The following is a 72,089-nucleotide window of genomic DNA, read 5'->3' as shown; positions in this document are numbered from 1 at the left end:
CAAAACACACAGGCACCAACTCTTCACAGTACTTTTTGGCCTCAGGAGGTTGCATTCATAAAAAAGAAGTCTAATTTTAAAAAAATAATAATAAATAAACCAACAAAACTAAGCCACCCTCACACATTCAAACCCCCCTCTAAAAAGATAATAGATAAAAGACGAATTAAAAAAAAAAAAAAAAAAAAGGAAAAAACCCCAAACAAACAGATCTTTCATATTACAGTTGTAGGATTCAATTTAGCCCATTTTTTATACCTGTTCTGCAGTGGTGCATTCTGAAAAGGAACATATAGAAAACAGAACTTGGAATAGTATATGCGAATGAGCTGTGATGGTCTAATACAATCTGTGATTGCTCTTAAAGCTTTGATTGCTATAAACAAATCCTTAAGCATAAAATGAATTTCTATTCCCCAATGTAAACATGTCACCTTCTTGTCAGATCTCCCCATGAGACTTTAGCCCTTTCTAAATTCTTTAGTTAAATGGCTTGCAAGTGCCCATTTACTATAGTTACTGAAGAATCATAAAAAGAAGCAATATTTTCTTTGGGATTTTCTGAATCTTGGTGTTCTCAGTAGCCAGTTGGTCTCCATGCAAGCAGGTATCTTCACTGAATAACCACAAAAACCACAAAAATAATCAAATTTATCATTTTTTAATCACTGTTCTATTTTTAGACAGGTGTGGTTTAGTCAGTATTGACCCAAATGTGTTGCTGGATGGAATGCTTACCATTAAAAGTTAACTTTCAGGCTGTTTCTGTTTCACTGTGGAAATACACAGAATTTTGACTGTCTTCAGGTTGGCATTTCACAAGTGCTCCCGAACATTACAAACCTGTAATTAGCACTGGGCATGTCCTAATATAAATCCTGTTTCTAAGCTTTTTCTAGGCCTAGAGAAACTCCATTTCCTATATCCTACCAGTAGTTTTTGACACTAAGAAGGAAATTCTCACTTTTAGTTTGTGGACATGTCAAAGAGAGAAACTCATTTCCTCTAAAGCTCTATGTCCACTTTCCAGGCTATCTCATAAAATACAGAATTATGCTGCAGGCAATAAACACTTTCAGCATTCCTTTGTCTATTGTATTCATTTCATGTTACTAAAAAAATAATTATGTCTTCTCCATAGTCAACTAAGCTCTTTGTATCAACATTAAAAGTTAAGGTTTGTGAATTGGTGAAACAGGTGTTAAACATTCATCTGATGGAAATAAATTTCGTGCCACTTTGTCAGCTTTGAGAAATAAATAGGCCATTACAACCAATTGCTAATTTAGGAACACTTGGTATAAGACTTGTGTCCAAGAATTTGCTGACAATTTCAGTGTTTGCACTGACAACAGTTTTATATACCTTTAATAAATAAAAAATTCATTTTTAAGTCATTGAAAAGACATTATAACAACAGAAAAAAAAATTTAAAATATTAAGTAATTGAAAGTTGCTGGGGAAAAGAAAAATAAAGTATGGCTTTCAAAGCTATCTTGTTCGAGTTGGAACAGATGCTGCCCTGAGCAGCACTGACCAAAATGAGGGATTACACTGTGTCAGTTCCATTTCTTTGATAGAGTAACAACAAAAAAAAAAAAAAAAAAAAAAACAAAAAAAAAAAAACAAAAACAAAAACAAAAACAAAAAAAAAAAACACCAAAAAAACCCAAAACCTCTCCCCACAAAACAAACCCAATCAAAAAACACCAAACAAACAAAAAAACCCCAACCAACCAACCAAAAGAAAAAAACCTTAAAAATTTTTGTGCAAATCTTGAAACTCGATTTCTGTATTAGAAAATATGTCAAAATTTTTGACATTATATTTGTCATTGTATGTAAGGATGACCTATACAACTTTCTGGATTCTTTTCCCGTTTTGTGCCAAACAGACCATGCTGACTTTTTGGGTCCTGGTCCCCCAACCATTAGTTGTACTTGTGAAAGTCTTATTTAGCCAAAGGTGAGGAAAGTTTTAAGACTGCTAAACCTTTTGGTGAGTTTCCAAAGTATAACCCAGGGAGCAGTATCACAAACATACATAAACAAGTAGCTGTGTGAGTCTCATGAACAGCTCATAACTTCTGAAGAGTTTGGTATGTGACCTGTAAGGTAGTACTAAAATTTAGGCATGTAAATCTAAGATTGTAACCTTTCAAATCCTTGTTTAGATTCCAGGGGTTAACATTGATAAGGTGCCAATAAAATTGCTTAGGCTCCTAAGGCACTATTTCTGAAAATACTCACATAATTGACCCAATAATTGTCGCATTCAGGATGAAGAGTTTGGTGAGTTTCCTCAACCTTACCAACCTTCTAAAACTGAGCATCTTCTGTGCAGCTGAGGATTAAATTGTAACTAGATAGAATGCCCTTAGAGCAGTCCTTAGGGCAGCCACTGACCCAAGGCTCCTATGTTCTGGGTAAACATCCCACCTGCTGCGCTGCACACCCACTCTTCTCCTGCAGCTCCCACTGGTCTTTGACCCCTGTTCTGCAAAGGGACACTACAGCCCTACTCCAAACCAACCAAAACCCAAGTGCTTAGGTCATGGTCCTGGAAGGTGATTAATGGCTTAGGTCCAAGGAGGGTCTAGAAGTCAAACAGAATTGCAGCATAATTTAGCTATTATATATATCTATATATACCTAAAGACTTTGCAACCATTCCCCTTTGTTGTCAGTTTCAAACCATTGGTGAAATCATCTGTGGCTTTTATGAAATACACCATATAAATACTTGTCTCCAAAAGAGGATTCAGGGCTCTGAATAGCAAAATAGCAAGGTATGGCAACCTTGAGAAGGGCAGCACTTAAAGCAGTGTTGTCTCTTCAGCCTTTTCTGCAACTGCTTTCAGCAACTCAGAGCAGTGACCACTGAATTTCACTCCAGTGTTCCCAACTTCCTCAGGCTGATGCAGATGCTGTTTCCAAGGTTATGGGGTATATGGGATTGCATATAGGCGCCAGATAAGCCAAGAAACAAGTTTAACTACAAAAACATAGTCCTGACTGTGAAACAATGATTCTTCACAAGTACCACCCAGGTCTGAAGTCTGGCTTTTCTATCTTGTGCTCATTTATTTGTGTTTTTCTCCCTTGTGATTTCCTCAGAGCAAAACAAGACATAAGGACTTGCAGAAATTTTTCATTAAAGCTGGCAGAAATACTCCTGACGAGTAGAAGAAGAGAAGAGTTTTTGTCTTTTATTTGTTCTGTTGCTTCTACTCTCCTCTTGCACCTATAGTACTTTCTCACCCCCCCCAGGAGAAGGTTGTGTAGAAGTGCCTGTGCCACAAGCTATGTATGCTCTGGTGGGAAAACATCACTTCCAGATGAACTGCTCCAGCCACACTCAGAACAAACAAGGTGTGTGGGTTGGAGTAGAGGAACAGATGAGTGTACTTCTTGTGCTAAAGCAGCAAAAGGTCTCTGATAAACTTGCCCCATTACATCTTCACAGGGCACACATCAGTCGCCCAGGGGCTAAGGTTTAATCTCCCCGGGTGTAGACTCATCTGCCAGAACCTGAATTTTGTGAAAGGAACAGACAGGGTTCTACTTCACAAAAGAAAACAGGATTGAATTCTGTTCTTTTCCACCCTAGATGTAGTTCTCAACACTGATGTTAGATTGAGTTTGTAATACCAAAAAGAGCATACAGTTATTTTCTAGGTCTTTCCTTTTAAGCCAAAAGCACTTACATTTAGGGAAACATATGAGTAACCAAACAACAGTTACAGCTGTGTCCAGACAATTCTTTCCTTTGGTAACACAGACACACAGACCACATTAAAGATGCAAAATTTAGTACAGTTTCATGATGTTTACACATCTGTAGCAACATTCTGAGAATTCTAGAAATTTTGTCAGTATTTAGGTGGGGGACAGAGTATTTGTCATTATTTAGTATTAAGAGACAGAACTGTCTTTTTAAAAACTTGTATTTATGTTATAAAGGCAAGTTAGCATGTATTAAGTAGTCATCTTTCCACCCACAAGCACTTTTATAGAATTCATGAATTTGGGAAGTAAATTGAAAGCAGACTGTGGATGTTAACAATATGGTTAGATACAGGAGTTTTACACTAGTCAAACACTGAATAAACAAGCTCATTTTTCAAGTCTAATTAAGAGGACTTAAGGGACACAACCTCAGGACACATATTTTGAAAGCAGTAGAGATACTGCCTTGTAGATGTGAATTACAGAATTATGTGATTCAGGAGCAGCAAAGTAACTTTATTTTCCAAATTTGTATAAGCCTATAATCAAATAAATACTGCTTGTTTCCTTAGCATTCCACTTTTCACTTTCCTTCACCAGAAAAAAAAAATGTTTTTTTATTTCTACAGCTACACAACCAACACAGCTCCCCAACAGAAAGATAATCAGAGAAATTTAGGATAAGGTACCACCTAAACAAGTGGATATCATAGTGCTGCACTTTAGATTGTCAGTTATTTTACTCATTGTGTAAGAAACAAAGCAGCAGGCAAAGACAAGTGACTCAGAAAAACAGTATTTTTTTGCAACAAATTATTGCCAAGGAGAATTACTAGAAGTTTAACCATTTCCTACCTAGTTGTTAAAAAGGGCAAAAAAAAGAGTTTTAGAAGACACTATTTTTGTTTGCACGGTCTAATTTTTTGGTGGTAGACATCTTTTCTTTTCATGACAAAACACTTCAGCTATTCTCAAATCCTTCTAGTAATTCCCTGTTACTGACTGTGGCTGAACAATGGACTGTGCTAGCTCCTGTGGTCCATAAACCTGCACGAGGCTCCAGATGAAGCTCAATCTAGTATTTGGAAAGTTTGTTGAGGCAGCTGCTTGAGCCATATGCACCTTCTTACCTCAATCCAACCATTTGGTAGTTGTGTGTGCTTTTGCTGGAGTGCTTTGTCCCAGAAATCTGGCAGCGAGCATCTTAGCTGTAGGAGAGAGGTCAACATTTTCTCATCAAAGGAATGATTGTTCCATCCATGAGTGTCCTTTATTTGTCAGACTTTCAGAAGTCACCGCTTTAGGAATGAAGTCAGCACCTATTCAAGAAACAAGATTATCAAAGGGTACAGCTGAATGTTGAATATTTGGTCTTGAAAAGAGCTTAAATGGATGCTGACTTCTTAAAAATCTCTTCTAGCTACACATATAAAATTCTGGCATTCTCTTTCACTGAAAATCTACCACTACAGCACCATGCTGCACTACATGGATGCCGAGAAAACCTTTATTTTGGACCTGCTCCAAATCCATATGGAAGAAAGGAAAAGCAGTAAGTGCCCATTTGAAGAATTACCTGTGCAGCAGATATGTCTGCATACTTCTTACAGTAATTTATTGAATTTAATATAACAGGTGAACTGGTGCTACTTGCTGTAATAAAGGTTTAAGAGGGATTATTCTAGGAGATAACTGCTAGTTTATTCATGGATTTTAATGGGAGCTGGTTTGGGCCTAATACAAGTATTACCTGAAACCTTGCCCAATGCAAGCATTACTTAAAATCTACAGAAAGATTGCTGTTTTCACTGTGACTATCACAAGCTAACTGCAAAGTATATGGAGACAAATAATTAAAATACAAAAGGACTCAATAAATAGTAACAATAAATCAGTAACGTATGCTTCTTATATTCTTTATATTGATATGAAATTAAATTCATGTTATAGTAGTCTGCATATCACAGATTATTTAAAATGTGCAATTTAAATCTAGAAATGGGAAAATAGTTTGGCATTTCAAAAAATTATACAAGCAGAACTTTTTTTTTTCAAAATTAAGCTTTGACTTCTTTTTTGGGCAGGCATGTTTGAAAGGACTTCAAATACTGTAGAGAAATTTTAAAATAGTTAACTATGAAAGCAACCCTGAACAGCTTCTGCACTGTCCTTTGCTAATAACTCCCTCTACCCACACTGATAGCAATGGATATGTAAGCAACTATCCTATGACATTTCAGTAGTGAATTAACCCTCATACCAGAACAGAAACATTCATCCTGAATAATATTCAGGTACTGATAGCAAAATAAAAGACCAAATTCTGTACTGTACATCAGTGTCAGGAACTTAAGTGCTGAACAAGTGAAATTGATATTGTTCATTTATTAAATGACTTTGTCTTAGTTGTCAAAAAAGCTGATAGAAATGTTTATATGATTGAATTTTCAAAATAAATGTTGTAATCTCCTTAGAAAAAATGTAGAGCAGGTAAGCAGAAGTAAGAACAAAACCAGCAGAATTGTAGGCACTTCCTTAGCAATCTATTTTATGAATGATGTGGTATTTTTAGGTTTCTTAAATTGTTAGATGAGACAGGACATTCCTGTTGATGCTTTGAATCCCTGTAATGCCTTTGAATTGAGTATAGGGAATGAGACAAACTAACTTTCAAAACTGAAGACTTAGTTTGGCTAATATGTGCTATAACCACCAATTAGAAGAATGACATCTTTATTTACAAGTTGGGACAAACTGCAAACAAACACTAAAACATGAATGTCCTAGTGGAGCAACAGGGGTTGTCTACTGCAAAGTATCAAATCATACTGTTTGGCAGTACTTTAAATATCTAACTGTAGCAATGGAGGGAGAATGATTGTTTTAAAACTAGGAAGATAACACAAGCATAACAAAATAGCAAGAGAATTTAAAAGGAAATTTATTCTTACCGGAAATAATTTTTTAACTTAGACAGTTTTATCCACTGCAAGATATATTTAGGGGACAGAGTCATGTATGGAAAATCTGATGAGAAAATAAAAAAGATAAAGCAGAATGATTTGATCACAGCACATGATGAATAAACAGCTTACAATTTTACAGCAATAGAAGAGAACAATAAACAGCAGCTACAAAAGCTAGAGATTTTTAAGTAAATAGACACAGATAACTGATATTCAAGAGACAATAGTTGGATGAGGTTTTGCTTTAACATGAATATAGATTTCCAATAAATCTAAGAAAACAAACGAAGTTCTATAAGAATAGAAGAATGCAAAATCTCTAACTGTATTTCTAGGTGGTAAACAGGACAGCATAGACAGGCTTGTCAATCTGATACCAGTACCAAACAATGAATGAAAATACAGGCTAAAGTGATACATGGGGAAAAAGGAATGCAAAATGTGGAGAGGATATTTGCTGGAAGGGAATGGGTGTGAGACAAAAAACCTGTGTTGGAAAAGACCCAGCACTTTTAAAAACACACTGGGATCAGGATAGGTAATCGAAAAAACAAAATTCTTGCTCAGGCATCAGTGTTAGCTGTGATCAGAAGGAATGTGTGTCTGCAGTTGGAGAGAGATTGTTAAAACTTCAAAAAGGCTAATGGAAGAAGAATTCAAATCTATTTAATAAACCTTTATCGCAATATCTGCAATATGTTTTGACAGTAGTGGGGTCTTCACTCTAGCAGACAACCTGTAAGATATTCCAAAGGATGACATTTGCAGTGAGACAAATCCAGACTAAAGCCTAGAGGAATATTTTTAACTGCAAGATTATTCTGGACAGTGAGAATATTCTGGAATTATTTCACACATGCTGTCAAGGGTTCCCCATCATAATCGATTTTTAAAACAAGTGTGGATATTTTCCTAGGAATATCCTAATATAAAATGAAAAAAATCATTCAGAAAAAATGCATAGCCTAGGTGGTGCAGGTGTTAAGGCTCCGTGATCACAAAAGCCAGGTCTGGCTTTCCAGTCTATAAGCAGTGTTGAGTTAGAATTGTCATCACGAGGTACTTGTCACCCCATGAAGATAAATGAGACCATACACATTATTCCTTATGGATGCTCTTTAAGGCAGTTTAAAAATTCAGGAACACTGCTCTATTTTATTTCATGAAGGAAGATAAAGTGCGTTGTTGTTGTTGTTATTATGAGTATTTAAGGTGTCTAAGTCAATAGCAGTTAACACTTGCAAGCTGAGAACTCTGTTGTACCACACACTGCAAAAAGTCTGTTTCAGTTAGCTTCCAATGGATCCTATAATACAATAAGATAACAGTAATCTGTAGCCAGGGAAAAGATATAGTCACAGCTGTTGAAGGTACACATCCTAGTACTTGGAAACTCTTCTCCACTAATTCATGTGGCATGTGTCACTTTACTACAGCATGGAAAAATTCTGGGTTCAAAGCTTAGCTGGATTCTGTTTTGTAATTATTCTCTATCTTTTAATAATGTGCTGAAGTAAGTGGGAAAACACAAATATGAAATTACTGACAGCACATTTGCAAATATTTAGTGGTTCATTTTGTTAAACAATAGTGTAACATTTACAAACGGGGTATGGTAGTCCACAAAATATCTGTGTAGCAGTAGTAATGTTGGTTTTGTATTTGACCTCTCTGTAATATTGCAGATGAGAGGAAAAATTTTGCAAAGAAACAAAGGATCTAACCTCTCTGGTAAAACAACAAAGGCATGCTCCTCACAGACTAAGATTACAGGTATCAAAGAAATTTACAATTATTTCACCCCCCAACCCCACATTCCCCATTCTCTTATCAATTTCCCTTATCAAGAGTGAAGACTTGAGGGCTGAGTGCAAAAAGCTTCATTTGAACTACCCTGAGCAACTTCTGTGTTCATCATTTTCTTAATTGCTTTTCACTGTCTCGTCCAAGGAAGACTTTGCAAGGCATAGCTGCATGGGCTATGATGTAATGAGATCCTATTAGTTAAACAAGACCAGACCTCAAGCTTAAGCAAAATAAATTCAGATAAAGTCTCTGCCCCCTGACCCAGCTATTTTGCAATCTTTGAACAGTAAAGAAACTTGGAATCTGGTCACAGATGCCAGTGTGAAAATTCCCTTGGCTGAAGGGAGACTGTCAAACGGTGTAAAACCAGAGGAGCTGGTTCCCACTGCTTTCTGCCTTGTCCTGAAAAGCTTCTTAAGGGAGAAAAAAAGCTGAGAAATGCAAAGGCAAGATGAACTGTATCTTTATTGTGGTGATTTCTGGTCAGAATATGGTCCCATAGGAGCCAAAACCAGCATCATAAAGTACAATCATATAGAGCTAACAAACTTACTTTATACTGTAACTTCAGCTGAGGAGCAAAACAAGACAGGATAGAGCAGACTATGAAAGAAGAAACTGTAACTAGTTCTGAAAGACCATCCAGCATTTCCTCTGAGCACATTTTTGAAGAAGAACAAATATACCCTTCTATGAAGCTTTTTGCAAAATCTGCATTGTTTTTTCCAAAAAACACCCATAGAATAATAAATATATTTACATATATATGCAATATACATATACAAAGATGCAAATATACATAATAACACATGTATAATAAATACGTCTGAATAACACTGAAGAAAATAAGGATTACAAAATAGAAAGAAAGGATCACATATCATGTATACAGTATTTTTAGTAAGAAGTACAATTAACCCATCCTTCTCTGTCTGCTGAAGGTCTCTTTCTCTTCTCAGTACTTAATGCTTTATTTGAGACAAGTTGGAGGGATAATGAATGAATCACTGATATCTTGAGATTGTATACAGTCTCCTTACTTTACAGATGGGACAGGATATTCCTACTCAGTATACCTGTAAAAACTGTAATTTTGTACACCACTAGCTCAAATAGCATCTTTGGCTAAATACTAAATCTTTCAGCTTAAGAGGTTTTTTTAACAGAATGGTAAATTTTACATCTACTTTCCAGTTAAAACTCATCATATTATTAACTACTTTAACTAAGATGTGAGAAAGGCTGTTCTAACCAATAGCTGGGATTCAGGAGGACTAATCTTTGCTCTGACACTGCTGCTTTGCAGCCGGCTTTGCAGAAAAAAAATATAGATAGAGGAGATTTAATTGGAATTTTTAGAATTGCAAAGATAATTTAAAGCTATTTAACTGAGTCTTTGTTTATGTTCTCATAATACATATATTATTACAGTATAAGTGATGGGTTAATGTAACACAAAGGAAAGACAATTCCTCTTCACATACCAAGTTCTTGAACTGTGGCATTCAATACCAGGATTATATTGACTACCTTTACTCTGAAAGGTATTTCTTATCAACAGCAATGTGCAAATTTATAACTGGTGGAAGGAAGGTGACCACCTGCCTAACTTATCTCTGTGGTATTCAGATATGTATCTTCCCAAGTTGCTGCTGAGAATTGTATCATTATTATGGGAATATGTTTTGAAAAAATCTTCCTCCATGGGCATTTTGGGCCCAGGTGCTTCACCAGAGCTGGGCTATCAGTGCTCATATTTGAAAACAAAACAGTGACTGGAGAAATGGCCATTACCAACATCAGGTAATCAAATCCCTTGTAAACAGTACCGAGCTTACTCTGGACAATATATTTAACATAACTAAATATCTGAGAACTAGCATTTCAGCCTGTAATTAAGAGAGTTCTGGCAACCAATACTTCTCAAAAAGAGTTGAGGATCAGAGTTCACAGTCATTTGGGTATAATTTCCCAACATGACAGGGTGCACAAAATGTCCAATATGAGCTTAATAAATAGGTATCAGAGGAATAATGAATGAAGATAGGTGTCGAAAGTTATTATGTTACTGTTGTATTTAGCACTGATGAAATCATTACTGTAATATTTTGTCCAGAGTTGGGGGTCCATGGTTCAGGAATATTGTTGAAGAAGTTCAGAGAGAAGTCACAAGCCTGACTTGGGGACTGTTAATCATGATTCAGGGTAAAAGATTCAAAGTGCTCAATCTGCTTAGTTTATCAGCTGAGAATACTAAAGATTGATTTGGACCTAACCTCTAAGCTGTTACCATGGGGAATTATACAGATTTGATTATGGACTCTGAAATCTATCAAAACCATGAAATTAGCAATATAAGGAGGTAAAATAGAAGGAAAATCTGGACAAAACCATTCTAGAAATAAAGATGCATATTTTTTGCAAACTGGAGTGAGCAACATCCTATGGTCTATGGCAGATAACCTTTTCAACAGAAATCTTTCAATATTTTTCTAAAAGATAATTTTTTTCTCAAATAAGAATTAATGTAGACAGCTCTATCAGCTTGCTTTTTACAACAGCACTTCTGGTTTTATCATCTGCAAAAATTTGAAAAGACCAGGTTGAAATACTGAGCTTTGGGACATTGCAGCCATCAAAATAGAGGCCTTCAAATGTATTTGCACAAAACCTGTGTGTCTAAGGAAGAAAAAGAGTTCTCACTGGTAGCATATTGTTCTCAGAACAAGACTTTTTTTTTTTTTAATTCTAAACAAAAAAAAACCCAAAACAAAAAAAAAAAATCCAAGAAAATCCAAAATTATAGGTATGGCACTGGAAGTTGTTTTACAAACATAAGACAAGCTTGTTAATTGTATACTACTGTATAAATTATTGATAACTCTGGAAGTAAAACGTGGGACTTTAATATTACTTACCAGCAAAAACACCTCATAGACAACAATTAATGAGTCATATCATTCAGAAATACTGAGAATTAGTAACTTTTACTATTTGTGTTATATAGAGAACAAATTGAGGGACAAGAAGTGATAAAGGTTGAAGAGAAATTCTGGAAAGGAAACAGAAAACTGGTCTCAGAAAAATATTTCTGAGACCTCTTCCTGGGCTTTTTTTTTTTTCCTTCTTTTTTTACTAGGCAAGCTGTAAAGATGCTGGCAGGTGATATTCCTGTTCATGTGTCAGTACAAAGCCAGTGCTGCTGTGTCCAGCACAAGAAGGCAAACTGATGCTGAAAGTACCATCTCTTTCCAACAACATATAGACTGAGCATTTACTCTGTAATTTATCCTCACTGCACTCATCTAAGAGAGAGGTAATAATGACCTTGGTTTCTTCTCAAAATGCCAGTTTGGGGCATTAGTTTATTCTTACTTAACTCCTTGAATTTCTCTATTGATGACACTTTTCATAAACCTCCTTAGAGAAAAAAAAATCTGTAATATTACAGATATTAAACAGAAAAGTTTGTAGTAATTAATGAACCAAACTGTAGAGCAATATACTGCAGAATAATTTACTTTCAACTTTATACAATTTTTGTAAAGATCTCTGCAGGAAATCAATTAATGGTGCATCAGTGATTTGAAAGGGGTACAAATAAATTAATAAATTATATTTTTATGCCAGGTTGTTCTGTGCCCACAAATCTAAAATACATTTTTGTGCCATTTCCTAGAAAATTTAGGAAATGCCTTCATGTTATCAAATGGCCATTCTTATGGTTATGTTATGGCTGGAAGACAAATTTAAAGATAAATTATGAAAATGACACAACAAATTAAGCAATAATCAGCTTCCTGCACTTAAAGCAGTTTTTCTTTACAAGAAAAAACCCAAGTCCAATCTGTTACTAGCATTGAACAAAATCAACATAAAATGAACCAACAGTATTTTGGCCTTTGATCTCTTGGATGCTTTATGACAGAGGTCATAAAGAATGTAATTATTATTTGATATCAAGACAGCTTGAACTAACCTCATATTCCTAAGGCAGTGAGAGCCTTCATCGCAAGTCAAAATCTACTTGTGTGGAATAAATAACCCAGCCGATGGAAACAAATCCCTTTTCTCCCAGTTTAACCTGGGCTTTTGAAAACTTCTTAGTAGCTCAGAAATTGAAAATGTCATACTGAAATTTACCAGATCATGGGCATTTCCTGTTTGTTTCTGAAAGCTGTAGTTGTGATTTTTAAATCACATCATCACTTACGTTCGGCTACTTTTAATTGTAGAGTTTTACTCCTTTTTCTCCTCTTCATCAATGGAGGTCAGCTCAAGTTGGCTCTATGTTTGGCTGCTGAGGCTCAGGAAAATTTGTAAGGCCTGTAATTCTGACATTTCATTCCTGACATTGATATGAAACAGCCTACATTTGATGAGCCTCAGAAAACACAGAAGAGAAAAGTACACACTTGGATTTTCTTTTCTCCAATAGGCAGTATTGAATAAGACTGGGCTTTGGTTTTTTACCTCCTTGAACAGAAAATTTCCAGGAATATCAGTGCTTCCTTTTTTTCCTTTAAACATTTTAAAAGTTTTTACTGTAAATTGCCCAGCAGGAATGATGGGCACATCATGATTAAAACACCTTATTTTTATGTATACAGCAGACAATCATTTGCAGCAGGCACCGTACATATATATTGTGAAAAACAGGCACACAATAGAAGTTCCTTCACAAAAGAAATGTACTTTTCCAAAAGAGTGATGTACCTGAAATACCATGTAACAAAAATATAGCAGCTAGACTAAGAACGTCAGAACCAGGTCATACAGAACCATGACCAATAATTCAGTATTTTGAGTACAAGAACAAGAAAAGAACACAATACATAAGCTTCATAATGAAAAACATAGCAGAATAAACAGAGAAGATTCCTTAACTGGCAACACTTGGAGCTGAAAGGCAGCTCAAAGGGAGATGGGCCGGGTTTTGTGCATGCCCTCACAGGATCAGGTAGCTCATAGAATAGTCTGTGTCTGAAAAAAGTTATGTGTAACTGCTGCCCAGGCAGATTGCAGGTGCTGTTTTCAGGCAGCCCTTGTACTGGTTTCCCCACCACTGAAATGAAAAACTAACAATAAACACAAATTTGAGAATCAGGAGTTGTTTTGGTTTTTTTTCTAGTAGCATGCCACTTTTACTCTTATCAATGTCTTCATGTTAGCTTTAACCTCTTACTTTCCAATGTGGTCAACCACTTCTTTGCTGAACTCTACTTTCTGCTCTATTTATCACTATGCCTTAATGGTGCAATGATTATTTCTCTGCTTTTTAAATTTTGGACTTAAAATAATTAAAATGACTGTTCAGATTTCTGAGTCCTTAGCCAGAATTTTATAGACAGTCACTGTATTAGATACTCCCACACTGAGCACAATCAGCTCCATGGCCTTGTGTCCCGCTGGATGCCACAAACTCGACCTGGAGCTCAAGGCAGCATGTGAGCTGCACCATGAGCTCCCACACAGACCAGAGCCTCGAGCTAACAGGGCAGCACAGGTGTACACAGAAGCTGAGGTGCTGTGCAGTCAGAGCTACACTGAAACAACCCTTCTGTCTTCTGCAAATTCTGAATTTGTCACCACCTTGGCATTTGAAAGAGATTCTTAGGATCTGAGGAAGATTTCTATTGCCCTTTTGTTCTGCACACATGCACAAAGTATAGGGACAGACCTAGCTAGTTCACAAAAATCCAGGCTACAAGGCATTGACTGTGAATCACACATCTAATAATGTCTAGTGTATGGGCAATAAAGTCCTACACAAATGGGCAAGCAAAGTTCAGCTTTTTCACAACTGAGACAGCAATAAGTTAGATTTTCTGAAATATTGAAAGCTTAGTTCCAGTGATTTGGACATATAATTCTGCTACTGGGGCCATCATCACTACTTCATGACTCAGTGTTCCTTCTTCATAACAAAGAAAGGGAAAGACAATGTACAGTATGGCAGAGGATCAGGTATCAATCTCAAGCAGAGCTATGAAATTATGAATGAAATTACATAATTGGATATATATATATTTCACTATGTAATGAAATTAAATAGTCAAGCTATGCAAATTATGGCATATTGTAAAGTTTATTATAACCAGGAAAAAAAAATACAAGATTTCTGAAAAAATCTACCATCACTATTACCTAGACAAGACAGCTCTCTTTTAAACAAAGTCCACCTTTGGCACACTAGTAAAAATTAGGGTGAAAGCCCTTGAAAATATTAGACATACTATTAAAATCTGCTGCAAAACACAGTAAAATATGACTTAAGAGTCATGGGAAAATATAGCAATAGCAGTTCTTTCATATATATTACATATTCTGAGTAGTGTAACAATAATTGGTGCAACTTCTTGAGTTTCCACAGATCTTCGAAAGTGTGTTTGAAAGTTCTTTATTCTGCTATGCAAGCTATGATAGAAAAGAAAAATGATAGTAAGAAATGTGTACACACTCTGTATTTGAGTCTGTGTAATGGCAGATCCCAATGTGGAGTGTGTGTGATGCACGAGAAGCACATGGCTTTATGCCACATTTATGTTCTCTTGGAATTGGGGTTGACCTGAACATCAAGTTAAAATAACTTGTCCTTTGTACAAGTTGTATTTGGTCTAGCTACAAGTAAAAATGAAACTAAGGGAAGCATTTCTTTCTGAACAAAATATGCTGGACTCACCTTTATCTATTTCCTCAATAAATATTTTTTTGTAATCTAAGTTGCAAATATCTGATAATGTCAGATGACCTCAGGCTTCTTTAAAGAGGTAAATCCTGGGGTAGGCAGTGTCTCATGATTAGAATAATTAATCACCAGAAAGACCAATGTAAAGTCCATAGAAATCAAAAGAAATCTATTGACTTCAGTGAATTTTAGCTCAATCTCTGGAATAACTTGGGGGTATAACTCCTCTTGCACATCACTTCATCCATCTGCTCAGCAACTACAACTACCTATACATTTTGTGACAAGTGAGAGTCAGTCAAGTAACTCCCACGGCATTTTTCCCTTTCATCCTGTAAACTCCTTCATTAGTGATAAGCCTCTGTGCCCTGGCATCCATGTACCAGCTGAAGGGAGGAACCTGTTTGTAAACCAGATTCTTTAACATAGTTGGAACTTGGAAGGGAGGCAGCAGTACTTGGCAAACAAACTTGTAATAAGTGCACTTTGCTTGAAATGTTTATAATTTGTTCTTGAAAAATATGCTGAGAAGATGGGCACTAGACATCCTGCTCAACTTTGAAGTTCAAGTTTGAAGGTGGGGATCCTGAATACCTCCCAAAGAACATTTGAAAAAAAAAACCCAGCCTGGTGCTCTATAAAGTAAAGAATGTGCTTGAGGAGAGGGGGCAGAGAATAATACTAAGTCCCACTGTCATGCCATATGCAGAAAAATTACCAAGGTCCAGAGAAAGGCAGCTTCATTTATGAAGCAACAGGTTCATATGAAACTCTCCTAATTTGCTGGTAGATCCTTAATATCAACAGGTATACCAAACGTCCCTTCCAATATCTGTGAATACTTTCAAGCTAGCAACACACAAAATTTAGGCAAATTTGTAAGCAGAAAAGGAGTCTCATTTTCTGCCTCTTGCTCTCTTGAAATTGGACATGTAAAGAAGAAGTTACTTTGCTTAGCTGAGATGTATGTGAGCATATGTCAGACATATCTACTTATGATCCACAAAGTGCAATTACAAAGAAAGATCAGCATCTAGAGGTCTTCCAGGACATGGTCTAATCAAGGAGGAAAAAATCCTCAGGTGCTCAAAACGTGAAGACCTGAAGGTTTCCTCTCTTTGACGGTACCATTGTTCTGTGGACAGAGAAGAAGTGCAGGTATGGGGGGTAACCTGAACAATTTTCTGAAATCAGGCTCAGCAAACTTACTGACATTTAGAATCTGGCTAAATAAAAAGGGGGAAAGGCATGGTACTTTTATAGCTTTTATCTTTATGAGCAAAGGAATTCAGCTCAATGCAGATCTCAAGCTGGCAGGGGATGCTACCATATGAAGAGGAGTTGAGGAAGGTTCAAAATACTGCATCCAGTTTATCCTCCATCCAGTTCCATCCTTCCACCTCCTATCAACTCCATTTCTTTTCCCTCTGTACCCCTCTTTACTGCTTTGCGCTCTTTTAATGTCAGAAGTCCTGCCTTTCCTGTAAGTCTGTAACAATCAGTGTGAACCACAAAGGAGAGAGAGAGACATAGAGCTTGCATAGCAAGTGGCTATCCAGACAGGAGATACCTCCTCAACAAGAAAGGTGGTTGGTTGAGCAGGGATCTGGCTTTGAAGATGCTGTGAAACTCTGGAGGCAGGTGGAAGGCAGGAACCTGGCAGGAGCAAGGTGAGTTGGCTGAGGCTGACTGGGTGGGTAAAGCAATAAAGCGGTCCAGGGGGCTTCCCTTGTAAGGTAACTGGCAGGATCTGGAGTTGGGCCAGGTTGGAAGGCTGGACTGAGGCACGTTAGCTGGACCTTGAAATTAAGTTTCATCAAGGAGAAACAGACTCGTGTACCCCAGGCATGGTCAGTGTGACTGAAGGTTACGGACCTAAAATCCCACAGAAAAAATAAAGACCTAAACTGCAGTGACTCAGGAATCACTGCCTTAGAGTCTAAGTCAAAAGATAGATAAGATGCAAAGAGCTAAGGAAGGATACCTGGGGATTGTTGCATAAAAAGCAAAATAATAATATCACAAAAACTTCTGTGTTAAATTAAGCATGTGGCTAGTTTCAGTAATACCTAGTGGGACTGCATGAGTAAAAATAAATACACAAGATAGAAACCTAAAATAGGAAATGGAGCATAAAACTGGGAAGAATTAATACAGACGAGAATGGCCTGAGGAAAACAAAATTGGAGAGAGAAAAGAGAAGAGCAATCACAATTTTAAAGGAAACAAATTAGATGCAGAAAAAAAAAGACACTTTATTGATTATTTTCTGTTGATGGTTTAAATATACAAAAACATATTTGCTACTGATAATGCTTTTAAAGGCTCAACTTAGAATATATTAAAGAAAGTATATTCAACTTCTTTGGATTAGTAAACCAGCAAGATTTGCATTTAAAATAAGTGTCCAGATCGTGCACCCTCTCAGGCAGGGTTAAACCAAACCAGAAAAAATGGCAGGGTCAGGGCCAAGGCAGCTGCCTGCACGCCTGTTATGTCTGTCATTGTTTGTTTTGTCTTTCTGGACTTGTAAGCCCTTCAGGCCTGGAGCACTCCCCATGGGGCCTGGCCGACCTCCACTGCCTTTGGTGGGCACCGAGGAAGGCTTTGTTCGTCCAGCATTTGGCTCAGGGCAGTCAGGGCCTGGCTGAGACTTGTAAGTTATAGATGTGATGGCAGCAAAATATCACATACATTCACTGAGATATGGCTGTGCTTGAATGCTTTGTCTGATATTGTGACGCCGTGCAGGCATGAAGTTGCATCCATGTAGAGCAAGACAATATTGGGTTGACACCATTATGATTGGTGGGTGTGATTGCGATTTCACCCAGGACAGGTGAAAAGGCAGTTTAAAATCTGCTTTTAAAAGGACGTATGTTTATTTTCTCTCAGTTGTGGTGACAGGAGCTCTGCTGGCACTGGTGCCATGGAGCAGCACACAGAGGAGGGTGTCCGGTGACTCTTTTGGTGGACACAGATGAATTGCTGACCTGTTTCCACGTGCTAAGAACAAGTACTACAAAGGCAGAGAAGAGCTAAAAAAGCTGCTAGAGAAACTCTGCCAACACCCACACTCGCACCCTGGCGCTGGAAACACTCCATTCACACGAGAAGGCGCAGTAAACGCGCCCTGCCCGCGGCACCCTTCAGACAGCTCTTCCCTTCCTTCAGTGACCGGCTGACGGGTTAGGGTTAGGGTGGAGCGTGACCCGCGACCACCGGGGGCTCAGCGCTCCTTCGAGCCCTCAGCGTTCCGCCGGGCCCTCAGCGCTCCGCCGGGCCCTCAGCGCTCCGCCGGGCCCTCAGCGCTCCGCCGGGCCCTCAGCGCTCCGCAGGGCCCTCAGCGCTCCGCCGGGCCCTCAGCGCTCCGCCGGGCCCTCAGCGCTCCGCCGGGCCCTCAGCGCTCCGCCGGGCCGTGCGGGCAGCGCGGCGCTCTGGTGCCCCCGCGTGGCCGGCGGCGGAGCAGGGAGGGAGAGAGGGCGAGAGCCGCCCCGGGCCCTTCCCCGCGTTCATTGCTCCGCGCCCTGTTAGAGCAGCGCGGGGAGATATCCAGGGTGGGCCTGTGCGGGGCATGCAGGGGAGCGTTCTGGGATTCAGCAGCACTGAACAGAAGGACTCTTATTTGGTTTTGTTTGGCTTCGGTTTGGGTTTGAGTTGTTGCTGTTCTGTGTGGACTAACACTGACCCCTAAGGGCAGGGCTCGGAGGAGGTTGGGGGCAGCCCGTGGTGCCTGGAGTGCAGCAGGCCGAGCTCAGCTTGTCTACTCTTGCTACTCTTTGTTTGTTTGTTTGTTTGTTTGCTTTTTCCAAACTCTGTATTCTCAGGACATATCTTTTAGAGCCATTGGGTGCAACATTTCTTTTAACATCATGCCAGAGATCAGAAATTGGTTCTAAAATGTTACAAATCTAGAGAATAAATCTCAAGGTAAAATTTTACTTCTGGAATTGGAAGAGTCTTGATGTGAATCAGGTCTGTGCCACCTTATTGGGTGCTTCATCTAGAAGCCTTGGACGTAACATGGTGTAATTTGGGCAGTTTCTCTCCATTCTGATTATTGAAGTAAACAGTGAATAAAGTCTATCAGAGAAACTAGGAGTAAGCACAATGCTTGCTGAAGGGGTGACCTGTTATTTTATGATGCATCTGCAAAAAGAGTAGCAAAATCTGCTCATAGTGCAGACATTTACATTTTTGGCCCAGCTTTCCCCTGTCCTTTGTGGTAATTACTGTATGAGGAGCAGTATCAACCTCCTTTTCAGTTAGGACATGCAGAAAATGCTGTGGACAGCTGCTTAAAGGACCAGAGGGCCCAGAATAGTCTCCATTGCAGTCTCTATTTGTGGACCTTTAGAGCTGAAACTTAAAGTCTGAGTTCCTGCTGCTGGAAGTGTATTTCAAGTGTTACTTCCTGTGTGCAAATACATATAATGTTAAGTGTAATTCAAGGTTGCGTTTACTGGGATTTTTTTAGGCTTTTTTTCCTCTTTTTTTATTTTTTATTGTAATTTTTCTATTTCTAAGTTGTACTTTGTGGCTATGCTCTAAATTTATGCTCTGAATTTAAGAAAGCACACTGCAATGCTACAACTAACAGTACAAAGTACTGCTTGAGCATTTGAGCAATGCTCTCAGGCACTTGGTGTGATTCTTGGGGTGGCCTGCACTGGGGCAGGAGTTGGACTCAATCCTGATATATCCTTTCCAACTCAGCATGTTCTATGATTCTATGAAAATAACACTTCTGTGAGTTCAGTGATAAATTTCCTCTGCTCCCAGGAAATTCAGATCCCATTGAAAGCAATGGCAGAAATTCTAGTGTTTTCAAGAGTGCAAGAAATTCCTGCTATCGTTTGCTTATACAAAATTGTTCAGAGGGAGTGACAAACATTGCAGAGTTTTAGAGCTCTTCTTGGAAATAAATTGTTCAGAAACCCACAGGTATTTTATGTGGTCGTCTGTATTATTTCAACTAATGAATCAGCTTTGGGACTGCAGAAAACGGCTTTATATGCTTGATCCTAAGGTTAAAGTCAGTGTATAGAGTATAAAGGCCATATACTATCTAATCCATATATACATCTAGTTTATGAACAAAGCCACTTTTTCATAGAAATGGAAAAATGCATAAATTTCATATTGGAAAAAAATTCAAGCATTGCAAGCCAAGAGAGAAAGAACCAATACCATGTATTGCCTCCAAGTGGAAGACTAAGACCTGTCACATTCTGGAAATTAGTGATGACCCATCTTGCATATCTGAACATCTGCACACTACTTAGATCTGGCATTAGCTGGGTCACTTGCTACTTTCAGTTATAACTCCCTCACAGAGAAGGTATATTAGAAAAATCAATAGAGAAATCAATACATTTTACCCAAGTTATCAGATCTTCTCCGGATGCTTAAGTTGCTAAATAGTATTTGATTCAAATAAAACGGATCTCACATCCTTTCTATTAAACTGAAAGCTGGCATATATTTCTCTTCCCTCCCTTCGCCATTCCCAGTTGAGAAGCATTTGCACTCTAGCACCAATTTATGTGGAATTTCAATGTGGTTTTGAAATAAAATTGATTAACATTTTCTCTTCTGAATAACTGTCTTAACATAATCCCAAAAATTATGGGAAATTAGATTGTATTAAAAAATACTTTTAGTTTATTTCCCAAATTAAGTAATAATGCAGCATAATGAGGGGTTGCGCAAGGGATCTCTAGGAGTAGTTGGAAAAAGCAACAGTCAGTGAAGTGGAAAAATGAGGGAACAAAGTCTGGATTTCACAGCAAACTGTTTCCATTGGATTTCATCTCTAGATATTACACTGATAGTTTATGTGCATAAAAATTATGTTCCATGGGAACACTGTGGGGTAAATTAACAGTGCATCGCACACAGATTTAAGCATGCAAATGACAAAAATAGGAGATAAGTATGAAGAAATCGTGTCCCTAAACCACCATGTACCTAACTCACTGACAAACAGGAACATTAGGAAAGAATTTTAGGACATTCTACATTTTGCAGGAAGACACATGGCTTTTGCTAAAGCTGCTGGTGATGCTCTTATTTTTGGTAATGTCCTTATTCCTCAGTTCTCTTACAACAGCATTAACCTTTAGTGTAAGGCTGATTCTTTTTTTTGGCAAACAAATTCCTTTGGTAGATACATGAAAAAAGCTAAATCCAGTGACTGCATGGTTTCAGGGGTGGTAATGGGACAAAGTGCCTCTCATGGAGGTTACAATCACACCCTGGCACCCTATCAGTGAACTTCCAGTGAAACGGGAATTGCAGTCATTTCCAAAGCTTCATAACCATGTCACCAAAGACACCCACTACTACAATTTGCAATGACGACAACCCTTACAGACAGTTCTAAGCAAGTGACCAATGTTTGAAGGAATGGAAGCACTGATGCTATGAAAAATCTGGGGAAAGGATGAGGTTATTTATACTGCATGTGCAGTTCCCCCATGCAGTATGAATTGCTTTACACAGACTTGCAAGAGAGCTGGAGAAGAACTATTTACAAGGGCATGTAGTGACAGGCCAAGGTGTTTCTTAAGCTGAAATAGGGTAGATTTAGATTTGATATTGGGAAGAAATTCTTTACTATGAGGATGGTGAAACACTGGAACAGGCTGCTGAGAGAAGTTGTGAATTCCCCATTCCTAGAAGCATTCAAGACGAGGTTGGATAAGGCTTTGAGCAAGCTGGTCTAGTGTATGGTATACCCTCCCCTGACATGAGTGTTGGAACTAAATGATCTTGAAGATTCCTTCCAAATCAAATAGTTCAGTGATTCTGTAAGGTACTCACAGAGTAACCTCTGAGTTAGACTGTTGTTGACACAGACTGCCAGCATAGCCCAGTATCTTGTTTCAGACACAGTCAATGCACAAAAGGGTTTCATCTTCTATCTCAGTCTCTTGTGTCAGTCTTGTGTCATTTGCCTCTATGAAGTCTGATATAAGGCACAACTTGGGATAGCAGGATGCTACTAATTCACTAGACCCATCCAGAACCTTAGAAAGATTGACCCAGCATCCCCCCTTCTGACCCATTGCCAGCCAACCTTCTGCCTCTGAAAATATCTCATTTTGAGCTGACTATTGCTGCTGAGAGGACTGAAAAGCATGATTGTACATGCTTTATTAAAGGTCACAAGTCTGACAAGGCTGTGACGTTATCTAATATATAGCTTTTCCTTTAGAGTGGCAGATCACCATTTTGTGAGGCTGTACATTTCTGAGTTCTGAGCACTGCTCACAGTTCACTCATTCACACCATTGACATGATGGATCCAAAGCAGTGATGAAACTTTGTGAGAATGCGGTATCAGCTCCTGCTTGTGCCAGGTCACTGCCACTCTTCCTTTTTTACATTTTCTCCTGACTGAACCAGGTTTTTGAGAGGCAGGTGGAGTCTGTGATAAGCCAGAGTGAGCAATGTCTCTGATTCAGGAACGAACAGACTTTATGCCAGAGCCTATCCCTCTCCACCCCATTGTCTGTCTTCTCCCCATTGAACAAGTGGCCCTGTCCCTTCCACATACTCAGTGTGGTGGCTTCATCTGTATAAAATCTTGGTTTTCAGAAGTCCTGTTGGTTCCCACAATTCCCCTTACACTGGTGTGCAAACTGCAAAATATTAAAAAGCAACAAACAGTAGAAGCTTGTGGAAGCTTCCAAATCCAAGTCCAAAGAGAATTCTCAAAGATAGCAATTCAGAGGACACAGAAGAAATGGGAAGCACTCTTCCCCTTCTCAGGGCCTCTTTCTGGGCAAGTAGCTGCCAGAGAAAGGATGCAGGACTGGAGTCCTGCCATGACACAGGAAAATGCCACAAAAGGACAGATTCTAAGTCAGATGATGAGATAAAATAGAGCAAAACTTTAGTGAGGACCGTGTACTTACATGCTGCTCTTGTCTTCTCCACCTCTTCACTTCAGCATCCCAGAAAAGTCACATTAACCTTGGCCCTCACTGGCTCCCATTCTACAAATTTGGGAGCATTTCTTTTGTTATCAGCCTTCAATAGTCATGCTGTTCTTGCTTCTCTTTCCCTCCTAACATGTGTCCTTTTGACTCCTCCAGTCAATCAGTGTTATTTGATGCTATTAAAAGATTCTGACCTGATCTGAAATACCTCTAAGAGGCTGGGATAATAAACAACTGTTAAATGATCCACACTGAACCAGGGCTAACACATTTTGAATTCTTCTTTTATTCAAAAATATGGTATTGGCACTTTAAGGAAAATGGAGATGGCTTGTTTAACTTATCAAATGAAATATTTGTCAAAAAAGCCAGGTATATTAGATATGTTGGATAAATTTCTGCCACTTAGTTAAGAAAATAGGCAGTTTGACATAGCAGGTACAGAAACCCCTGCATTTAGTCTGTCTCTCTTGTAAGCCACAGAACATAAAAATTCATAAAAGTATATTTGAGGCTGTTGTCTTCACTCATATAGGCACAGAGGGCCCTATTTTTTTGTCTATACTGGCTTGCACTCTTCAGCAAATTCTGGAAGAAGCCATTATTTCACAATAAGTCTACATAGGTACTTTGCCTGGATGAGCCAATCACTAATGTGGAAAAGTCTTAATTATTTTGTTAAGATACTACAGAGAAGTTCACCATTCTGCAGACAAAAGGGTAGTTTTGTTTTACAGCAGTTGCTGTAATAGTTTTCTGGAAAAAAAAAGGTACTTGAAAAAAAAAACTCTGCTTTTCAGTAGAATTAAAATTTTGTTTCTTTTTTCAATATTTGTCTCTTGTAGTACTTGTGTTTCTTCTTGTACTGTTTAAATCACAGCATAAATTCACAGTAACATCCACTGGCCATGTTAGGACATGTTTCTTCCTTGGTCTTTCAAGTGACAGTGTTCTGTTGAAGTGCAGTTAGAAAAATTAGCTGTTCTAGCTGCTTTTCACGTGCATACATCAAACTGCCATTCTAGGAAACAATTCACTGGCATGCTGGATGCTGGAAACTTGCCTCTGCTTTTGTTTGCTAATAGATTACTTTATTAATTCCAAAGGTTTAGCAAGCACCTTGTTTTTTTTCCCAGCAGAGTTTAATTCATCTGTTCTTGTTCTATATGAATAGGTGTCTTCTGGTCACTGAAACATAGGACTATGCTTTCACATTCATTCCCCACACTAATTATTTGAAATGTTTGATAGCCCAAATGTACAAACTGTCATTGGTCTCTGTGGAGTTTGTCAGATTGCAGACTGATGGTAGATTTTAAAAAAGCTTTTGGGCATATTCTGAGTCTGTAAAACAATGTATTTATTCACTGTTACACATTGTGCCTATTTTCTGCTGCCTTTCACAGTCATTTATATTGGCACAAAAGGTATAGCTGACTTCCATAAATTAAGAATCACTCTATTAAGGAAAAATATAAACCAAATTATGAATTTGACAAATGAAATTTCAGGTTGTATTCTCAGAGTTATGATGGTTTTTTTCTTGCCTTTTTTTTTAATTTTTTTGTTGTTTATATTCTTAACAAGCTACAGTGCTACTAACATTCAAACATTCAGAAGTCAGGTGCCTAGAGGACAAAAGATTGTCTTGAACTTAATTATATTCTGAAAAAAGAAGAAAGAAAGTTGGAGGAAGAAGGAGTGAGAGTCTGTATTTGTGAGTGTCTTTATGAAATCCATTTGAGAGGTAGAGGAAGATCTCTTATCTGGCCCCTGACACACTATGCATTTAGAACGAATAGAGAAGGATGTGCTGCAGAAGGGACTGCATTTTCAGACATCCCTCCTTGCAGGAAGCTGTCCTGTGCTACTGGACTGTGGGAAGATAAAACACCCAGTTTAGTTTTCACTGACTGTGAGTTCCAAACCTTTTCAGAGGGAACAGCTTCTGCAGGAAGATCAGCATGCCTGGGAAATATCCCATGACCTGTTGGGTGGTGCATCTTCCTTAAACTGAGGCTTAAATCTTTTGGATATAATAGGAATACAGTTAAAAGCTTTGAAATTGCTGGAAAACAAATTTTGACTTTTTGTTTAAATATATACACACCAAAGAATAGCACTATTTTTTCATCTTACCTTAAGGTACAACAGGTTTACCAAAGTCCTAATATCTCTGTGCTTGTGATGCACAGTAGTCATCAAGCCAGCTGCTGAATTATTTCCTTATAAGATCATTTAACTTCAAAACTTCATATTATACAGGTCACGTGCTCTGGTGATATTCAGAAGGGAATTGTCACTTTCAGACAACTAATATCAGTCATTCTTCTATCTATATTTGGATTGCAGGCTCAGGAAAGTGTGATGGCAGTTATTAACTGCTCTCAAGAAATCCACTTGCAAGATGGATTTATTTCTTGATTAATGATGGAGATTATTCAAGTATTAATTCCAGTTTTTTATATCACAAACTTGATATCATCCTTGTTCTCTCCACCCTTAAAATTACTATGATTACTCTAATTGTTAGAAAGCTATTATTTGATTCAGATTTGCAAAGTAATTATCAGCTAGTAGCACATCTGCCATTTCTCACTAAATTTTGGTATGTATTGTTGTATCTCAATTAACAAAAGATCTACTAACTGAAGCATTGCTGTATGAATTCTAGTAAGGCTTTCAAGCATGACATAAATTTTGTCCTGATTGATTCTGACTCTTACTGTGTGCTCTTTAATTTGTTGCTTTGCATTTCAGAATTGTCTGTGAACCTGGTGCTTGATGTTTTAAACAATGATTTCTTCATCTGCGGCAATCAGATGTACATCTAGAGGTTTTAACTGATGGAGTATTCTTTATGACATTATTTCTACTTCTGCTTCATAAGTTTTATTCTCATTACCTTTTTTCTTTAATTGTGTCACAGGCTACATGGATTAAACAGAATTACAGTTTTTAATCTCATCTTTGAGTTAGTACTACTAAGATGATGGTATAATCATTTGTACATATCTAGCTTTTCTGTCATGAATATGAGGAGCAGTGAAGGCAGCCAACACACCAGCTATTAATATTGGAGCGTCATTGATGTGATTTTTACACCCACTGTACTTGCTATATAGATTTTTCAAGTCGTTGCAAAGTCATACCATTTAAAAATGAGATTTTGAGCACTCATAAATAAGCACAAGTGCTTGTGTGCACACCAAACACACATACTTCAAATGTCTGGAAACATTTCTGTATTAGATAAACAATCTCAACAGCCTACTATTGAGCTGCTTAAAATGTTTCTTGTACTGAAATATACTTAGTTCAGTTCATGTGTAGCGTTTCCTAGTTAATACTGTAAACTCTTCTGGATTACCAAATTCAGCTGACATATGTTTTCTGTAGAAATAGTCTCATGACCTTTTTTAGAAACTATTACTGAGTTAAATTTACTATAGGTTGAGCTAAGAAATCTATCAGGCACACAGGAAAATTAGTGCCGTATGGTCTTATGAGAGAAATAAACTCTTCAAGCCTCAGTTTTACTTACTTCATGTTCTGTTGCTTCCAATGAAATTAGTTCTTTTTTCACGGATTTTGATAGAATCAGTATCAGCAGCTATATCTTCTTTCTATATTGTTCTTTCAGGAGTTAAAGCCTTATTACAGTATATTGACATACACATCATTTTGTCTGTCATGAACTGGGAATACTGGCGTCCAGGGTTCTTCTCTGACTGTTAGCTGAGCCATACATAAGAAGGTAGCACAGTAGAGCCACAGGAAAACTTGCAGTGGGAAATTCAGATTGGAATGAAAGACAACAAAGGAACACAGAAAGAGTAAATGCTAAATGACCACGAGGAGAATGAAAGGCTGACATAATTAGTGCTGATGACCAGATCTCAGTTGTAGTGGGAACAGATAAGACACAGAGGAGTCATTCAGGGACATCATATCTAATGTCCTATTAAACATTTAGGACATTTTAGTCTGTGTAAATACAGACTAAAAGAGTTTTAAAGGCCTCAGGAGAGTCTGACCTCCAACTTTTTTTAGTCACATCATCTATGCCAAAATATCACAGGGGCAAGGTGGTCCATGGCTTCTGAGGTGGCTTTCAACCATTTCAGTAGCCTCTCCGAGGACATTTCTCACATGATGGGATGCACCTGGTCAGGAGTCAGTATTGGCAAAAAGGTTCAAAAGTTGGTCTATGGTACAAAAATTGTGTAGTTTGACTCATGTCTGCATGGTCCATTTGTCATGACACTACCCCTTACACAGAAATAATTAAATTTGTAAGTGATTATTGCTATTTCATGTGTAATATAAATAACGAACACTTTTTAACTTTTTTTTTTACTTTTTTTTTTTTACTTTCCATATTTTTTTTTACTTTTTTTTCCATATTTTTAACACACATCAGATTATACCAACCTTGGAAGATCCTAATTAAAATTACACTTACAAGAAATTAAAAGAATTAGCTACAGGAGGGCACACTTAAATAAATCAGCCATATCTATGTCCTTTATTGATCCCAAATCATTTTGGTGTGACTTTCATTTTCATAACCTCATTTCCGATTAGACCATCTCTCAAAGAAGCTTTGAATGTTTCCCTTTTTTCTTTTTTTCCCTCATGGTGTCACTACAGGCCAAACCTGACAAATTCTTTATGTATCCATGTACATGAGCCTCAGCACACTGGATGAAGCATTTCTGTTCTACTGCCTCCAAAGGTCAGCTTCTATAGCCTATTGAGGGGGCACAAGACATGGATAACTGTTGGGTGAGCATAAGTCAGTGTGCATAAGTGAGTGGTTAAAGGGCTTGTAGGCCTCCCTTTCTACAAAGGTTTCATTTGTGCCCCTGGACAGTGGCTATTTTCAATATGAAAGAGGACAAGTCTCAGAGTCAGAAGTCTTGCTGGGCAGCAAATGTATCAGAAATTTGACTGTGTACTAACATTCTGTGCTTATCAATCAGAGCTATCTTAAAACTTAAGTTTTAGAATAAATATTTGTATAATCTGGTGAAGGTCAACTACAAAGTTAATGTTATTATCTGGCTTAAAACTGTTACCTGTGTATTGTTACCCAAATTAAAGGTTCTCATGTTCAGGTCCAATTCTCTTAGTGCTCCTCATTAAGACATAGTTTATTTAAAGTGTTAGCAAATGTTCAAAATTTTATTTAGTGCAAAAAGAAGATGAAAGCAATTGCCAGTTTTTATTTGTGAGAGCATATTTGACCTCCATCCCAGCTATTTATGTCATACACTGGCATTGATTCTGTGGACTCCTAAAGTAGATCTGCTGTAAAAAGATGACCTCTATCTTATGTATGGGTATAACAGAGGATTATATTCAAAATGCTAAAATTCTGTCTTCCTGACATTGTTATCAACACCAGTAATACATTTTATCTGGAAAATACTGAACTTGTCAACATGCAGTCTTTAGATATTGTGTTCTTGTTGGATTTTCTGTAATTCAGCAGCTGTAACTGTTGGTTTTGCTTCTTAGGGAGTCTCTTACACCATAAGTACTGCCTCATAAATTCCTGTACAAGCATGTAATTAATCTGCTTAATTTTCAAGAACATTTCTGTCTTCTCATTAAATGTTAATTTCCTGTATCAGAAATCCAATGTCCTTTCTAATTGGAGGATTATTTTTCAAGATCAGAAAATTATTTCTTTTTCTATGCTAAGTGTATTTGGGGGTTTAGATTCAGGTAAAATACACAACTTGATTTTCTTTTCTTATTTCTTTGAAATTTTTACTTCAAGTTGTTTTCAAATTATTACTTTGACATTTTCATCACAAAATTACATACTAATCCTACTCCTTCAGCTGAAATTTAAAAAAAAAGTATTAAGATTGCAATGTAAAGCTTTCAGACACTAGGGCAGGGAAAAAATGGCATGTTGTCTAAATAATGTGTTCATAACTTGGCCCTTACCTCAGTTGAAGGCATTAAAATATTGCCTGTAGTTGTATGAAAAAATCTGGTGTTTTGCCATATTTCATATTTCAAAGGTCCAAGGTGGACCTTTTTTCTACATCAATTAAAATAATGCAATGAGGAAAAATTATCGGTATTTTTTGTAAAATAAGTTGAAATTCTATTGGAGTTTACAGGAAAAAAGAGTGTTCTCTATTTTATGGCAGTTGCAGCTTGCCTTGGAGATACAGATTTGCCTCTTTCATCTGCTGTCAAAATCAAACTTATCAAGATGGTCACTTGTTTCTATGTTGCTTTGTGTCGTGGGAGGATTCTGAACACTCAGAGTGGAAAGCCAGGGCAATGGGAGCTCAGCTGCTGGGCTTTGAGAACAAAAAGTGCTACACAGTGGTGTCACAAACCTGTGTCCAAAGTGAATGTGTACAGTTGACCTCTGGCTTGTAGTTCTGTGCTTCAATATGTTCCTCATCTTTCAGGTTATTTTGGAAATAAATTATATTATGGCTTCAAAGGATAATAATATAATAGTGATTGGGTAATTTCGTCTTCAGAGCAGGGTTTGAACTATGCACAGTTAGAAAGCAATGGATACCCACTGACTGATGAGGATAAAATAAATAGTTGCTTATTACTTGAAAAGAATCCTCCTCCTATGTGGCATGCAGTTGCTGTACAAACAAACAGAAAGCTAAAACACATTGAATAAAACATAAAACACAAGAAAGCATATGGACAGCTACATAATCATAGTGGAAATATCTAAGATGGGAGTTTTCATGCTGTGGTATGTGTATCACTAGTGGTATGAAGACTATTTCAAAGTGGTCTTCAAATAAAATCTGAGCATCTCAGCGGAAGAATGTCTCCTTCATATGATTTACTGTTATTGCATTCCCACAGGAAACTGGGACAAAGATCTGGAAGCATAAGTAAGGACTGGTGCATGCCACATTTCCACCAACACCACTAATCTGGTAAAATACAATTCCTTTTCCTGAGCAAACTAAAATGGTTACTTCAGGCATAAAGGAAAACCTAGTAAGTGATAGGTCACAATAGCTAAAGCAGTGTGTCATGTTGTACACTATAACAACATTCTCCAGCTCTTACTTAGCAGGGAAGATGTTGTTGAATGACAGTGTGTCATTCTAGGAGTATCCTCAGGTGTGCTTCACAAGCTTTTGCCAAGTAAGCCCAGTGAGAAAAAACAGGAGCATCTTGTTCTTGCATGAAATTTTAAAGTAATTTGGTGACGGCTAAAGAACTATGAATATTAGATTTTATCCAATACATAAACTATAGCAGGCAGAGACTTTTCCCACCTACTACTCATCAAACCTTTCCTGAATCTTATCCCTAGCTTTCATTGTCATCTGGTTATAATTGCCTGGCATTCACAATTTGTGTTCCTTGGGCTTCTCACAGCTCCTTGATCAAAATGTCTATGCTCTTTGTCCCAGCTCCAGTTATCTCTGTTTCCTCTAGTCAGTCTCCCCATCCCACCTCCATCCCACCTTCCCCACCTTTGTCCAGTTCTCAGGTTTTGTCCACATGCAAGGGTATTTCATGACTGAGGCCCTCCAGTGCCTTCATCTTCATTTTCTGTGAGCAAGTGTGTCAAAGGAAGTTCTTCTAGTATTATAATTTAGCATAGCTGGGTTTTCTTCACAATAATGCTTGTTACACTTCCCTATGTGAAACTTGATAAGTTTCTGCTGCCATGAGGTTGCTGGATAGATGCATACATTTTAAAAATGTATTTAAGTGAGCACTTTATAACATCATACACTCTGTACCTATGTACATAAGTGTTACTAGGTAAACTAAAAATATAGATATAAGCCTAAGAAATAGGTGAAAATATCTGAAAAATGAAAATTTCTTAAATGGACTATACCCAGCTAATGGATAAACTCATGATTAACCATGTTGCCATTAAGTAATCATTTAAGTATGTTAATTAATATGTGGCCGTGCATTTAAAAAGCAGATTTGAACTTAAAAACATATTTTAGAAAATATTACAGTCCTATTTCACTTGGAATATTTATTAATATGCACAATTATTCAAACAAGAACAAGTATACAATTTAACAGTTAAAGATACATAAATGTACAGAGATTTTTTTGATCAATACAATGCATCAGAATTAATAGTGTTGATTGAGTACTAACCAATGTATCATATTAAATGAGTAGAAGAATAATTCATTATTGCCAGCAGTATGGGAGGTGACAAGTATAATTTCAAAGACATTCTTAAATGAAAAAGTAAAAAATTATTAATCCTTCCTATTCAATATAATGTAACAGTAAATATATGGTTGTACATATTTGAATATATAGTTATAAATACATATACATGTGTATTAATTTGAATCCAATAGAGCAGTAGTATACAGTAATATGATTAATACAGAACAATTTAAAAATAATTTCATTAGGCAATCATTGTGAATGGATTTACTTTTGTACTGAAGTAATCTATGCCTGGCCATTGATCAGCAGAATTAATAAAAATTCATTGTTGTGGTTTCAAAGCCAATACACTTAGGTAATAATCATGGATAATCAGTGGCCTATATAAGTAATCAAGCTTTTCTGCTGTCTTTAAACATATACAAAATTTAAAAATTGCACAACATATATATTATATCTTGATAGAGTCCCAAGCTACCTGTGAAGTTATTCAAGCACTTCAAATACTTTCTAGTACTTACAGATGTGTCTGAATGCTTCATTTTGGTGTTGTTTTTGAGAAAAGAATAAAAGGGAGTTAGGTAAACCTGGCTGAATATTTAGGAAAATATTCTGCTGCATAACTGAAGTGGCAGGAGATCCATAAAACCAGTCCCCAGAAATGCTGTGGGGTTTATCAGTCTGTAATTGAGGTGGAAACTTCCCCATGATTAAGTGACTGTTTACATTCCACTTTTGGTATTCATGCACAAACTGCAGTCTGTCAGCATACAGAAGTTTCCACAGCGGATCCAGAAAATAACGTGTTTGGTAAAGCATATTTGGTGCTGGGCAGGAAGGATAGTGTCCCCATGGTGTGAAATAATTCCCAGCAAGGCAGTGCTCTACCTCCATTTGGTGCCCTCGCTTTCGTGACCTTCGATGTTGCCTGAAGTCCCCGTGGACAAAGTCTTTTAAGTTTGATGGGTGAATACTCCAGTAGTTTCCTTTGCCATCCTCACATCTTCCCACCTTGATGAAACAGTCATTTAGTGAAAGGTTGTGCCTTACACTGTTCCTCCAACCTCGACCTTTGTTCCTGTAAAAAGGAAAATTATCTTCAATATATTTGTAGATAGCAGCCAAATTCAGTTTATTTGTGGGGGAAGAAAGTATCGCCTTTGCAATCAAAGCTATGTATGACAGAGGTGGTTTATCCAGAAATCTTCCTTCATCCACAGTCACAGGAAGACCCTTTTTGGCATGTATGTGAGAGCTGGGAATTTGGGGTTGAATCCCTTGAGCCAGTTTTCGTTCTTCTTCTCCTACTGTACAGATGTCTAGACTTCCTTCATTGCTTTCAGAAGAGTCTTCATTCATTATAGCGGCCTGAAACCCGGCATTTATTTTAAGTGTTCTGATATTTTACTGCAAGTGGCCAGTTGAATAATTGGTCCTCTGAATATAACCAGCAGGAGAAAAGAAAGTTGGACTTCAAATGTGCTGCTCTAATGTACCCAGATTTCTATTTTATACTCTGTTAAGTCAACATCCTTAACAACGAAAACTGAACTGCCTATGTTTACAAAAGTCAAGGTGCAAGTCCTAGCTGAATGAAAAAAAATCCCAAAATAATTATACTATGTTAAGTACAAAGATAAACAGACCATGACGTTAGCCTCTCACTTCATTATAATCTGAGAAAACACCCTTCAGTGTTCCCCATTGAAACATAATGATTAATGAGAAATTTATGGTGCCTCGATAGAGTTGCGAAAGGATCAGACTTTCCAGTGATATCCAAAACAAACTGAAACCAACATGTTGGTTCCTGTGTTCTCTACACTTAGTCAAACATGTTGTATTTAGTACAATAAACATTTGTTTTACCTGCTAATAGAAAGTACTGTGTGAAAGGAAACTACCTGTCAAATTTTATAGCTGCAGTGTAGCTATTCTTGATGAAATTGAATTAAAGCAAAAAGAAAAAAAAACAAAACAAACCCAAACACAAGTTGTTCCCCTTTTTTTCTTATTAACTCTCTGATAGCAGCTGACTTTCATGCTGAGTATGCAAGTGACCAGTTCTGCCAACCCAAGAAACCGCTTGAGGGAGCAATTACCACTCAGAGTCAGAGAGTTCTGTGCTTTGTCACCCCCAAAGCACAAGCTGTCACTTGAACTTTGACATAGCCCTCAGCCTCCTGAGGCCTGCACTATTATGGAAAAGAAAATCATCTCATCTTGGAAAAGGTTGCCCTGAGAAGTTGTGGATACTCCCTCGTCTTAAGTTTTCAAGGCCGGGTTGGACTGGTTCTGGGCACTCTGGTCTAGTGGAAGGTGTCCCTGCCCATGGCAGTGGGGTTGGAACCCCAAACCTTTCCATGATTCAATGATTCTATGATGTCATGAGATTAGTCTAGGAATGTTATTAAATATGTTGAAATATGTTCTAAAGTAAACTGAAACAATGTGGTGAAAGCTTTGAAAGAGGATGTATTTACTTTTGGGTCACTTTCGATGTCCAAAATATGTATTATCAAATAAGGTCTGTGTTTTGAGGTATCAAGAATGGCGTCAAAGATTTAACCTTACAAGGTTGAAGTTGATGCTGCTGTTCAGGTTCTTTTGGGTTCTGAAAATGACCCTTGGTTGCTCCTTTCAGAAGCTAGTTCTGTCAAAGAGAGAGGGACAGGGTAGAGTATTAGGGTATCTATTAAAGTGATCCCTTTGCTCCTGATCTTGAAGTTCATACTCTGACTGATCATCTTGATTGGGCTCTAGTAAGCCTTGTCTCAGGGCTTCAAATTGACCAACCAATGTTTCAGTTGGCAGCCTGATGTTTTTAGATTAGAAAACAAGACTCATAATCCAACACTACAGATACTATGACTTATTTGATATTTCTGTGCCAGAGTAGAATTGCCACCTGCTTGCTTGCAAGATTTAATAGAACACTTTTCGAGTAATCATTGTGAATGGGATGTACCTGGTATTTTAACAGCCTTGGCTGTTCAAACATCCTAGTGATGAAATGATGAGCTATTTAACAGGTTTTTTCTTGGTCTTCAGTCTCAGCAATCATTTCTTTTGAAGGCATTCATTTGACCTGCTCTATCCCTACTAGAAATTGTCTCCCTGGAACATCCTAAAGTTGCCATCATCTTTCTGTTACTGGTAGTTTTTCATAACCTTCTGATGACTAATTTACCCAGTTTTTTCTCCCCCTCTCTTATTTGCAGCTGAATGGTTGTCAAGTCATAGCAGAAATTATTGAGATTATCTCTCAAATGTGTGATCTGGCATGTTAGACTATTTATTACAATCATGCCATTTCTGCTATTTCTACTTTAAGCAGGTTATACCTAAAGGGGTTCCTAAAATAATAATATAAAAAACTTGATTTTAATTCAGAACACCAGATTCTCTATATTAGGTTATTTCTACTGAAATTCATGTTTTTATGGAACACTGCAGTTGTAGATTGGAGAAAGAATGCTGCTCACTATGATTGCGTGTTCCTTTACCCATAGTTCCAAGAAAGAAACACAGAACCAACCACATGTTCTGCTATTTTAGTAGTGACTTTGTAAATTGAAGGATTGTAAAGAATGACAAGGCATAGAACCCAGATTTGGAGTGCCTACAAATATACAAATTAAATTAAGAATAAAGAAAACAATATTTATTAGAGATTTCAATTTTAAGGAGAGGCTTTCAGAAACTGAGGAAACAGAAGTTATTAAAAGGAGCCAGTCTGAAGAATTAGAAATTTAAATGCAGTAAATGATCAAAAGTCAAATGCATGATACTTGAACTCAAATCCTATAAAAAGAGAAAAATTGTGTTGAATGGGCTCCATATCTGAACAGAGGACCAGTTCTTTCAGTAAGTGAAGGAAGATCCTACAGGGAATGAAAAACAAAAGGGTGAGCAAAAACCCCTACATTTAGAAGGGCTGCATCTCCAAGATCACAGTTTTTGGTTTTCAGATATGCCACTGAGGAAGATATTAATCCCAAACTCCTGAGTGTCTTGCTTGTTTCTTCTTTCTGCACATTATTTCTGAAGTTATCTTTTATTTTCCTCTGAGTCTTATTGTTAAAGATGAAAATTCCTCCCTTTGCCCAAAACAAGATCCCAGCTAAAAAATAAGACAAGTTCCCTGTTTTATCCTTATTCTTTGTGGGAACCTTCTTGCCACTGCTTGAAATGTTTACAAAGCTCTTACATTAGAGAAACAGCCTTTACTCACTCAATGTCCAGTTTTGTCTGAAAAGAGCAATGAGAGACAGAGACAGCATACTGTGTGTTCTTACTATTCAAACTTTTTCCAATCTGAGGAAGCACATCCTTCTTCAAATGTCTGCACACACCTTACTAAAGCATCATTTTTGTTGCCACGTTCTCTTCAAAGCTGCTAAAACGCTGCATGGTTAGAAATATGAGATTTCCCACAAAGCACCATAAAAATAAGGGACTGGCTTTATCAGCCAGACTTGTTCAATAGTTTATCCTGTAAATTTTTCAATAAATGATGTGTTCTTGGAAAGATGAATTAGGATAAAAGAGCATTTGGAAATTCTGTTCCAGTAATGTAATCAGTTCTGAATTTTCACTGTACAAGGATTGTTTTTTCCTCTCCCCTTAATTTAGGTTAAAGAGAGTTTTTTCAATGTCTTAGTATTGATTGTATGAATCCAGGTCTCCCCTTACAATAATTCTAATCTTTGTTTTTCTATATATATATATATATTTACAAAGCTTGCATTTTTTCTGCTTGATACTATGAAAACAAGCACATGTTATTGGAAGTGGTCTAGTTTCTATTTTGGGTCACAGAGTAGACCGGTTGCAGTCATAGGACAAAGTTTTGTTAAGAAGTCTGACAGTGCATACAATCTGTAACAAAGAGCAGAAAACAATTGAGGGCAGCCTTTGTCCTCATTCAGCCTTTATTACTAAAATTTAACTACAGTCATATGGGATTTAGAAATAAAATATTGCTCAAGTGTAATACTATCTCTTCTTTCTTAGTTTGACATGCTTTAATGTAGAATTAAAGAATTAATTGTTGTTTCAAAATAGCTCTCAAAATATGCCATCAATGTTTCTTTCTAAAGTATATAACCTTTAAAATATTTAGTCTACCTCTGGTTCAGCAGTTTTGACCATTCAACAGTCATCTAGAACAGCGTTCTCTGCAAGGAGAAAATGTATTTATGCCTTATCCTAATAGATTTATTTAATAGCAGTGCAGAAGGTAATACATCTCATACCATTTGCTAAAACAGTGCAGTTTTCTAGGGCACTGGGGAATGCACTGTTAGGAAGCCAAGTGGAACCAGATTTTATACTTCTCATCTTTAGTCCATGCTTAAGACATAATTGTTTTCCACTTGTTGCAAAGGTATAGCCTCTTTTCTTCCAGTTAAAGCAAAGAAAGAACAACTGGTCAGTGCTAATAATATATATGACAAAAACATTTGACTATAGTTTTTGTTGTTCTGTTGTGTGTTTAATTAGGTCCAAAGCCTGCTAATTCTGTAATGTTTTTCCTTCTAATGTTTACTATGCTGCTCAATACAGCAGCTAACCCATGTAGAGCTGTCTTATTTTCTACACATTTTTAATTCTATCTGTTGTTTCCACTGTTATTTTAACAGTGTTTAAGGACACCTGGAAACTATTTGTCTTGATTCAACATTTGGTTTTGATGTGTTCAGAGGAATGAGGCTTCATTAAAGTTGTCACATTAAAATGTTCTATAATGACCTGCTGCTGTTATACTTTGAAAGGAAATAGCTACTCTGTTGCCTGATTTAGGTATTTTAGAACACCATTTTAAAAGATGCAGAGAATAAATGATATTATTTTTCATTATATTATTTTTACAGTGTTAATGCAATCTTTATAGGTATATGTGTGCTTGATTTGGTGAAAGTCTCTCTGTATATTTTTAATAAAAATATGTGGACTTCTAGGAAAAGTTTAACTCAGTGCAAACTGTTCAGACAAGAACCAAATTAAATGGAGAAGAGACATAAACCTCTTCCCCTCTGCACTGAAGAAGATGAAGCTAGTAGATAGGACATTATTTTCAACTAGAGTGTGGTCTCCCTCTGTTCCCAGTTGTGCTTGTTGGTCTCCCTCATAGCCATTGGTATTTCTTTCTTGTACAAAGGCAGAATCTTTTCCCTCTTTCATATTATTTCATGCACACCATTTTTCTGTTTCCTATTTTAACTGCCCTTACTAAGTACATGTTCTTTCTCTAACTAGATAATGGCACAAGACTGGAGACTTTGTCTATCAGTGTTCACTTGGATGTCAATCACCTAGACTAAACTAATAACTACACCTTTTCTCACCTTTTCTTCCCATCTCCCATACTTATTTACACCCAGGACAGAAGTAAAGGATTTGAACTGAGTGAATGGCAAGATGGATAGAGATGTACAGAATAATATCCATTAATTAATGTCACTGGCAGTAATTGATTTAAACAAAAATATGTCTTTTATATGTCTTTGTCTTCAGAACATTCTTCATCCTATCCTTCCTTCCTAAGGAGTCCTTGTCACAGCATGATGGAATGCAGTGATTTTTTTGTTAGCTTGGGCATAATATCTAGTCTAACAGCTGCTGAAGCCTCTGGAAAGGTTCTCCTTAACTGAATTAGTGCTGGACTGGGCCAAGACAAATCACTATTTGGTTTCAGCAAGCATTAAGAATAGAAAAAATTGCAACAACATTAATCAATAAATTAAAACTCTCTTTAACCAGTTTTTAACTTATTTTCATGCAGCCTAGAGGCAAAACTAGTTTCCAGATGTTTTCTTTTTGTTAAAAAATACAGCATTGTAAAGTACTAGCTCAAAGTCAGTAACATTACTGGAGTGTAGGAGTTGTGTAGTTTATGGTGAAAAGCTATTTTTAAAATCTCTTCTGATATTCCTTTGTCTCAAAGTATGATTAGGGAATTAGTAATGTTTTTGCAATAGCAGGTGGGATGGCTATTGAAGGGTTTTGATGGAGCATTGGTGAGACCTGGAGATGGAGGCAATGCTTCATCAGAAAAGATGATTTGTGGTGAGATGCCATTTACCTTATTGTCTGGAAATAGACATACCTAGATGAGCTTTAAAGTTACCAGTGAAACTATAACAACAGGAGGAAAGATTCAAAGTGTCCTAAATGAAGAATTAGGTTTCTAAACTGTGCTGAAATCTGTGATGATGCTACTAATGCTGTCAGTCTCTGTCATGGTTAATTTGAAGACAGTCTTGCTATATATCCTAACCTATACTGTACTATGAGATTGAGGTGTCAGCTTACCCTTTGATATAGGCAAGGGAAATAGGAAACATTAAATTATGTGATGAAAAAGGTGACATTCTGAGATCAAGATCTTTTTTCTATAAAGACTGAATCTTTCTATGCATGAAATGCCATGAAAATGAAAGTCAAATGCTATCTGAATAAGTTGGTTAAGAAGCCTCTGTTTCATTTCATATCATGGGGAGATGTCCTGCACAAAGGTTGAACACGCGTTCAACTTCCTTCCTGCTGTTTGTAGCTGTGTGAAACAGGTTTGTATTTCAGAGGTGGCTGCTAAAGTTAATTCTTTCAGTTGCTTTTCTCTCCATTTGCCTGGATGATGCTAAATGCAGTTCAGCAAGATAATTTCATAATCTAATTAATGGTGGGCTCAGCCATATTTACAATGGAACACTACAAGTTCATTTCCAGTGTACTCACCTCAACGTTTTACTGCATTCCCGGTTCATTGAAGTGGTGATGGCCACTTCTTAGCTAGAAGAAGCTGACATAGTCCTAATATCTGGCTCACTGGGTCAGCATGGTATAAAGTTGGGGCAGAATGTGACATTGCATTTTATCTGAAAATATTGAAAAAATAGCCCTGAAAATATATGTAGGAATATTTTATCAATATAGAAACTTTTTATATTATGAGGTATACATCCTAATCAGAAAAGAATAGCTCCTCATTAGTACAATATGATGATTTTCTTGTGCAACGTAAGTTGATCATCTTAAAATAGCTCTGTGCAATTTAACTATGCAAAGAACAGTTTTTAAATGCTGTTCTTCTTCCTTAGCACATAGAGCCACATAAAAATGGGGAATACAATATTTCAAATGTATCACCAAAATTGTAACATCTAATACTGTCAGATGGAGAAAGGCCAACATAGTTCGCACACCATAGCATCTATTAATAGACCTGACTCCCTTTTGCAATGTCAACTGTAACATTAATCCTTGTTTTAAATCATAGTATCTCAAATAGCAGCTGCTACTAGTTGTACAGTTCTCTTTCAGTTTATATCAGAGAGCCCAATGGAGTCTTTTGAAGGACCTCGTGAGGTTAACAGGGCTAACTTCCTACGAGTCCCCACGGGAAATGATTCCACTTCAGACGACGAAGATGTTAATATCGACATTAAACTTCGTTTCTCCCCATGTCCCCGAAGACGGAATTCTTCAGCTTCAGAGGAAGAGGAGGCAGATACTCCCACCAACATCTCAAGAAAAGTTTCATTTGCTGATGCATTTGGGTTTGATCTTGTCTCTGTTAAAGAGTTCGATATCTGGGAATTTCCTAATACAGGACAAGAAAATTATGTAGAAGATGAAGTTTTCCCTCAGGATGAATATTTTTTCTCCCAGCAGTTTACATTACCTGCTTCTCAAGAAGAACTTTTACAAAAAGTGCGAGAGCAGAAAGTAGTGTTGGAGTCAGTCGTGCTCCTGCCTGGGATTACCTGTATGAACGGCATTATACGAGTCCTCAATGTATCCTTTGAAAAACAGGTGTATGTTCGAATGACATTGAATAACTGGCTCAGTTACTATGACATACTCGCAGAGTTCATGCCTAATTCTTGTGGTAGTGAGACGGATCAGTTTTGCTTTAAGATTTCTGTGGTGCCTCCTTTCCAGAAAGATGGAGTTAAGGTGGAATTCTGTATCCGCTACGAGACATCAGTTGGTACCTTCTGGGCAAACAATGATGATAAAAATTACATACTGATTTGTCACAAGAAAGAAACTGTGCCCAAGGTGGATAATAAATCCCAGAAAGAGGCTACAGATAGGAGTCTTAAAGGCTGCTTAAAGACAACACAAAGCAGGTGAGGTTGCACCTTAATTTTTGGTAATTCAGAATATAGCTGGCTCCTTCTGACTTTCTGTGTGTGCTTACTTTAGTCAAGACTGCCCATGTTATTTTCTTCTATTTTACTTTTGTTTTGTAAATGAAAAATTAGACCAAGACTTGTTTCAGTAAAGTGTTTGTATATATCAACCAGTGATTTTCTGCAGACAGATTAGTTTAGATAATAATTTTATGCATGGCATTCATTTGAAAAGCAGTGTGAGGTTCTATAAACCCTCTATGCACTGTGTACCAATTCTGATCTCTGTAGTACAGAAACTGAGCTGATGTCAATGGGATCGTTGTTCCAGACTAAGGTAGCTGTACAGTTAAAATAATTTGCATCCATTTCCTTTGTAAGTCAACAAAAATTTAAAAGCAAAACAAAAGCAGGGTTTTCACACAATTTATTTCATGGTTCTTTCTCTACATACAATTATTAAATCAGAAATGGTACTGGTGGTTCATAAAGCAGAAGTGGATAACTTAGGGAAGAATCCAGCAATTAAAATAGCTGGTACAAACTTTTCTGCATGTGGTTGGGCTATTCTGCAAGTTGTATATTAGGGCTATAATTCCTTTTCCCTGCCACTGGTTCATGCTTCTGTTTCACAAATGGTGAAATGAAGTATGTTTTATAAGGCAGAATTGGTAATATATTAAAAAATGCATAGAATTTATCTTCTATATACCATACTGTTCTGATTAAATATAGACAAGTAATATGTTAATTATAAAGTGGCAATTGTTAACTTATACTCTAATAGCATATAAAGAGAGACACTTGAGAATAGTCACTTCTGTTTTCCTAATGTTTTTAATTATGTTCTTTCTGTTAGCAAAACAATGTTGCATGCAAAAATCTAATTCTCATTTATTTTCCTCCCCAAATTTACTATAAATCATTTGGACTTCTGCAGAATTAAATCTGTATTTTACCTGCAATGTTCTCTTCAATACTCAGATGTCAGAACTAAGTTAACGTTGTGGTTTTGAATTTATGTTGGGGTTTTAGTTCCCATACTCTTTCCAAACAAGAGAGTGCTGTTTGATTTTGCTGGTGCCCTTCCACTGGACTGAAGTGGTAGGGAAGGGGGAACAGAGCTGCAGTAGTGGTGAGAGCTTAAGGAAAAGTGAGACAGCCAGGGCTTCCTCTGTGACGAACTTTCGTTCCCAAAACCAGACTTGCTGTGCTGGGAACTTCTGCCAGCCCTAATCACACGTTAGCCCTGTGAGGAGAGGTGCACAGTATAGCTTAGGGCTTGTATCAACACCACAGGGTGGGAGCCACCCCAAAACTAGCCCAAAGTCTGGTTCATAGCCAGTCCACAAAGCTCTCCTGACAAGTGTCCTTTGGGCCAACTCTGGAGCCCTCAAGATGATACTTCCATGAAGGAGCATCCCAGTATGTCAGAGCAGAGGGAACAATGCTTTTACAGGTCCTGTGTTGAATTCCTGACATTTGTGTCAGGTTTTAAGGAGTGTCACATGGCCTGTTCTGGATAAGTAGGATAGCCCGAGATGCCCTGCAGAAGGGCTGTGATATCAAACACCATAGGCATGTGCAGGCAGTATGACTCCAACCTGAGCTGAGGTGGCCCACAAGGAACAGATGATGGACATGGAGAGCTGAGTCTCAATTTAGCGAGCCCTGGGCTTCCAGATGGTTTCAGGAATAACCTGAAAATTTAGGTACCATTGACATCTAAGGTCAAATGACTCCTACAGGTTTAATTCCCTAAAGTTTCTCATGACAGGCATAATGCTAGCAAAAGTTGTAGAAGCCTTCCTTCTGGGGGATATTCTTTTATATGGATATATTAAATGATTTATGTGTAAATCAGTCAGGGTGATTTTAAAAAATGGGAAAGGAGATAACATGTCTTCTTCTCAATATAAAATTATCTCTAATCAGACTTTAAAAGTTGTCTCCCTCTATGTTAGACTCAAGAGGAATGCATCTGGGTGCATGTGTTTATACATATGTGTATATGTATGTATGTATACATTTATGTGTATATATTTGTTCAAATAGACACATATACACATGTATGTTTGAAATATTTAAACCAAAGTGGTTTAAATTCTTGTCTACATTAGGATCTACTACACATTTCAGTCAAACAATTAACAACCATGCACTTTCAAGACTCTCTTTAGTAACAGAAAAATGTACAGAGAACTTAGAATAAATGCAAAAATGAGCTGCAACTATCTTTGGAATATTTTTTCAGTGGTCACCAAGGCTTCTGAAAGACAGTTCTGGCAGCATGTAATCCAGGACTAATTTTATGCTACAGGGACTTCTTTGAATTCACAAGAGTCACAGCTTTTGCCAGTGCAAATGAGGTCAGCATCAGGGTCTTTTGTTTCAAAAGAACTAAGATGCCAACTTCCATTGCTCGCTTGTTTTTCAAAGTGTCTTTGTACATGTTGCCCCTTTGAGTGAGGAGGAACACCCTGCAGACATCTGCAAAAGTACCTCATTATTCTCCTTCAGACCCTCATTAAAACTCCTTTGCTTTGATATCCCAAAAAAAAGCACAGGAAAAACAAACCCCCCAAAACTGGCAAAGTGGGGCTGCTGATGTGCTGTTACTCCTTCATCTTGCATTGAGCAGTGCTGCCCATTTACCAGCTCTCCTCCACCAGCCCATCTCTCTCTCTTCTCTCAATTTGGATGATAAACTCCACAGCATTTCTATGTGCTATGCTGGCTGGTTATAGAACATTTAGCAAAGTGGGGGAGTCATCGAACACAACCAGCTTGTCCTTGGAGTTGCAACATTACAAATAGATAGAAGTAAAAGCAATTTTATCTATGATTCTCACAATAAAGTGACAGGTAGGGAATATTGCTATCCATACCCATGAGTTGGACATCTTAAATTAAAGATTTCTTTACAGCAGTCTGAACAAAAGGATAATTATAAAGGCCACTCATTTAGGGCTCGGTTTCAAATTTAGAAACTTGTAATAACATTTTAATTGTTTTTTAACTTCTGGCTCTGAGATATTTATACTTTCTCTTAAAATGTGCAATTTACCTATGCAGCTATAAAATAAGACAGGACAGGATCATGGTTTTTAAGAAGAGAGTCTGATCCACTTTAGGGCATACTTGTGTGGCTCATTAAATGTCATTAGCAAGGATTAGTTATGTTAGTTAACTGAAAGGAATAATATTCACTTTCAGAGGAAGTTACTGGGGAAACACAATAGTATGACTATTTCAAGTTACCATTTAGAACATGATCCAGGACTAAGATGAGTGAATGAGGCTAATAGGGTTTTCTGACACCATTATTAAGAAATAAATTTTAAAAATGAGCTTAACCCTCAAAAGTTGCACCTGAAAAAAAATTATAGTAAAAAGCAAAACTGCATCAAATAATTAATGCTGAAAACTGTCTATATTTGGATATTTGGAACCACATCACTTAAAAGTCTGCCTCTTCATTTCATGTTTCATTTGCTTTTGCTTCTGTGTCTAGGTATGAATCAATAATCTTCTCTTAAAGTTTCATAAAGTATTTGGTTCTAGCTATATTTTAACAATCTAAAATTATTTCCTCATAAACTTTAACAATTTTTATGGTTTTCAAAAGTCTTCAAAGGATGCACAGGGACAAAATACAGTTTGGGAAAATAATGTTTAAATTAATTAATTTATGTTTGGGTCTGTATGAAAGTATTTGCTTAACTTGTACATAGTCAGAGATATACTTTAGGAGAAAAATTGAGTCCTAAAATTGTAAGACTCACTGGAAGAGGAAAATCTTCTACCAGTAAACAGGCCTGATTTCCATTCTATTTATAAATATAAATAAAATATTTACACATAAAATTATATATACATATATACATACAAGCCAGAAAAATGTAAATTAATTGCATCAGCTCCACTCTTTTCTCTTTTTTTGACTCTCGTGCTTTTGGGATATGGATGATGATTCTGAACGTGAATTCTTCTCAGTCCTCAAATTTAGACCATGTGATTTTATTGTGGACCAGGCTTCTGCATTGGTCTGATCAGACAGGAGGTGGTTGGCTGCTGTGTGAGGCAGACTCCTGCAGATCATGCTGAAAGGTGCAGAGATAGAATTATGGAAGCCATGTCCCCTGTCACTGAGGATGCTACATCCCATTTCTGTGCTTGGCCTTGGTTTGCCATCTGTCAAGAGCACAAGTGACAGCACCGGGAAAGCAGCTGATAAGCATGAGAATTGTTTAACAGGAGGGTATCGTGTTTGGACTCCTGTCCTCTGACAAGGAAGGGGAAGGCTAGCATTTTTGTCACAACTGTTAAGAGTTATCCTCCCTTAGCTCTCTGAGCCAACAAATATATCACTCTGAACTGATCCACAAGTGTATCACTGTGATCCAGCTGATATTGATCCTATGCCTTTTTTTTGTAGTTGCTGAACTGTACCTTTTTTGAGTGATAGGGCATCAATTCCCATTCCTCCATGATGCCACTTTGAAACACAACACAGAATAGGGCAATGGCTCTTACAAGAGCTGCTCTATGAGCACAATGCAAAAGAAGAGATTAAAACCCATGTCTGTGGGCTGCCAATGCCAACTTTGACAGCATATATGCTGAATGGTCTCTAAGAAATTGCCAGTGAGAAAAGTTCTTCTGTGCATGAGTGCCTTTCCTTCTTCAAATGCTGATCATCTCTTTCTGATGGGAGGCAAAGGAGGTAGAACTTGCTGAAGATGCAGCTTGGCAGGACTGCATTGTGCTCACTGTGCTCTGTCTTCCCAGGCAGATGGCAGACCAGTGCCTAGGTTGTGCTGGAAATGCAGTTTTGCTCCTCTTGGCTTTTCCCACAAGCTCATGATGTGATTAAAAAAAAAATCAAAGGCTTCTGACAAAGATGTTTGGAAATAATCTCTCATGCATTTTGCTATGAAGAACAACTGTATCATTCCCATCTGGTCCATTTAAAATATGGCATTTGAATTACATTCCCTTTTAATCCTTGTTCTTTTGATTGTGTGTCACCATAATCAGGAAGGGAAAAGAAGAGCAGGAAAGGTGTTAAAACACACATCTTCTTTGTGTACCTCTGTTTAATCTCAAGGTTGTTTCTGGCATTTTAAGTCACGAGTTACATCTTGATCAGCATACAGATATGGGATTTGACTAAAGTTTATTGCTATTAATAGGAAGTGACTGCAGTCACTGTTTTTACCAGAGAGCAGCTGCTAGAGAAGCTATCCATTCACAGGGAGCCAGCTATGAGGAACACTCCTCTCTCTGTGTTTAATGTGACTTAGTATTCCCAGACCTTCTCTTGCCTCCTGGTCATTGCCAGCCTTTCTCAGCTGTAGAATTAGGTAGGACTGGAACCAAAATAAGACTTTTCTACATACTTGAAGATCATGATTATCAGGGACACAAGATAATTATTTAAGGTGCTCTAAAATATATTATTCAGACAAGTGAGATTAAAGCATGCTGGAGAACTGAGTTTGACTCAGCATTAGGAATGCTTATTAACAGCAACTCAAGGGCTATCTTTTGAGGAAATTGCTGCAGCCTTACTCTCCAAGGTAATTTAAAATAAGCTGAAATAAACCACTTGAAAAATATTCTATAGAGAACAATCCCACTTGGCCAGAAACTATGATCAATGTTTCTTTTCTGTTTAATCATATTATTTCAAAATCTGGACATGTATACTATTTGAAATATGAAACTTATTAAATACCCTGAAGATAGATATTTAGGTTAATGGCTTAAGTCTTTGAATGCCATCACAGAAGTGTTAAAGAAAGAGGTGGAACATGTGGATTAGAATGGCATGCACAGACAAATAGACACATTCTTCCTGTACTTGTGGTCTCCTAATTGGAGCGTACCTGAGAGCTGAAAACTTGTCACATTTTTGCTTTTGTGTGCCACCCTTCTGCCATCCATTTATTGCACTAGAAATATTTAAAGAAGCTTCTAAAACTTATAGGAACGACACATGAAAATAACATGTTGTTGTACTGACAATCCTAGCAGAGTATTTACACTGGAATTTATTAGTATCAGTGGTTTCTTGTTCATTTCCATGATCTGCTTTAAAAACTGCTCTCACCAATGCTACAGAACAGAAATTTGTGTTCTATTGTGTGGGAAATATTGGTTGCTACAAAGCTTTTTCAGTTGTTTGCATGAAATCATATAAAACCAGTGCTCTAATTTCTCAGCCATCATAAGTACTTGTATTATCCATGCATTGCTTGGCTTTACACGTCTAAGATTTTTCTCAGTTGCTACAATTTCATCAGCTTATTTAAATATACCAATACTGTAACACTACTATGGCTGACTATTAGAACTTTTAAATTCAGCAACCGGCTTGATCCTGCAATAGGCGTAATAAATAATTTAATGAACATCAGGAGTCTCACTGAACTTTGTAGAATTCTTCATGTGTAAAACAATCCTTGAATGTTAATATTTACAGGACCAGATGCTCTTTCAGATTGCTGGTAAAGGACCTTTGGAAAAATAGAAGGACATTGCTAAATGAACTCCTGTATGTTCAATGATTCTTTTGTTTAGGAAGATATCTATTTTGCAAATTGAACCAGGCTGTAAATGACCATTTCAATACTCTCTCCTGTCCACCATTCAGGTACTACATTTCATAAATGTTCACTTGGAAAAAAAAATTGTTCCATTACATTCAACTTGACTCTTCTAAATGTTAGTCTTGAAAAGATGTTTAAAGTTAGTGCAACATTAGCTAAGAGCACTGGAGTCATATTTAATCATTGCAATGACTACCAGTGTCATCTGAGCTGTTTATTCTGATTATGAACTTTAAGCTGTGATCCAGTCCCAGCACCTCAACTCTGACATTGAAGCTATAGATTCAGCTGCAGTGTAGGTCCAGAGAACCAATTGCCCATGGTATTTTTAAATTTTAATCCATATAAAATGTTGATTATCTTCTCATCTACAAAAGGTGGGAAAAATGGTCCAAACAAATACTTTGAAAGTTAAATGAAGTCCCTGTCTTAGGGCAAAGGAGAGGGTAAGACCTTTCAAACACTGTGGGAGAATGTTAGAAGTGGCTATTTGATCCCTAGACCTTCAGTGACACACACAAGAAGTATTAGTTGACATGCCAAAGCATAATAGGGGGCTTGGTTTTCTAAGTGTCTTTCCACTCTCCTCCTGATTAGTGAAACCAGCTGATATTCTGACACTAAACCTGAAGATTTATTACTGCTGGTTACCAACTGTAGTCCTAAAGGGCACTGGGCTACATAATTGAGTGGGAGCTAGGCAAAGCTGGCAGGTTTTTCTTGCCTTGCACTTAGGTGCCCCAAGTGGATTGGCATTTACATTTTGTTTTGATGCAAAATTGTTGTCCCTGCAATAACCTTTATAGACGCTGGGTGATAAATATAAGATTTGCTAGGCTGAGACACTTCATATTGTGGTAGAGAGTTGGGGACTTTGTCAGTCTCTGCAGCTACCCTAGTAAATCTGAACCAGGGTCTCCTAAGTTTTTTTTTCCATATCTTCTTGATAGAAATATCCATACCTATCACACAGCTGCCTTCTTGCTGTGTGGTAGTAAACATGTGAAAAATGAAAAAAGGTTATAAAAGTCTCTTGTCATGATGAGACCTGGGATTTTTGTCCTATTGAGATACTTACTGAATTTACAATTGCTTCCCAAGATTTAGATCATAGTTCCCTCTCTTAAGAACAACTGTCTAAGGTTTTGTTTTTGTTGTCACCCTTTCTGTTTTCCTGCCCAGGAGTGGTATCTGTGTCTTAGTCTCACCTGGCTGCCGTCTATCTCTCTACAGTCTATCTGAGGCACTTCCCACCTTCTTGTATATGTGCCTCTGCACACTGCAGGCAGCCTCTTGGAAAATACTCTCTTCTGACACCCCAGGAAGAGACTGCTCCTTCTCTATTTTTCCCCTGTGAGATTCAGAAAACGACCAGAGGCAACATAGGTTAATGTTTTTCTCCTCTCAGATTTATCTAAAATAGACAAAACTTGAAAGTTTCTTTCCTCCAATATTTTAAAGCAGTGGGAAAAAGAAGCATGAGAAGAATATTGGCCCCAGCTCCTTTCTTTAAAACCATTTTGATACTTGATCATACCTCTTCCAGACAAAATAGTGACCTATGAAGCATATCCTCTCACATTAGGCCAAGCCTAGCCCTCAGAAAACTTGACTGCTCACTCACCTTTTCCTCTTTTTCAACAGCACGGCCCTGGAGATAGATATCCAAATAGAAATCCAGAAAGATATCCAAATAGAAAAGTCCTGCATTACTAATTCACAATGTATCTCTCTGTAGACTTTCTAACACTGCCCTGGAGAATCTTTTGAAAAGAGGTTCTCCATTTATGAAATACTTAGCCCATTCTGTCAAAATAATCAATGAATTTTCTGACCAATCCACATGTAAAACATGTGTGTAACACTTCTGAACAAGTATTGCTTCAACATGGCTACATGGATATCACAGTCAGGTACAACAATCATGACAGAGTTATGAAAGGATCTGAATAAAGTGGCAGCATTTCTGTTTGTACTTTCTATAACTTAATTTGAGGTATAACTGATTTCTTGTGCAATTGGCTCTTCTGCAGTCTTTATACCTTTAGTCATGAGATTTGGGGATAGCCAGTGTTATATCAAAGCTGTATTTGAGCCTGGCACCAAACTGGTGTTGGGCTCCTGGTTCAGATTGGATGGCACTAAAATCTTCAAATGGACATATACATTTTTTTTACACATCTATATTAAAGAAAAAAAAGTATGAATGTTTTGCTATTAAAACTCAAGGTCTTTTTTAATGAGCTAGAAAATAAAGACTAATTTCTTGGGACTTTGTTTGCTTTGAGGCGATGATTATTCTCATCCCAAGTCAGGCCAATGCATTTTGTTCTGTGCCACCCATGTCCCTGCTTCAATCATAAACTAAGACTGAAAAATGAAAATATTAGTAATTGGAAAATATAATCCCCTGGATAACACCAATCCAATAATCTTAATAAAAATAGATTTATTACAAACATTGTCTGAATCCTACTGGGAATTATCTTTGCAGAAAAAATGCTTAAATTCCCTTACAGCTGCTCTCTTGATCAAATGTCCCCCTTGATACTATTAATCATACCATATATTGCTTATTCTGAGCATCTTTTTCAACTTCACTTTCCAAACTTCTTTTCTAATTTCTCCTTGTGTAGAAGTTACTGACAGATCTTTATTGTCCTTTTTCAGGCTCACCTTTTGTCCTCTTCTGATAACAGCCCCTTTTCTTAGGTGAGAAGACAAAAACTAAGGGGTATTTCCTCAAGGTGAAGAAATACTACTGTTTAATATTGTCTTCCTCAAAATTCCAACATTTCGGTGGAGGCTCTTTGTGGCTCTGTTTTCATTCAAAATGCTTGTGAAGTTTGCTTGCCTGACTCTCCTGGAAGTGGAGTCTTCCATTCCCAGGGTGGTTTCCAAACAGCAGCTGCAGTGCCAGCCTCCTTTGCTATGCCAGCCAGCAAATGCCCTCACCTGCTGCTCGAACAGTGAGTGCACCACGCCACCTCCTGCCTCTGTCCTCTGCTTCCCGACTATCAACAAGGCAGCTAATTAGTGTCAGTCCCATTTGTTGGGTGACACCTATTTACTAAGAACTAGGTTGAGACTTCTCTAACACTGCTGGTAGTTGAAGGTCATATAAGAAAATCAGTCTTGCCTAGATTCGCAATTGGGGCTCCTATTTTACATACAGCTTCATTTTAATAGGATCAGTTGTAATGGAAATGTTTTAAAATATTATTCAGTTATTTCTGCTCAGTGTTCACAGGGCTCTTCATTTATAGATGTTGATTTTGTCTGCAGTTTTTGCTTCTGAATCCTTTCCTTTGTGGTCCAATCAGTTTTGAATCTAACATAATTTTAATTCATTATTACCTGCATTTTTTACATTAAATTATTTTTCTATTGTGCTTCTATTTTTTAAATATCTCCTGAAATCAAACAATTGCATAAACAGATGGCCATGATACTGCCACACATGACATGTAATAACAGTGTTATGGTTCAGGCATGTATAACATGACATCTGCACAAGGAGGGATCATTTGAAGCCAAAATGCTTTTAGGTGGGAACTGGCCATATTTCAGGTAAAGCCACCTGAGAAGTCAGAATTCAGGAGTGCCCATTAGGAGCCTGGAAGCAAGGAATGGTGCTGGTTCTGTGCAGCCCCACAGTTCTGTGCAGCCACACTGCTCTGTGCAGGCTTGGTTTGTCTCTAATTAGTGAGGCTGTTGACTTCTGCTATACTTAAGGTCTAGTTCCCAGCACTCTGCCCTGAGTTTTGGAAAGAGGCAGTTATTTCAGCCTGAGGATGCAGCCACTGCCCAGGCCCACAGCTCTGCCACCTCCCCAGCTGTGCTCCCCAACCCCTCCCTGAACTTCTGTGCAGCTCCATCAAATTCCAACACAGCTCTGACACCCCTAACTCATATTAAGATCATCCTTTTATAACAGGATGTAAAAGCCTGAAAACTACCTAGAGCATTTCCCTGAAAAGTGTTTTAGATGAGTACTTAGTTTCCTTGCAACTTGCTTTCAGAGCCACTTTAGAGCTTTTTCCAGCTTCCCCTGACTAATGGGTTTGGTAGTTTAGAGCTCACACAGGCTGCTCACACAAACTGCCCTTTACTCTGCTGCTCATTTCATCCTCTCCTCTAAACCCTGGGAAGACCCTTCCCTGTTCTGATTTGATGTGTCCAGTACCTCTGCCTTCTTGGACAGCCATAATTCTGTGTCCAGTTGTTTAGTGCTCTCCCTAGGGTCAAATATTAGAACTTTATTTTTCTTTTATGCCTATGTCTTGTCTCTTAAAAAAAGAAACAGAGGACTGCTTAATATTCTCAGGCAGTAATGCCAATTTTCTTGCATTTTCTTTATATATACCACAGGTTATATAAACCATAGGTTATATACACATCCTCTTGTAGGGTGCACATCTTTTTTTTTTATGCACCCTAATCTTCATACACTCCAAGTCTGGTTTGAATTACTGAAATTCTTTAGCAATCATAGCAATAACCTTTTTCTGTATTTAAATGATTTCTAAGAAGAAAAATATATTTCCTTAATTTCTGGCAAATTCTTATCAATATCTTTATATACAAGTTGCTATAAAGATTAGCTATTCTTATCTAATTGTTTCTTGGAGTTTAAGACAGTCTCAGCAGGAGTTGCTGAGGGATGAAACTTCTAATGATGATTTAAAGCAGTGAAGTGTGTAGGCTGAAACTGAAATAATTATTGCTGTAACCCTCTAAGCACTCCACGTTCCTCAAGAGAAAATACTTTGTTCAGAACAGACCCTGAACAACAAAATGCGAAGAAAGTAAAATAAAAAAAACCTCCAACCCTTGAAGCAGGATGATAATTTAGAAATAGAATCAGTATAATGTGTAGATGTTCTCAACAACTGCTCACAAATGCATCAGACATCACAATTAAAAGGAAATAATAATTATGGCCCCATTCTAAAGTATGGAATATTCTATTCCATTCAATAAGTCATGAACACTTTAAAACCATCAGTGTAATCTACAAACCTATATTTACAACATTAAACTGGATGTTCTGCCTTTTCAATAACTGTCATCTCATCTCTATTATTTTCACCTCAGACTCTAATTGTTTCTTTTATTGTAGCTAACCTACCAGTGTCCTTGGCAGTACAGTTTATGGCTCATGCATTTACAGTAATTGTTTGGGCAATTTGCCACACAGTATAACAATCTTCACATCACAATCAGTTTTTATAATAAACAGCATTAGTTGTGAAAAATACAAGTGATGCATGATTCTTATGGTAGATAAAGGGCACTGAAGATGCCCTTTAGAAAAAGAAAGGAAAACGCTCAAGCCTTGAACTACTTGAGAAAAATACTGGTGTCACAATAGAGCTAATTAATTTGATGGTACAAACAAGAGGGGGAAAGGGCCTTGCATTCATTAGTGTCAATTCCAAATGAGAGCATACCGTTCATAAAGATAATATTCTGCCTTCATTTAGATGAAATATGCAGGTAAACAGATAAGCACCAGGTCTGGCAATAACAATGATTTTGCTCCTTAGCTTTATCAAGGCTCTTTCTTTCCTACAGACACGGGAGCTCAAAGCCTGGGCAGGTACAACTTGCAGGTAGAACTCTGGAGAAGGCCAGATCCTATTGCCCCCCAGCTGGCTGGCTCCAGTGAGGCCAGCACTGCCAGGCACTCTGGGCACTGGAGCCTCTGTGCATAGCTCTGGTCTGCTCCTGGGAAGATGAACATGCACTTTATGGCTTCTCTCCACAGCACACAGGTGGTGGCACACAGACGTGTCTCACTGCACGCGTCTCTGCTGCAGACGTTTTGTGGCCTCTCAGTTTTCAAGAGTCCTGAAATAGGAGCTCAAGCACTGATCGGTGGGGAGGCCATTGGACACACCTCCAGCAGGCAGTCTTCCATGTTAGAAACTCTCCAGAGGAGAAATAATACATTTTCCCTCTTAAGCCAGCACACAGGTAATTCTCAGCGTCCTTGTCACCTCCAGCCACATCAGGGACCCTGGGTGGTGCTGTGGCACAGCCAGGCAAGACCCCAGCAGGCACAAAGGTGGCTTCAAGCCAGGGCTGTAGCTCCTCTTCCTGAGCTCAGCTCTGAATTCCCTGGCAGCACCAGGGCCTGAGAATAAGAACTGCATGCGATAATAAATTGTGGAGTTGTTTTATTCTCAAACTATAACTTCAGATTCTGAGAACACAGATATAAGTTTAGATTGGTAGGGAGACTTGTCCCATAGTGAGTTTTGAACTGAGCAATATGGAGGCAAAGAATGAGCTTGTCTTTACTCATTAAATATTTAGTTCATATATTCAGTGAGATAGAATAAAATTAACTATGGAGACACCATCACAAAAGAAGTCAAAGTTTACACTTTGGAAGTCCACATCAGGATCTTTGGTGGATCCCAAACCAGAATGAAAGAATGAAGCTTACTTTTTTTAATTTTTTTTTTCTATTTTATTTTTTGATAGTACCAAGGGTTTTTTCCCTTCTTGCATTTTTCTCTCAGTGTGAATTGGTTTTGGAAATATTTTCTCCCCTGTCCAACTGGTATTTTAAGACCATTACAAATAGAGCAATATTTTAAAGCAAGCCAATGTTATGGGGGTTATGTTAGTAAAAAAATACCTTGAATTCTTATCCTTCTGAGCCTTATGAATAATTGAATAGAACTTTAAAGCTCTGCTTAGAACTTTACACATACAAAATTATTCTTGATCCTTTCCAAAATTCCTTTTTCCTGAGAAATTCATTCTTGTTGCATGTTTGTGGATTTTGAATGGCATTGCATACAATACTATGGAATTTTATATTTACATGTGGAAAACCTTTCTCTAGTTTCTCACCCAGGTCTTCAAGACATTTTGCAGGCTTTCTGCTTTTGATGTGTACATAAACATCTTAAAATATTTTTTGTTGTTGCTTGTTTAAATGCGGATATTTTCTTCTCTACTTCTTTCTGAAATTACTGCTGCTAATGATACAAAAATAACCAAACTAAGCTGCCTGCCCTTCTCTCCCCATATTCCCTTTCCCTGCTCCATAGGGTTGCAGTTCTGTGTAGGATTGCCTGTTTGGCTCCAGTGACAGCTCAAACATGAGTACTTAACTGCCCTAATTTACTTTTTGCTCCTCTGCTTCTCAGTAAAGCACTGCTGACACATGTAACTATTTCATTTCAGGGATCTCACATGTTGTTTACATCCCAGTGGCATCATTCTTCAGCAAGGCTGGCTATTTTTGGCACTAGATCCAAAAGCACTAGCTGTATTGAAGGTTGCTGCTGTATGAGACTACTTTTAGGCTTAGAAATCTGTCCTGAAATTAAAATGTAGCTATGGTTTGATTAACAACTTGAGTCTTGCCAGCTCTTTTCATGACGATGTTTTAGCTTTACCTCAACTTCCATACATTCAATTCTACCTTCAGGGTAGAATTTTGATTTGGTTTGAGTTTGAATCTACAGTAAAATCAGAAGCATGAAAGAATCCACAAAACCTAAGACTGTTTTGAAATAAAATAGTGTTAATTTTTTTTTTCCCTTTTACATACTTTAACTAAATATTTGAGAAATATATTCTTTGAATACTTTAACAACCTCATACCTCTCTGAATTTCAGACTAAATAATATTATCCCACGTTTTCTTTTAAATATGAGATAGTGTATAATTGATCAGGTTGCATTAATTTCAGAGTTTTTCAGGCACATTTTCATCTCTCCATAATCCAACAATTTTGGCCTTTCTTTCACATATTTAAAAATAAATATAATATGATTTAGATATGATCTAGTATAAGTGGATATAGCACACTGGCACCTTGAGTTATACAAACATACAGACACATTTTTAGCCAAATATTGGTGTGTGAATTAAAATCATGACAAGCTATGATAAACCCCACCCATTATGAAGTTTGTTACTCCTGGCCATAGTCCCAAACCTATTTCAGGCCAGACCAAAACACCTCCTGCTCCATAGTTAAAAATCCTGGAAGCATAACTCCCAGGGCATATAGCTGCACAGGAGCATTTGAAATAGGGCTGGACTGTGACTATGGGATCATGAACTCTATTCCCTTTGGAAATGTGTTGCATAATCTCATTCCCAAAAATATATTCCTGTTTCCACTCTTGAAACAGTTCCTTCTCAGTTTCTTGTGTCTGATACACTGATAAACTACAGGATATTCTTTTCTAATGCTTACAGATCTTCTTTTAAGTTTTCACAACAAATGTTTCTGTCAACTCTTTATATTAATGCATTAACAGTCTTGCTGGTTTTTTTGTCTTTTGAGTATTTACCCCTTTGCTGTATCAATAGAGGGCATTTATTCCTTCTCTCAGACTTTATTTTGTTATGCTGAAAATAGAACTACTTAATCTGTCTACTTCATTAAAATAGATTTTTCGTCCTGCCAGTCTTCCTCTAGTCCTCTTCTGAACATGTTTTAGTTTGAATCAATCTTTCTTGGAAATTTTAGTCAAATTTTCTAGAGGAGTTATTATTGGTGCCTGGTGCCACAACATGGACATTTCTTGGAAATCTTTCATACCCGGGACGACCTTCCCATTGCTGCTGAACGTTGTTTGCCTTTATATCACAGTGTCTATCTCATCTTGCACCAGTGGCTTGGAAATGGTTTCTGGCAAAGAAACTGTCCAATTTTTCTTGTTCACCTGTTTCTTCTAAGTTTTAAAGCCTAGTTTTGTGGCATAAACTCTTCCTAGTCCCTAAATGTATAACCTGACACTTTATAATTTTGAATTTCATCCCTTATCTATTATTCTGATCCTCCAGGCCTCCGGTTTCTTTCAATCCTCCTCTGTGTTGGTGATGTCTCCCAACTTCCTCTCTACCATGGATTTAATTTAACTGTGACTTCTTGTGCTTTGGTCTGTAATAACATGACTGAGTAAGTCTGATTACATGACTTGTCCTCTCTGATTCCCCAGCCACGCCTGCTAGCTCCACAGCCCAGCTCCTGGGACCCTGCTTGGCACTGAGCCCCTCTCCCACAGCCCAGCTCTTCTGCTCATCTCCCTCTTCTCCTGTTTAATTAATAAATTTCCCATGTGGCTGCACAACAAATGCTTTAATGAAGTCCAGATAACTGATTTTTAGACAAGGGAAATATAGTAATCTTATCAAAGACAGATATTATCAGGTGAGTCTGGCATTTTTATGCCATTTTCCATTTATCTATATTTCTGTTCTCATTTTTATTTTAAGTCTATTGTGAAAACTTTTCAAAGACACCTGGGCCTGTAGTTGCCTTGACACTATTTCTCTTCTTTTTCCTAAATATAGCTTCTATTTTTCAAGTCTTCTGATATTGTTACAATATAGGACCACTTGAATAGATCTGAATAGCAAAGGTTTTAAATGAATATGTATTTTCCTCTGTTGAGTCTCTCATATTTGGGTTGGAGATTATCTGTTTCTCTTAATTGGAGCACATTTAAACAACAAGTTCTGCTCCCAGACTGCATGAAATAATTAAATTTTCTGAATTGCTGCTCCTATCAGTTATGCCCTGCAAGATTTCTCTTCCTATAAGAATCTGCCCCACCACTAGCACTATGGTAGAAGAATTTATGAGAAGTCTTTTGTTTGTGGAGTCATTTATAGATTATCTGAAATGTTGATGAAACCTCACTTCTAAAAAATTCTTACTTAACTTAAAAGGGCTAGTTCAAAAGCTTTGACATGTCTGAGTTTATTCCAACCCTTCATGAAGTCAAAGAAATATTGTTTATTGGCTAATTTTTTTTCTTGTCACTTAGATATATTCTGTCTACTCTTCACATCTTTCATTTAACATTTCCTCTCTGGGATGCCAATTTCGTATAACTTTGGGACTTCTGAACTCCTTCACGTGTCAGTCACATTTTCAGTCCTCTTAGTCCTACTAACTAGCCCCTGAACTTCATATTTTTTCTTTCTAATGCAAAATTACAATGATAACCTGTTTTCAGTCCTGACTTATTTTTATAACTCAAGACAAGTGAATGATAATTTCATCAAGAATGAATCATATGAGCATAGGTTTTGGGCTTTTTAAGCTGGTAGAAATTCAGAAGTTCCTGTTGAACTTTATGAAGAGGTGCTCCATTCAGCTGAATGAGAAAAAGCAACAGAGCTTCTGCAGGCTTATGGCTACTTATGCTGGAATGGAATTGCATAATCTGACATAATGGATTTTTTTTCTAGTTGCATTGTTGTAAGAATACCTGGATGACTTAAAAATAAAATTTAACATTTTTTAACAGAATACAAATGTTGTGTCTCTCATCATGGAGGCAAATTTAGAGTATACTTCACAACAAAGTGCAATAATTAATTGCTGAAACAAAAAATTAATATTCTAATTTAAAAATCTGCTCATGATATTCTGATACTGTGCTAGGACCTTTTCAGAGAAATATGGAGAAAAAACTTACAAACTAGACAAACACTTTCTAATTGCCCTTGTTTGATGAAGGGGCTAATTTTTATTGGCTTTTGGGAAGTATTTCAGTCCTTAGGATATACAAATAGGTTTGAGGTTGTCCTGTAGTTATATGCACCCATAGCCTCAAAGTATCATTTCTTAAATTGAAGTAGTGATTTAAATTACTTTTGTTTTATGCTCCTTGTGATCCTCAAACACTACAGTATCAATATCCTTAATTTAAGCCAATTTTAAATTTCCCATGAGAATAATTATAGGAGGACAGATATTTCTGATCTAAAATTAAATTAAGTAAAATAACTGCTACATTGACATTCCCTGCACTCAGCTATTTGCAGGGCAGGTGTGCACAAACAATGGGGTATAAACCAGAAATCTTTATAAAATTAAGTGCAATAGGAGAGAAATTATGCTACAAGCCCTGCAGTGTAGCTGTGAGGCTGTGTTATCATTGCCATACTTCACCTGTGTTGCTGTTGTGAAAAGAAACTTGTTGACCAGGGCTACAGATGCTACTAGAACAAAATTTAAGGAAAAATTCTGCTCTAATCAGCAAAAGCAAAACTGAGGGGCTTGGATCACACATACATTGAGTGTTACAGTCCCAGCCACTAAAACTCCCTAACTACATTCCAGTTTGAATTTAGAGTTACAAGGTGAGAGTCATGCAGCTTTAGATAATGGCCCAAGATGTAGGTTCAGGTTCTCTTTATGGTCAGTCCCTTTCAGAGGTAAAGAAGTGCCTTCGTGGGATTTGTCACCCCATCTTGCTCATGATTCCCATGTTAGAGGGAGTGAATCTCCTTTTGGAAGTGATAATCTCTCACCTCTGATAATAGGGATGATATACAGGACTGCCTGAACACAGATGCTTAGAACAATAAGGCTAGATAAGGTAACACCATCCTGGCACCCATAATTATCCATTTTGAAGCATCTTTATACCTGTACATTTAAAAGTTTATAAAATAGGTACTCAGCCTTAACATCCTTATTCAAACACTGTGCCTATATTTTTACCCTGAAAAATTTAATTTAAAAAAAAATAAAAATCACTGCATAGATAACACAGGAAATGGGGCAGAATTCAGTTTCTCCTTTCTCCAGTGTATGAAAATTAAGCTAAAGAGTAAGGATCCTGCTTGTACATCCAACTACATCAGGAGTAGGCCAATCAGCCCTCCAGTTTTTCCCCAGATATTCTGTATTCTGGTAATCTGGGTATTTTTTGCATTAATGATGTGCAGTGGGGTTTTTTATCACATGAGGGTGGTGGCACTGCTACTTGGATGTCACAGTAGTTGCTATGAACTCTAGCTAGCAGTAGAATGTTAAGCTGGATATAGGCATTAACAGTTCCCCTTCTTCTGGGAATGCTTCTTGCATGAAAAAATTGTCAAAATCTTGTTCCTTTAAGAAGTAGACAAAAGTCCCTTGTAGCAGCAAGTGGTGCCATCCCTGCTTTCCAGGAGTTGTGGCATCCATATGGCTGAACGCTGTAGGCAGTCAGCTGCATTGAAAGAAATGCAGACACTTTAGAATGCTCTTTTTTCCCCACTGGAAAGCAGTGGAAGGTTTCCTGCTGGGCCCATGTTGTTTTGGGATCATTGTTTTGGGGTGATGATTCAGTTCATGTGTTATACATGTCTTGGCTCCTAATATGGGGCTCTTTGCAGACACCCCAATAGCACCTAAATGTTTTGATGCATCTGTATCATAGCTAAACCCCAACCTACACAGTATCCAGATTTATGGAAGCAGGTGAGTGAAAAAGATGCAAAAGGGCAGAAGAAAATTGGGAACTAGATTTAACACTAGGCCAAGCCTTTGAACAGTAAAAAAAGCCCAACTAACAAAAAAAAAAACCAACCACCCTCCCAAAACCCCTGTGTATAAATAATAAGCACAAATGGTTTACATTAAAACCTCCACAGATCAACTCAAAAAGTTGGATCTGCCACATTTTTCAGAATTAAATGCAGATTATAGCAACTGCAGGCAGAGGAAAGGACAACTCAGTGTGAGTGGAAGAGTGAAAACCACATGGAGGATATGCACATACCAGAATTCAAGAGGGACATGACATTCATAGAGATTGCAAGAATATTTAGTATTATTGCAATTAATGGTGAAAAAGAACCCCTGAGAGAGCATTAAATCTTGTGCTTCAAGGACAGCTTCTAACAAAAAAATGGCCGAGAGGAAATTTAAGAGGGCAGTGCCAATTACTTCAAGTATTTTCCTACAACAATTCTACATCTTCCCCTGAAGTATCTGATAGTGGCCAGTGTCAGAGATCAGATGCAAGACTGGCAAGAGCTTCTGTCTGCTTAGGCTGGCAAACCCTATAAAGACTGGTTTTTAAAAAGTTGGTGACAGTAGATGTCTACATTCTTTTAATAGTGCATAAATTTAGCATCCTCCTTCTGAATTAAGCATTTAGGTGGCAGAGTTAATGTTATATCAATTCAAATGAAAGACACTAGGAGAAAATAGAAGGGGAAAAGATTAATATTTGAAAATTAGAAAGTAATTTTCAGTAACAGAGGTGGACGGCTGGTTGAAAATCACATAAATTAAGACCTACAGAAAAAAAATTCTCCTCATAGAGGAGTCATTAGGAGTGATACAATAATTTACATTTTACATAAGTGACATTCTCTTAACATTTTTTTCCTTTTCCACTAAAAATTAGATCCCTATAAGCACACAATTCGAACTGCTAGCAGTTTGATTGATATCAGTTGATATTGATGAGGTCTGCAGGCACTCAGCATCTCTCTGTAGGTGTTTTTTGTGTTCAACCTGGCCTTTTTTTTCACTGCCAGCAAAGCAACAGAAAAAATTGCACTGGCTGAGGAAGGCAGAATTTGTTCCTGCTGGCCAGGCATAGTTTAGCAACAGGATTTATACACATGCAGGGAGAATCTTTTGATTTATTTCAGGTAACAAAGATGTCTTTTTCAGCCATCTCTGTAAATATATAAATATTTGAAAAACACAAGCAAGAGGGAGTCCTGGTCTCTTGAACACATATATCCTTCCAGACCCTTGCCTGACCCCAAAATTATGTTCTCCTGTCACTGACCCATCTAATCACCTTTGTGCTGCTTTCTCAGAAAAGGCCTGGGAAAACCCATCAGATTTGCAATGTTATCTGAAGGTCAACACATTCTCATTTTCTCAACCAATTCTTTCTTATAACCAAGCCTTAATATCAGGTCACTCAAAAAACACTACATTTTATGTAGCTGTTATTTTCAGAATTTCAAATAGCATTAAAATGTTGTGTAATTAACCAGTAGTCTTTATATTTGAGTCTAAGGGGAATCAGAACAATAATTTTTGCAGAATAACACAAGAAGTTTCTTTTTGTTTCACAGAAAAGAAGAAATATTGGTAACGTCTGATGGTGGCACATGGAATAACTCAAGGACTTCAGGTACAACGCCTGGTTTAATTAGTTCTTCCTTACTGCACATGTTAATTAAAAATAGTGTAACAACCAACATCATGGAAATTATTCAACTGTTTTTTTTAACTCTTCAGACACAAACATACCAGAAATTGTTTATTCACAAGCAGAAGACAAAGACAAGAAACTAGCTAAAGAAAATATAAAAGACAAAAATGCAGAATACAACCAGGGTGATCACAAAGATGATGAAAAAGAATTAGAGTTGCTGGTAAGTGTTATACAATTATATCTACAGTATTAAATGATTTGAATCCATTTACGCTTCAAAGCTGGTGAAATGCCCCCTTTTAACAGAGCTGACTGATGTACTAATTTACAAATGTAAAGCCTTGGTCTGTACTTACACTGAATCTCTAACTGATTCAACAATAGAAGGTGCTTTGATTTCGGTATAGTGCATCAACTTTTTCTGGTCTTAAATTAATGACATATCCCTTTTACTTCTTTACCTGAGGCTCTAAAAGACAGTTCTAAGGAATTAGAAGGGTAACATATAAAAAAATATTCCCTCTTATTTTCTAGGATGGGAATATCTTAAAATATATGCTTTCTATTTATAATTTTTTAAATATTTATAGTACTGTTTACTTATGAGATTTTTGAAATGATAACAATAAGAGCATAGTAAGTATATATATATATTTATATTAGCAGATTCTTCTGTATCAGTATTTTACATTATATTTTTTCCAATGAATTTCACACTCGGTGAACATTCAATCTATTTGGATTTGTGTGCACGCATGTGTGTGTGTGGTTTGCCTTGCATTTTTCAGTATGAAAGAAAAAATGGCAATAAATGAGACACATACAGCAATCTATTATTCCCAGTGTCTGTTCTCAGCTCATATCATTTGGGTGCACAGATTCATAATCACAGATTATAATAGCTATCACCTGTGAAAATGTGAATGCTGAATCAGATAAGAGAGAAAGATGGGAACCATTCTTTTTTTTCTTGCTGATGGAGAGAAAAAATTCCTCTCATTTGAGTATAAAATTTTCTTGTCTTTTACTTTAAAAAGTTGAAAATTTTTGCCTATTGTGGGACCTTTCACTGCCTGAAAGTCAACGTTTTGGTTCTTTTTTCTTTATGGCGAAATGTGCAAAGGAAGACCTCTAAATCCCTTGTTGTTCTCAGTCCACCCTTTTACAAAAAAGGGGATCAAATATAACCATTTGTTTATCAATTGCCAGACTTGTCCGTACAATAAATGAAGGGGGAGCTATAATTTAGATGTTAATTTGCACTGTGCGCTCTTTAATGAATTAAACAATGAAGGCTTATAATACATGGAAATAAAACCAAATCTTTGAAACACACAGGCATTGGCTCACAAGACAGCTGTGCAGTTGACAAGTAACATGAGCCTTATGTGAGAAGAAGGGGAAATCGTAAGATTTGCATATAATTATTGAGATCATGCAAATGTCAGTTATGAGGAGGGGAAAAAAACACAGGCATCTCACTGTTAAATCCTGACAGTTGGCATCACCGAAGAACTCAAATACACTTGAGCACTGGTTGGCAGAGGGTCATTAAAACAGAATTTGCAGAGACATTAGCTCCCTCACTTTTCTTTGAGTGACGTTTTACTATTAATAGTTTGCAGAGGCTTTGCAGAAAACATATTAATAAGAGAAACTGTAATGGGGGTATCTACAGCAAGTGCAAATGTATAAAGGGGTGCCCAAGAAGCTAGCCTCTAATTGATCAGCCAGTGCTATCAGTGTGACTGCTAAAGTGAGAAGAGAGTGCAGTGACAAGCAGGCATAGCTGAATAATACAATATGATATTTGGGAGCTGGGAGGGAGAATGATTAGTTTCTGGCCTTTTACTTCGCTAATCTCATTTCCAACTCATGTCTTACCAGATTGTCTAAAAACAGTCTGGTTTGAAGCCTGTAAAATGGTCCCTGAGAGAAATGAAGCTCAGATAATCCTTACAGTATTTGTCAGTGTGAAATGTGTCTTTGTTTTACTGGACAATACTGTACATTACCGGACACTGATGTACTGTATCAATGCCCTTGTTTAAGCACCAGTCCTCCCCCCTCACCCCATGGCTTCCTCTCTCCAAATCAAGAATCAAATGCATAGTGAACAAATTAGCCTGCCTTTAAGGAAATATTCTCTTCAGATTTAATTTGTATAAAATCCACTAGCAGCTTACTGAACTCATGAATAAAGAGAGAGGGTTCTGAACACTATTTTATTTCCTGCTCCTTTCAGCACCACCATAAAGCTCATTACCTATGTTAAAAAATACATGCAATGCAAATTTTGCAAATGATTTGGAACATGTTTCCATAAAAGCTTTGTTACTGAAAACAAAACTTTCCATAATGAAATCCTGCCTCCTTCATTCGGCATATTTTTGCAAAGCATTTTTTCATCATTCTTTTCTATTCTATTCTATTGTTTCAGTTAAATCAGCACTTCACAGGAGCTAGAGGTACCTCTTCCAGAGATGAGAGGAATTTATATACAACAGAACCAATTAATTTTCCAAGTGAAACTGAAAGATTGGTGAAAAACCTAACCTGTATAGAAAGAAGCAGTGACTTGCACCCCATGCCTATCGGTTCCTCATCTGAAAACACTTCACATGCGATAGGAGAAGAATTAAAAGATAAAGCTAAGTATTCTGTAAAAGATTATAATAATCAGCTACCAGGGAAGAAAGTCACTGCTGGCTCAGTAAACAGCTATGAGCGGTCCTTGGAACATACTGGTACCAGTGAAAGCCTTTTATTGGCAAAACATTTTCCTCTGACAAAGCAGAATGAGGCTATCAATGTTATGGCTACTGGCTCAAGCCGACAAGGAGAGAGGCACACAGATATTTCAAAAGATGAAATAGATAGTTCCTCGGGAAGTAAGATGATGGAGAGGTTATTCATCAGTGAGGATGCTGCTGGTACCTCAGAAGGGGCCTGTGAAACGAGACCAGAAACCATTTCACCAGAGCATGACGAATCCATGCAATTAAATGCACACATAGCAAGGGCGCTGGATGGTAATGCTAATCCAGCTCTGGAGCACCAGGCACCACAAATGTCTCACCAAACTTCGGATTCATTGTCGCCAGATGCTGACAAAAATGAAGGAAAAATCAAGATGATTGAAAGCAAAGTTCAGGTACACTTAAAAGAAGATTTGTATGCCGGCACTTTTGCATGTGCTGGTGTCTCAACAGATTCCACGCAAAAAAAAGGAGTTAGTGAAATGTCAGAAAGAAACACAGATTTAGGGAAGCAGAAGAAAGTAATTGAAGTAGCAGACTTGACATCAATCGGTGAGGAGGAAGCTTCCAAGCCTTTCAAGGCACACAGGAAACACAATGCCAAAGCCCTGAACCCAGCACCTCTGCCAGCTGAGAACAAGCAGGCACCGAGGGCCACCAGGGTGGATGAAAAGCGACCTGAGGACACTCAGGAACACAGAGGATTCAGGAGATTAAAAGACAGAGAGACAGACAACATAAATAAAGGGAGACCAATGGGAAGGGAAAGCGAAGCAAACTTTGCAGAGCAGAGGTGGCAAGAAACGGGGAGTGAGGTTCGGTGGAGAGTGAGGGAGAGCATGGAACCTCAGACCGCGACTTCCACAAAGGAGCTGTTTACCTGCCAGGAGGCAGAGAGTTGTGAAAAGTCTTCTGTCTCTGAACGGGGTATTACAGAGAAAGCAGAGGCAGGTACAGCTTATATAATTAAAACAACATCAGAAAGTGCTCCAGAAAAAATGCCTGGCAGTGAAAAAGCAGTAATTGCTAAGCTACCTCGAGAGACTGCACTAAGTGACAGGCCCACAGAGGAAAAGGAAACAGCGTTTGATACACATGAAGGGAGAAATGATGGTTCACATTATGCTCTTTGTCAACTCAACACAGTGGGTGTATTATATGACACTGAATTTGAAAAGGAATCAGTTTTAGGTATTTATAATGCATGCGTACATGAAACACTGCAAGGAGAAACGAAGTCTGTCTGCAATAGCAGGGAAAAATGTGCCAAAGCACAAGCAGACAATATTCTACCTGTAGGACAAGCAGTAAAGGCTTCTGCTATGGAAAGGAAAGATTTGCAGGAGGGTTCATATTCAGGAGTACCTAAAAGTCCCCTGAGCACTCAGAAGCATCTATACCATGAGAAAGCAGAAGAGCTCTATAGGGAAGAAAGGGATGGTGATACACTTTCCTGTTTCTGTTCTAAAGCTGAAACAAAAATGCCACCTTCTGGCACAAATACTGTGCCTAGTTACCATTATAAAAGCTCATCAGTGCCATCTTCAGAAGGGCCCACTGTGGAAAAAGGCATGGAGCACCTGTATAGACAATTTGAATCCAAGGTTGCTGCTGAGTCAAGGTACAATTTAAATCTAACAAATGAAATAACATGTCTTAACAAAAGCTTCTCTCCTGAAGTTGAAAAAGGAGAAGTACCTTCTGCTTCAGACTCAGCAATTTCTGGAGAAGGAAGAGGAAGGAATACAGGTCAATTTTTCTGTCAAGCAGAGCTCCAACAAGAGAGGTCATGGAGGCCAGAAGTTTTAATTAGTAAGTCTACCAAAGAAAATGGAGGAACAGACTCTCCAGCTGATCATTTAATAACAGGGGGGAAAACACTAAACTGGCTTGATGACTCACAGAAAGAAAGCCAACACGCTTCTGATTCTGCAGATATTTCCAACCAGAAGAGTGAAGCATTTAACTTACCTAGGGAGTCTCCAGGTTTAAAACATAATGCTTTCAAAATATTCTATTTCTTCTTGTTTCTTCTATTTGCTGCAACACTCTACCACTATGATTTGATGGTCTGCCTTGCACTCTACCTGTTCTCCTTGTATTGGCTATGCCATGAAGGAAGAAGAAACAAGGAGTCTATTAAGAAGGAATAACACTGACTGTCAGCTGTGCTCAGGATCCATGGTCAATAATCTTCAATTCCACCAAAGCATTTTCACTGTTAAAGAGTTTATTCTTTGTTAGAACCAAAGTAAGATTTTCACAGCAGCATCTTTTATTAAGAGATTACATATGAAGTTGAGCCTTCATATAAGTAATTAAACTATGCAGGACCATTATGTTTGGATCATTAAATACCTATATGAGTATGAGTTCTGAAGCACGTCAAGTTAAAATGAAGTACAGCTGTTGCTTCTTAGCAGGATATGAAAAAGCAATGCTTCATGTCTCTGTAGTACTTAAACCCACCATTTACTTGCCTTAATTTGTTTTGCATTAAAGCTTCATATTTTTCTGGGAATTTTTTTCCCAAGATTCTGTGTGGTACATAACAACACAAGAAACAACATAAAACCTAAGTCAGTATTTTGGTGCTGACATTGCAGTTGATAATCTGCTAGTGTAATTAGCCAATGCTCTAAGCAATGCATCTGTTGATAGTTTAATACAATTTTCCAAATTTTTATTTCATTATTTCGACTTAGAGCTTCAGCAGTACTCCTGTTTGAAAAAATGTAAGGTTTTGACTTCAGTAAGGTCATATAACTTCCAGGATGTAACTGCATAGCAGAATAGATGTGCTGTTTCCACCCTGTAAAGATTGAAGGTCACAGACACAGGCCTCTTACTGATCACTCACATGTACAAAAGTTTTTGGGTTTTGCAAATGAGGACTGAGTAACATGATTGAGAATTTTACTGAACTTTTATTCTCAGCAAAGCCTTTGAGTGATATTTTTCATCAGAATTGCTTGAGCATATCTACAAAGCATTAAATAAATTTTACAAATGAATGCTGTAACTGTGTGGAGCATGTCTGAATTAGATTTACTTTATTTTTTTTCCTATGGCTTGCGACCTAGAGCTAATCAAACACCAAGAGAAAACACTGGGCATGACCCTCCTGTTCAGTGAGGCTGCTTTGTCTGGTTTGAGTGAGGCAGAAAAGACTAGTATCTGCCCTAAGGAGATCCCAAATTGATCTTGTGCAGCAGTCCTGTGGGGCAGACACATGGGCAGCTTTCCAACACTGCGGGTGTCCCACACAAGATCAAGCCCAAATTTTGTCCATAAAGAAAAGAATGGACAGGTTATGATGCTCGTCAGCCATTTCCCAGAGGATGGCCACAGATGCTATCACAGGTAGGATATTAAAAGAAGCACCAAGACTGCATAATGTTGCTGAAGCCATAAAAATTAAGAAATAAAAAAGAGTTGTTTTAAAGCTCTGTTTGTTTCACTTTCCTTACTGCCACTGTGAAATACCAGAACTGTGAAAGTCTTGGTTGCCCTATATGGCTGAAGCGACATAATAGCAAAATTATTTAGTTGTTAGCTTAGCTCTTAAATAAATGTTTTAAAGTCCATTTAAAACTTATTCACATGTTTCAGGATGATAGGGCACTCTGCTACAGGAGGCACCTTGGCATTCCTGTTCTTCTAGGGGGTAAAACTTCCAAACATTTTCATTTAGTAGTGCATACAGTGGGGTGAGCAAGTATGTGTGTGATCTACTGCTGATTTGTGTTTTGATGGCTGGATACCTTGGCAACTTCTGACAGCAATCTATGAATGAGTTATAGCGATGGACTAGAGGCATTAAGGAGCTACATGGAAGGCTGTGTCCAGATGTTCAAAGGTATATATGAGGAAAATATTCATAGAGATAAAGAAATGAATTCAATACGCATTAGGAGATGAATCCAATAAAAAGCTTAGGCTTAGACTTAAAGCAGGATTGAAGTTAAATCAAAGTAAGTCCAAAGTAATGATTGCAGACCTTCCTTTATCTGGAGACCACAAATGCTGAAAGAACCTATCCTTTTCATGATGTTTATACATCTTCAAAAGTCACAACATTGCCATACTTCTGGTAGTTCATTTCCTGCAGTATGACAAGTCCCTGGTCTAAGTGGATCAGATTTTCAGCTTCACTGGGATAGAGACATCAGGTATTGCTTTACTTCCCAGTGTGGTGGAAGCTCTGAAATAACATCTAATATATTCTGACAGAATCAAGGTCCTCAGATAGAGGGATAAAAAGTGAAGAAAGCATCCTGCACCTGTCCTGCTGAAAGTGTCACAATGAAGTCAAGTAGCAGATTCCTCAAGTGAGAGAAGTCAAAGATATTGGACACATTTCAATCTTCAGTTAAAACAACCATGGCAGAAATTAGAATCTTTAGATTCAGTTAGCTGTTAAAAGCCTCTAATCTAATTTACCACATAGCTCTTTAAAAAAAAATTAATAAACTTCAGAGCAAGGACCAAAGTCCAGGTTCCTGACCAGTTACATAAAAGCTCTATACACAGGATTCAAAGGATTACAGGATTCAAATCCATCTTCAGATATCTTCAGCTTCACCAAACCTAGGCCTTTCATGCAGCAGAATTTAGTTTAATCATTTAACCATTTAGTTTAAGCAATTTGTAATGTCCATTTTTTAGAGAGGACTTCATCTGACACAGTCTAAATCCCTGAGCACTGACATTGCTAAAGAACTTTAAATGTCTTGGACACATGCCTTATTTTAAGCAGAGCTGAACAATTCAGTCAGCATGGAAGTAGAAAAGCCTGGTTATGTTTTTGTATTGAATCTTGGGGATTCTAAGCAATGTGTGTTTTAAGGATCCTTTTGCTCCTTCACATGGAAACATAGATATCCTTGAACCATAGTAGAACCATACATTTGTGTGGTAGTTGTCTGTATGTAATCTGCAAGGTGAAAATTTTGTTTCTCATGCATTTCAACCCAAAATATTTGGTTCATTGTCAAAGGCTCAGCTCAGCTGATTGGAGAGCAAGGAAAGGGGTTAGGGATGATTGGTGGGCCCACGACCATGGATGGAGGAAAGTCAATGAATTGAATCAGTCTCTGGACAGAAAAATGTTGCAGAGAGCTCAGGAGAGACAATATGACCTGAAAAAAAAATGCAAGAGATAAATAAAGAGGATCTATTAATACAGAAATTCATTAAAAATTAGTGGGCTTTTAATATGTGTCACAATGTATTTTAAACAATTCCTAAATATCAGCTATCATTTGGCTAAATTACTTCAGTCTCTACAGAAATTGTGCTTTAAACAGCTGTATTCCTGTATCCAACAGGTTAAACATTAGAGGTTGCCATTTTAACACATACAGTCATTCAGAGTTGGAATTTAGGGTAAATATTTGAGTGTTAGAGTAAGCATATTTCATCTACACACAAGTGGAATACTGTTAGCATTTCTCAGATTTGGATTTGGATTTTATGTTCTATATTTAAAATATTTAATCAGTATATCATACCTTATGATTGCAAAACAGGACTCTAGACTGATCTGTGAACACAGGTGCCCGAACTTTAAAGTATGTATGTGCTTAAAACAACAAAGCAAGTAATTTTATCTTTTTTTTATTTATTATTTGATAGGCTATCTTTTAAAAATCCTCTTACTTTTGTTTCTAGTATGGAAGAAACACCTTTATAACATTGGCAAAATATTGGGTTTTACTTACTTCAGGGAATAAGTGGTGTGCAGTGATTCATAATAAGCTTGCTTACAAGGTAGCAGTAACATATTTCTACTAATACTTTAATTTCTAGTAGATTCTAGTTATTTCTTCAAGCAATGCAATAGAAAGGTGTGATCCTATATGGTAGGGTAATCCTGAGCTCACAAAGGGTTCAACTCTAGTAAAATATAGTGATCAAAAAAAATATAATTGCAAAAGACTTCCTTGCATTATTGCAAGGTATATGAGGCGTAGCTACATTCCATATCATGGGAGGTATGTCCCATGGCTATTATCCAAACTGCACATGTAACAAATAAATTAATTTCCATATTGCAGCATGTCTAATCTGTTGAATTGGCTTAAATATAAATTCAGGGCAGAAGAGAGAGGAGTGAGAAGAATTTCTGCATTCAGATTCATTCTGCTTGGAGGTAGTCAGAACAAGCTACATCATTAATGACCTAAGCACTTGTTGTTGCTAATTGCTTGCTGGTTCTTATCAATCAGTGACTTTTGGCTCAACAGAGGATAGGCTCTGAAACAAGCTACAGCCTTTAAAGGCCTAGTTAATACTGGAAATGAAAAAATAAAGAGGACAGAGTAGGAACTAGATCCATGAAGGAAGGTTAATAAGAAAATGTTCTGAGTCACTTAACTGAATTTTATATGCCCAGTGGTATCTACACCCCTGAACAAAACACCTAAACTCTCTAGTCATTCAACATATAAATGAAAATCAAAACAGACAATGTGTTAAATATGGAACTGCCAAAGTTTTCCAATAAAAACCTCTGATGGCAGAGTTAGGTCTTACATGCATGCCCTGCCAGTGGGATTTAGTTGCTGGATGGCAGGGACATGCTTTTTTCAGGTCAGGTTCCATATTCTGCAGACCTCTCATGCACTGATATACATAAACAGCTGCCTTCAGAAAAAGGACTTTTTGCAGAAACAGAGTTTTGGGACTGGAGAAAGTTTAACTCCTTAAGCCATAGATTGGAGGGATATTTGGATATAAACTTTGTTCCAAGAATAAATCATGCATTTTATGTGAAATTCTATTTAGATAAAGTACAAAACCAATACCAAGACCTTTACATATGTTCGGTGAGGTTTACTTCTTCCTTGGACTACAAATTTACTTTTCCAGGCCTACATCATTGCCTCATGAACCAGGCCTGGGGAATTGTTTTAGCCATGAACTGTGAATTTCTCTCCTAGACGTACAAAGGTGCTTCAATCCCAGCACAGTTGCATTTCAGGCAATCATGCCCTTTTGTGACTCCCAGCAGAGTTTTCTAACACTGGCAGCTCCTCTGAGAGCACTGTCTGCAAAGGAGACCTTAGAACTATAGGGATAATGGCAGGACTCAGAATGTTTTCTGATCTAGGAGGTCTTGATGCTGCTGAGGATTCAGAATTCAGGTAGGTGTCAGGGGAGATTTTTTGACCAAAACTACACATGCCTGAGTGAGGACAGTATTTCTCAAAAACATGGGGAGATTGAAGGGAATAGATAATTTCTGCATTCAGAGTAGGCATGAACTAGGTGAGCTGAGATATCCAACTAGTGTGATATGTATGATTTGGTGGTACATATGTGATATGTGTGCTCATGAGTGTATGGGTGGCTCTAGGAAAGGGGAATGGAAAGGTGACAACTAGATTCCATAGAAGAATGGAAAAGAAATAGTAAACAGAATGTCTAATTGGAAAGTTTCTGAACAGCTTTCTCTAGAGACGTGAAAGTTTAATAAGTTCTGAGTAGGTTGGACAGATAACACAAATACGTTATTAGTTATATAAAGTATAAAAATTGAAATACACACTAACTTCTTTTTGTAACTTATGAACCGCCACTTAATGGAATTATAGTGGGGAATATCTTGCCCTTGACCTTAATATTCAATGATTCAAGACTAGAGCATTGCTCTGAGGACTAGAAAGACAGCCTCCTTCTCAGGATGTTATAATCCTCCAAGGGGGGACAGCCTCAGGCTGGAGCCACAAACCTGCCTCATGGCTGTTTATGCAGGTCAGTCCCCAATGACATGAGCTATGTGTGTGAGGAGAAAACAAGAATATGTGTCAGCCTGTGCTTATTAGTGCAGAAATATAAAACTGTCTGTAAATAGTAAAGCTCCCACAATCCCTGTGTTTTCTGGTATAGTTCAGAGCCATGTAGGAGCTTTGATTTTCTCACAGTATGTATGGCTGCAGGAGGACATTTAGATTCCTAAGGACCACAGGGCATGAGCATGTCTTGAGTATGTGTGATGACAGGGAGATCATAGAGCATACAGGCTCATTTAAGCCACTCTGTAAGCTGTATCTATGTGGAAATTTCTGATCCTATCTACCAGTGATCTTTCTGGGGCTGCCAGCTGCTTGTGCTCCTGGCACTACCTTCTCCAGCGGAGGACAGAAGGCAGCTCCATACTGCAAAACTTCCAGGGTCTCTGAACGGGAAATGAGAACTGCTGAGGAAAAGACAAAAGCTACCTTATTAAGTCCCCTTTGTTAGGGAGGAATCCTTTCTGTTTTTAGGGCAAGCATGGACAATTAGGAGCGGCCTGAATGCTTTAAAGACAAAAAACAATGACTGGCTTGGGGG

The 72,089-nt window shown here is 37.5% G+C and overlaps 2 protein-coding genes across 2 annotated transcripts in view; one reads left to right on the top strand and one right to left on the bottom strand.

Moving 5' to 3' along the window:
• LOC136557116 (forkhead box protein D4-like 1) overlaps window positions 1-32,657 on the bottom strand; it is a 34,159-nt gene extending 1,502 nt beyond the window's left edge. Inside the window, exon 1 of the mRNA XM_066550713.1 lies at window positions 32,187-32,657. Within this exon, the coding sequence (XP_066406810.1) occupies window positions 32,187-32,657 (471 nt within the window). The remainder of the gene's footprint in view (window positions 1-32,186) is intronic.
• A 6,984-nt stretch (window positions 32,658-39,641) lies between these two features.
• PPP1R3A (protein phosphatase 1 regulatory subunit 3A) lies at window positions 39,642-65,905 on the top strand. Its single transcript, XM_066550756.1, has 4 exons — window positions 39,642-40,435; window positions 60,911-60,969; window positions 61,077-61,213; window positions 63,434-65,905. Exons 1-4 carry the CDS (start codon window positions 39,642-39,644, stop codon window positions 65,903-65,905), a joined length of 3,462 nt encoding a protein of 1,153 aa, XP_066406853.1.
• Window positions 65,906-72,089: the final 6,184 nt, after the last annotated feature.

The sequence above is a fragment of the Molothrus aeneus genome, chromosome 5, assembly GCF_037042795.1.
Source record: "Molothrus aeneus isolate 106 chromosome 5, BPBGC_Maene_1.0, whole genome shotgun sequence".
Lineage (NCBI taxonomy): Eukaryota > Metazoa > Chordata > Aves > Passeriformes > Icteridae > Molothrus > Molothrus aeneus.
The sequence above is the reverse complement of the archived record's forward strand: the minus strand, read 5'-3'. Positions and strand labels throughout refer to the sequence as shown.

What these genes read in the sequence shown, in the direction of transcription:
- PPP1R3A (XM_066550756.1), top strand. Translation starts at nt 39,642, where the DNA reads ATGGAGTCTTTTGAAGGACCTCGTGAGGTTAACAGGGCTAACTTCCTA. An exon ending in TTAAAGACAACACAAAGCAG is followed by an intron (nt 40,436 to 60,910) that starts GTGAGGTTGCAC and finishes TTTGTTTCACAG; the next exon opens with AAAAGAAGAAATATTGGTAA. An exon ending in AAAAAGAATTAGAGTTGCTG is followed by an intron (nt 61,214 to 63,433) that starts GTAAGTGTTATA and finishes CTATTGTTTCAG; the next exon opens with TTAAATCAGCACTTCACAGG.